The sequence below is a fragment of the Siphateles boraxobius genome, unplaced genomic scaffold, assembly GCF_051911475.1.
Source record: "Siphateles boraxobius isolate OS27281-9 unplaced genomic scaffold, OSU_SipBor_1 23, whole genome shotgun sequence".
Lineage (NCBI taxonomy): Eukaryota > Metazoa > Chordata > Actinopteri > Cypriniformes > Leuciscidae > Siphateles > Siphateles boraxobius.
In genome coordinates, this window is record NW_027508844.1 from 1,544,640 (window position 1) to 1,614,822 (window position 70,183).

Sequence of the window (70,183 nt, forward strand, 5' to 3'; positions counted from 1 at the left end):
GGTTTCATTTCCAACAGGCTCAGTGAGTAACGGGTAATCGCGTCTCTCCTGAGCTGTTCCAGGCGCAGGGTATGACTGGTGTCGCACGCTGGAATTATCAGCCGCTGGTGGACCTGAAGCAGCCTGGGCTTGTCTTACCTGGAGTGTTTGACCCTGTTTTGATGATGGAGTTAAACAGGGCATCTATAAGAGTGACTGGGTAACCCAAATATCCAGCCTTCCACATCTCCAGCTGGGACACAAGAGAGAGGTTTGGCCTACAATATGTGGAGCCAGGCTGTCGACCTGTGCCTCTTGACTTTGACAAACACAAAAGCAGGAAGACAGACCTAGGGATGCAAGAAGAGTCTTCATCTGGCACTGATTTCTCCTTTCCATCTCAGGTAAGCCTTTAAAGTTCTTTGATAACAAACATTTTATTGAAAAACAAATACTTAATAATTCTCGCTCGCATATAACACTAATTTTGCTGAATTTCAGAAATGCTTAGAGGATTCCTCTTCTGCTGAGACCCCTCTTGCTCCTGAACCAGAGGCCACCCAACAGACTCTCATTTTCAATGTTTTTCTACTCCGAGTGCTGTGACAGTGAAGGAACAAACATCTGAGGAGTTTCTTTTAGATGCAGGTAATTATATTATTCATACAGGCACCAATGTGTGTAATCTGTTTGCCTAATCTATGCACACAAAACAAATACTTCGTTTAATAATTTTGTGAATCTCTTTTAGAACTGACAAGCACACCACCACTGCCTTTAGCTGCTTCTCCCTGTGCTGCTCGGACTGGACCCATTAAGACAGGCGGTCGAGTCTTTGTGTTGGACCATAACAGATGGACAGATCCAATGAGAAATGCCATTGATGGTTTGCTGGCCAAGCACCACGGGAGCAAGGACCTCCTGACAAAGGTGGATGGTGAATATGCTGCTATGGTACAGAGTGCCTGCACTCACCCAAACAGCCTTTTGCACTCAACCACAAAGCAGCACATGAGCAGGTACATAAAAAACCTTGCTAAAAAAAAGAACACTAATGCTTCACTCAACACCAGCCCAGAAAAGCTCCTGGAGACACAGCAGTTATGGCAGCTTCTTCACTCAGGCAGTGAAACCATCAGTGTCCCAGTGACAGTACTGCCACCTGCCCCAGTCAATCCTCCCGCAAAGAGTGTTCCTGAGACTGTCTTTCTGGACCAGGCAGCGCTTGAGAAGATGGTGAAGGACATCATAGAGAAGCAGCAGGCATTTCAGCAGCAACAACAACAGCATATGCTGCAAAAAAAGCACACTAGATCCTGTTTAGCCTGTGGTCAGCCTAATTCTCGATACATGGGTGATGGCACCTCAATACATTTCTTTTATCAAGGTGGTGATGTTAAATACTTCTACTGCTCCAAGAAAGTTTTTGACACATATTCCGCAGAGGGCCTGACCAACCCCAGAATGCCCTTTGAAGACTTTGCAGAGACTCCTTTTTTTCAGCGAGAACTGGAGTCCTCGAAGCAGAGAGGGGCAGAAAATAGGAGGGTGATTGAGGAGAGAAGCAAGAGAAAGTCAGTAATGGAGCATCCTACTGGTCGTCTGTGCAGATTCTGCCACCTGCCACTGAAACAAGGACCCAACAGTCCTCATATTCACACTGGTTTCCCTGGAGTGGCAGGCAAATACATTTACTTTCCTGCTAAAGTGTTTTCCCTTTATCAGGCTCAGGGAATGAAATTTCATGGAAAGACTTTCAGCAGTCTCCATTCTATGAGGCTGAGAAGCAGAGGTGGATTGAGGAAAAGAAAAAATGACTTCACTGACAAATGACATGCCCAGACCTCAAATACTGTTTATAGCTCAAAGACATTCCTTGCACAATCTTATGCATATATGTATATACATATTATTGCACTTTTAATGTATATATATATATAATTTTTTTAAATATTTAATTTATTTCCATTTGTTCATTAAAATACCAAAAGTATTGTATTTTATTGTATTGGATTGTGTTTTAGTGTTTTTTTAAGTTCATTTATTGACTTGCATTATTTTATCTTGCTCAGATTTGAAAAACACTAAATGTTAAGCACTGGTACTATTATACTCTGTACATAATTGTTTAATTTAAAATACTTTTTTTCTTGTTTTTTCCTGTTCTCCTCAACTTTAGATATTATTATTGCTGTTGTTTAATCTATAATCTATCATTTTAAATTGTTACATTTATTTCCATTGTTAATTAAAATCAAACAATTGTGTCCTTGTTTGCATTGTACTTTAGTGTTTTTAAAGTAAATTTTATTGACTTGCATTATTTTATCTTGCTCAGATGTGTAAACACTAAATGTTAATAACTGTTGTCATTAAACACTACATAATTATTTGATTTAAAAAATCTTGTTTTTTTCCTATGTTCTCCACAGCTTTATATTTTATTATTTTTATTATTAATGTTATTGTTGTTTAATCCAGGGGTTTTCAAACTGTGGGTCGAGACCCATTTGTGGGTCGCAGATTGGGAAGAGGTGGGTCGCGCAGTCACTATTGGCTGCAGCGAAATTTACCCGCAGCGTTCTCCTTTTTCCAAAGCACTAGGGCGGTTGCGCTCCGGAGGCGTCTGTCGTTGCTAAGCGCAACCATCAGCTGCGCTCTCCGTTACAGCAAGGAAAACGCTTGCGGCATTCTGAAAAGTTGAGAAGTTTTTATCTCGATGTGGCGCGGACGCGCTTGGAAAAAACGAGCGCGTCGCACCGCGAGCTTCCATTATGAGCGCGCATACCGCGCACCTACATTTGAATACGCGATATGTGAACAGGCCCTTAATCTGTCGTCTGTTCAACACAGCGCTGTTGACTTTCAGATATGGTCTTCGTAAGAGTGCGTTGTTTGCATTCCCTCGCATGCATTTTGCTACCTACCAACACAAGGAAATTTTATATGTAAAACGTATTTCACATGTAGCTACACACACGAGGACGAAAGTGTTTTCTGCGCTGAACAACGTGGTGAGTTTAACAACACTTTTAGCAGAAATATTAGTATTGAAATTCTAGGTCATGGGCCTACTGTCAAATTAAATAATTTAGAAAATAAAATTATTTGTTGTTATATCAAAACTTTCTTCACTTTATTTCAACAGCCATTAGGCTGCTATTTTAATTCTACATTATTTTGATAATGTACCATAAGTTTGTATTGCAGTTAAACTTGTATGTCTTTCATACTATGACAAGGAGAAAACTGCTCTGAAGAGATCTAACGCCTTCCACCCCACCCCACATTCATGCTTTTTAAAAATCATTTTGGTGGGTCTTGAGATAGATTATTCTTGTCTAGGTGGGTCCTGGAATGGAAAAGTTTGGGAACCCCTGGTTTAATCTATAAGTATTTAATACATTACCTTTTTCAGTTTTACATAATAATATGTATATTTTTGTACTATAAATAAAACGAGAAACTTACTATTTGGTGTTTACTGGTTATATTTCATATATATATTGGATTTCTGTACATAGTGAAACAAATATAATGTAAATATCTCAATGTAAAATGTAAAGGTCTAAAACATTATCAAAATGTTCTTTACAATTATTCACATTCAAATATTTTCTATATTAAAGAAAACTAAACCCTATTATAATGTAAATGTTTATTAAGGTAGTTGCACATTTTGTACATTCTACACAATAACAAATCTTACACGTTTTATTCTATTTTTGTGCACAAAGTTAGTTTATTATATGTAAATCGTACTTAACATGAGTTTCTAATCATTTTTTAATCTAGATACACTTTATGGTAGTTGTGGTCGAGACGAGACTCGAACCTGTAATTTCGTGTATTTTTTCAGGCCCGCCTCCCTGGAATTTCCTGCGTTCTTATTGGCTAGCAACGCTCTACACCTACATGCGACTGGCCCTCCCTGGGATTTCCTGCGTTCTTATTGGCTAGCAACGCTCTACACCTACATGCGACTGGCCCCCGCGTGGAAGGCAGCTATGCTCACCACTATTGAAGACTGTTGGATGTAGACTGGAAGCCCTGTTCTGCGGTCAGCAAGAATTTTCGCAATACATTAGCAGCTGGCAGGTGCAGATGGACTGAAACTTTGCATGAACTTATTGACCTGACCTACCAGGCACCATATTAAAAAAAAGGGTCTCTAATTCAATAATGTAACACTTTTTATACAGACACTTCATATTTAAACGGTATTAGATTATTTTTTGGATTCACTGGCTTCTGTGAAGCGTTGAGCTAAAATGACGCATGACACTGCTCGTAATCAAGGTCTTTAATTTACAAATGTGATGCGTTGGCCGGGAATCGAACCCCGGTCAACTGCTTGGAAGGCAGCTATGCTCCCCACTATACCACCAACGCAAGACTGTTGGATGTAGACTGGAAGCCCTGTTCTGCGGTCAGCAATAATTTTTGCTATACTTTAGCAGCTGGCAGGTGCAGATGAACTGAAACTCTCTTTGTTTGGACCTGGCACTTAAAAAAATTGCATGAACTTATTGACCTGACCTACCAGGCACCATATTAAAAAACAAGGTATCTAATTTAATAATGTAACACATTTTATACAGACACTTCATATTTAAACTGTATTAGATTATTTTTTGCATTCACTGGCTTCTGTGAAGCGTTGAGCTAAAATGACGCATGACGCCGTTCCTGCAAGCCGCGCTGATCGGATACAACTACCTGTCTCTGCAACTCCTTGTTAGTATAGTGGAAAGTATCTCCGCCTGTCACGCGGAGACTGGGGTTCGATTCCCTGACGGGGAGATTCAGTCCTTTACTGCTGCCAAAAGACCTTAACAAATGTTTTGCTCCAGCAAACAAGTTACAGGGAAGTTGGCAAGGGGCCCGGACGACTGTTTTAAAGACAGCTTGAGAAAAATGCAATGCGTTGGCCGGGAATCGAACCCATACAGCAAGAATGGACAGACCCAGGAATCTAACCCATAGCAAGAATGCTCGTAATCAAGATCTTTAATTTACAAATGTGATGCGTTGGCCGGGAATCGATCCGGGTCACCTGCTTGGAAGGCAGCTATGCTCACCACTATACCACCAACGCAGGCCTTTGAACGTAGACTGGAAGCCCGGTTGTGCGGTCAGCAAGAATTTTCGCAATACATTAGCAGCTGGCAGGTGCAGATGAACTGAAACTCTCTTTGTTTGGACCTGGCACTTAAAAAAATTGCATGAACTTATTGACCTGACCTACCAGGCACTGTAGTGATCTTTTTCTTTGTAGAAAAGTTAGAAGCTCAGACCAGGAGACAGTGGAAGTTTTCCAAGCAGAAGTTCTTTATTGTTTGTCGGTAGCTGCAGTCATTCCAACATCGTCTAACTAAGGGAACTTTACATTGTAGTTTATATACATTTCAAGGGGGAGGGATTACATTGTGAGGAACAAAGCATGTAAATGAGCTGAAACATGAGAACAGAACAGTGCAGGACTTCTCGCACTGAGATAAGAACTCCAAGACAAATGGTCTCAGTAATAAAATAGCAGGTGTTCAAACTTGCTCAGCATGACTCTTCACCCGGTAAAACAATGAGAACAGGAAAAGCCTAGCCTTCTCGCACTTAGATGGGACAGTCAGGAATATCCTGCTGGGAACCCCTACCGTTTGCAGAGATTTCCTGGTCTCATCATTTATAAACTTTCTCAATATAAAATACTATTGTATTGGAAATCTAAATTAAACATTTAAATAAAATTTGTAATCCTACAACACCATATTAAAAAACAAGGTCTCTAATTTAATAATGTAACAAGTTTTATACAGACACTTCATATTTAAACGGTATTAGATTATTTTTTTTATTCACTGGCTTCTGTGAAGCGTTGAGCTAAAATGACGCATGACGCCGTTCCTGGAAGCCGCGCTGATCGGATACAACTACCTGTCTCTGCAACTCCTCGTTAGTATAGTGGAAAGTATCTCCGCCTGTCACGCGGAAGACCGGGGTTCGATTCCCCGACGGGGAGATCCAGTCCTTTACTGCTGCCAAAAGACCTTAACAAATGTTTTGCTCCAGCAAACAAGTTACAGGAGAAGTTGGCAAGGGGCCACCAACGACTGTTTTAAAGACAGCTTGAGAAAAATCCAATGCGTTGGCCGGGAATCGAACGCATACAGCAAGAATGGACAGACCCAGGAATCGAACCCATAGCAAGAATGCTCGTAATCAAGGTCTTTAATTTACAAATGTGATGCGTTGCCCGGGAATCGAACCCGGCTCAACTGCTTGGAAGGCAGCTATGCTCACCACTATACCACCAACACAAGACTGTTGGATGTAGACTGGAAGCCCTCTTCTGCGGTCAGCAAGAATGTTCGCAATATATTAGCAGCTGGCAGGTGCAGATGAATTGAAACTCTCTTTGTTTGGACCTGGCACTTAAAAAAATTGCATGAACTTATTGACCTGACCTACCAGGCACCATATTAAAAAAAAGGGTCTCTAATTTAATAATGTAACACGTTTTATACAGACACTTCATATTTAAACGGTATTAGATTCTTTTTTGGATTCACAGGCTTCTGTGAAGCGTTGAGCTAAAATGACGCATGATGCCGTTCCTGGAAGCCGCGCTTATCGGATACAACTACCTGTCTCTGCAACTTCTCGTTAGTATAGTGGAAAGTATCTCCGCCTGTCACGCGGAAGACCGGGGTTCGATTCCCCGACGGGGAGATCCAGTCCTTTACTGCTGCCAAAAGACCTTAACAAATGTTTTGCTCCAGCAAACAAGTTACAGGAGAAGTTGGCAAGGGGCCACCGACGACTGTTTTAAAGACAGCTTGAGAAAAATGCAATGCGTTGGCCGGGAATCCAACGCATACAGCAAGAATGGACAGACCCAGGAATCTAACCCATAGCAAGAATGCTCGTAGTCAAGGTCTTTAATTTACAAATGTGATGCGTTGGCCGGGAATCGAACCCAGGTCAACTTCTTGGAAGGCAGCTATGCTCCCCACTATACCACCAACGCAAGACTGTTGGACGTAGACTGGAAGCCCTGTTCTGCGGTCAGCAATAATTTTTGCAATACTTTAGCAGCTGGCAGGTGCAGATGAACTGAAACTCTCTTTGTTTGGACCTGGCACTTAAAAAAATTGCATGAACTTATTGACTTGACCTACTAGGCACCATATTAAAAAAAAGGGTCTCTAATTTAATAATGTAACACGTTTTATACAGACACTTCATATTTAAACGGTATTAGATTATTTTTTGGATTCACTGGCTTCTGTGAAGCGTTGAGCTAAAATGACGCATGACGCCGTTCCTGGAAGCCGGGCTGATCGGATACAACTACCTGTCTCTGCAACTCTTCGTTAGTATAGTGGAAAGTATCTCCGCCTGTCACGCGGAAGACCGGGGTTCGATTCCCCGACGGGGAGATCCAGTCCTTTACTGCTGCCAAAAGACCTTAACAAATGTTTTGCTCCAGCAAACAATTACAGGAGAAGTTGGCAAGGGGCCGCCAACGACTGTTTTAAAGACAGCTTGAGAAAAATGCAATGCGTTGGCCGGGAATCGAACGCATACAGCAAGAATGGACAGACCCAGGAATCGAACCCATAGCAAGAATGCTCGTAATCAAGGTCTTTAATTTACAAATGTTATGCGTTGGCCGGGAATCGAACCCGGCTCAACTGCTTGGAAGGCAGCTATGCTCACCACTATACCACCAACACAAGACTGTTGGATGTAGACTGGAAGCCCTCTTCTGCGGTCAGCAAGAATGTTCGCAATATATTAGCAGCTGGCAGGTGCAGATGAATTGAAACTCTCTTTGTTTGGACCTGGCACTTAAAAAAATTGCATGAACTTATTGACCTGACCTACCAGGCACCATATTAAAAAAAAGGGTCTCTAATTTAATAATGTAACACGTTTTATACAGACACTTCATATTTAAATGGTATTAGATTATTTTTTGGATTCACTGGCTTCTGTGAAGCGTTGAGCTAAAATGACGCATGACGCCGTTCCTGGAAGCCGCGCTGATCGGATACAACTACCTGTCTCTGCAACTCTTCGTTAGTATAGTGGAAAGTATCTCCGCCTGTCACGCGGAAGACCGGGGTTCGATTCCCCGACGGGGAGATCCAGTCCTTTACTGCTGCCAAAAGACCTTAACAAATGTTTTGCTCCAGCAAACAAGTTACAGGAGAAGTTGGCAAGGGGCCACCGACGACTGTTTTAAAGACAGCTTGAGAAAAATGCAATGCGTTGGCCGGGAATCGAACGCATACAGCAAGAATGGACAGACCCAGGAATCTAACCCATAGCAAGAATGCTCGTAATCAAGGTCTTTAATTTACAAATGTGATGCGTTGACCGGGAATCGAACCCGGTCACCTGCTTGGAAGGCAGCTATGCTCACCACAATACCACCAACACAGGCCTTTGAACGTAGACTGGAAGCCCGGTTGTGCGGTCAGCAAGAATTTTCGCAATACATTATCAGCTGGCAGGTGCAGATGAACTGAAACTCTCTTTGTTTGGACCTGGCACTTAAAAAAATTGCATGAACTTATTGACCTGACCTACCAGGCACTGTAGTGATCTTTTTCTTTGTAGAAAAGTTAGAAGCTCAGACCAGGAGACAATGGAAGTTTTCCTAGCAGAAGTTCTTTATTGCTTGTCGGTAGCTGCAGTCATTCCAACATCGTCTAACTAAGGGAACTTTACATTGTAGTTTATATACATTTCAAGGGGGAGGGATTACATTGTGAGGAACAAAGCATTAAATGAGCTGAAACATGAGAACAGAACGGTGCAGGAATTCTCGCACTGAGATAAGAACTCCAAGACAAATGGTCTCAGTAATAAAATGGCAGGATTTCAAACTTGCTCAGCATGCCTCTTCACCCGGTAAAACAATGAGAACAGGAAAAGCCTAGCCTTCTCGTACTGAGATGGGACAGTCAGGAATATCCTGCTGGGAACCCCTACCATTTGCAGAGATTTCCTGGTCTCATCATTTATAAACTTTCTCAATATAAAATACTATTGTATTGGAAATCTAAATTAAACATTTAAATAAAATTTGTAATCCTACAGCACCATATTTATAAACAAGGTCTCTAATTTAATAATGTAACACGTTTTATACAGACACTTCATATTTAAACGGTATTAGATTATTTTTTGGATTCACTGGCTTCTGTGAAGCGTTGAGCTAAAATGACGCATGACGCCGTTCCTGGAAGCCGCGCTGATCGGATACAACTACCTGTCTCTGCAACTTCTCGTTAGTATAGTGGAAAGTATCTCCGCCTGTCACGCGGAAGACCGGGGTTCGATTCCCCGACGGGGAGATCCAGTCCTTTACTGCTGCCAAAAGACCTTAACAAATTTTTTGCTCCAGCAAACAAGTTACAGGAGAAGTTGGCAAGGGGCCACCGACGACTGTTTTAAAGACAGCTTGAGAAAAATGCAATGCGTTGGCCGGGAATCGAACGCATACAGCAAGAATGGACAGACCCAGGAATCTAACCCATAGCAAGAACGCTCGTAGTCAAGGTCTTTAATTTACAAATGTGATGCGTTGGCCGGGAATCGAACCCAGGTCAACTGCTTGGAAGGCAGCTATGTTCCCCACTATACCACCAAACCACCAACGCAAGACTGTTGGATGTAGACTGGAAGCCCTGTTCTGCGGTCAGCAATAATTTTTGCAATACTTTAGCAGCTGGCAGGTGCAGATGAACTGAAACTCTCTTTGTTTGGACCTGGCACTTAAAAAAATTGCATGAACTTATTGACCTGACCTACCAGGCACCATATTAAAAAACAAGGTCTCTAATTTAATAATGTAACACGTTTTATACAGACACTTCATATTTAAACGGTATTAGATTATTTTTTGCATTCACTGGCTTCTGTGAAGCGTTGAGCTAAAATGACGCATGACAAGCCGCGCTGATCGGGAATCGAAACCATACAGCAAGAATGGATAGATCCAGGAATCGAACCCATAGCAAGAATGCTCGTAATCAAGGTCTTTAATTTACAAATGTGATGCGTTGGCCGGGAATCGAACCCAGGTCAACTGCTTGGAAGGCAGCTATGCTCACCACTATACCACCAACGCAAGACTTTTGAATGTACGCTGGAAGCCGTGTTGTGCGGTCAGCAAGAATTTTCGCAATACATTATCAGCTGGCAGGTGCAGATGAACTGAAACTCTCTTTGTTTGGACCTGGCACTTAAAAAAATTGCATGAACTTATTGACCTGACCTACCATGCACTGTAGTGATCTTTTTCTTTGTAGAAAAGTTAGAAGCTCAGACCAGGAGACAGTGGAAGTTTTCCAAATAGAAGTTCTTTATTGCTTGTCGGTAGCTGCAGTCATTCCAACATCGTCTAACTAAGGGAACTTTACATTGTAGTTTATATACATTTCAAGGGGGAGGGATTACATTGTGAGGAACAAAGCATTAAATGAGCTGAAACATGAGAACAGAACGGTGCAGGACTTCTCGCACTGAGATAAGAACTCCAAGACAAATGGTCTCAGTAATAAAATAGCAGGTGTTCAAACTTGCTCAGCATGACTCTTCACCCGGTAAAACAATGAGAACAGGAAAAGCCTAGCCTTCTCGCACTGAGATGGGACAGTCAGGAATATCCTGCTGGGAACCCCTACCGTGTGCAGAGATTTCCTGGTCTCATCATTTATAAACTTTCTCAATATAAAATACTATTGTATTGGAAATCTAAATTAAACATTTAAATAAAATTTGTAATCCTACAACACCATATTAAAAAAAAGGGTCTCTGATTTAATAATGTAACACGTTTTATACAGACACTTCATATTTAAACGGTATTAGATTATTTTTTGGATTCACTGGCTTCTGTGAAGCGTTGAGCTAAAATGACGCATGACGCCGTTCCTGGAAGCCGCGCTGATCGGATACAACTACCTGTCTCTGCAACTCCTCGTTAGTATAGTGGAAAGTATCTCCGCCTGTCACGCGTAAGACCGGGGTTCGATTGCCCGACGGGGAGATCCAGTCCTTTACTGCTGCCAAAAGACCTTAACAAATGTTTTGGTCCAGCAAACAAGTTACAGGAGAAGTTGGCAAGGGGCCACCGACGACTGTTTTAAAGACAGCTTGAGAAAAATGCAATGCGTTGGCCGGGAATCGAACCCATACAGCAAGAATGGACAGACCCAGGAATCGAACCCATAGCAAGAATGCTCGTAATCAAGGTCTTTAATTTACAAATGTGATGCGTTGGCCGGGAATCGAACCCGGGTCAACTGCTTGGAAGAAGACTATACCACCAACACAAGACTGTTGGATGTAGACTGGAAGCCGTCTTCTGCGGTCAGCAAGAATGTTCGCAATATATTAGCAGCTGGCAGGTGCAGATGAATTGAAACTCTCTTTGTTTGGACCTGGCACTTAAAAAAATTGCATGAACTTATTGACCTGACCTACCAGGCACCATATTAAAAAAAATGGTCTCTAATTTAATAATGTAACACGTTTTATACAGACACTTCATATTTAAACGGTATTAGATAATTTTTTGGATTCACTGGCTTCTGTGAAGCGTTGAGCTAAAATGACGCATGATGCCGTTCCTGCAAGCCGCGCTGATCGGATACAACTACCTGTCTCTGCAACTCCTCGTTAGTATAGTGGAAAGTATCTCCGCCTGTCACGCGGAAGACCGGGGTTCGATTCCCCGACGGGGAGATCCAGTCCTTTACTGCTGCCAAAAGACCTTAACAAATGTTTTGCTCCAGCAAACAAGTTACAGGAGAAGTTGGCAAGGGGCCACCGACGACTGTTTTAAAGACAGCTTGAGAAAAATGCAATGCGTTGGCCGGGAATCGAACGCATACAGCAAGAATGGACAGACCCAGGAATCGAACCCATAGCAAGAATGCTCGTAATCAAGGTCTTTAATTTACAAATGTGATGCGTTGGCCGGGAATCAAACCCGGGTCAACTGCTTGGAAGGCAGCTATGCTCACCACTATACCACCAACGCAAGACTGTTGGATGTAGACTGGAAGCCCTGTTCTGCGGTCAGCAATAATTTTCGCAATACTTTAGCAGCTGGCAGGTGCAGATGAACTGAAACTCTCTTTGTTTGGACCTGGCACTTAAAAAAATTGCATGAACTTATTGACCTGACCTACCAGGCACCATATTAAAAAAAAGGGTCTCTAATTCAATAATGTAACACTTTTTATACAGACACTTCATATTTAAACGGTATTAGATTATTTTTTGGATTCACTGGCTTCTGTGAAGCGTTGAGCTAAAATGACGCATGACGCTGTTCCTGGAAGCCGCGCTGATCGGATACAACTACCTGTCTCTGCAACTCCTTGTTAGTATAGTGGAAAGTATCTCCGCCTGTTATGCGGAGACTGGGGTTCGATTCCCCGACGGGGAGATCCAGTCCTTTACTGCTGCCAAAAGACCTTAACAAATGTTTTGCTCCAGCAAACAAGTTGCAGGAGAAGTTGGCAAGGGGCCTCGGACGACTGTTTTAAAGACAGCTTGAGAAAAATGCAATGCGTTGGCCGGGAATCGAACGCATACAGCAAGAATGGACAGACCCAGGAATCGAACCCATAGCAAGAATGCTCGTAATCAAGGTCTTTAATTTACAAATGTGATGCGTTGGCCGGGAATCGAACCCCGGTCAACTGCTTGGAAGGCAGCTATGCTCCCCACTATACCACCAACGCAAGACTGTTGGATGTAGACTGGAAGCCCTGTTCTGCGGTCAGCAATAATTTTTGCAATACTTTAGCAGCTGGCAGGTGCAGATGAACTGAAACTCTCTTTGTTTGGACCTGGCACTTAAAAAAATTGCATGAACTTATTGACCTGACCTACCAGGCACCATATTAAAAAACAAGGTATCTAATTTAATAATGTAACACATTTTATACAGACACTTCATATTTAAACGGTATTAGATTATTTTTTGCATTCACTGGCTTCTGTGAAGCGTTGAGCTAAAATGACGCATGACGCCGTTCCTGCAAGCCGTGCTGATCGGATACAACTTCCTGTCTCTGCAACTCCTTGTTAGTATAGTGGAAAGTATCTCCGCCTGTCACGCGGAGACTGGGGTTCGATTCCCCGACGGGGAGATTCAGTCCTTTACTGCTGCCAAAAGACCTTAACAAATGTTTTGCTCCAGCAAACAAGTTACAGGGAAGTTGGCAAAGGGGCCCGGACGACTGTTTTAAAGACAGCTTGAGAAAAATGCAATGCGTTGGCCGGGAATCGAACCCATACAGCAAGAATGGACAGACCCAGGAATCGAACCCATAGCAAGAATGCTCGTAATCAAGGTCTTTAATTTACAAATGTGATGCGTTGGCCGGGAATCGAACCCGGTCACCTGCTTGGAAGGCAGCTATGCTCACCACAATACCACCAACGCAGGCCTTTGAACGTAGACTGGAAGCCCGGTTGTGCGGTCAGCAAGAATTTTCGCAATACATTATCAGCTGGCAGGTGCAGATGAACTGAAACTCTCTTTGTTTGGACCTGGCACTTAAAAAAATTGCATGAACTTATTGACCTGACCTACCAGGCACTGTAGTGATCTTTTTCTTTGTAGAAAAGTTAGAAGCTCAGACCAGGAGACAATGGAAGTTTTCCTAGCAGAAGTTCTTTATTGCTTGTCGGTAGCTGCAGTCATTCCAACATCGTCTAACTAAGGGAACTTTACATTGTAGTTTATATACATTTCAAGGGGGAGGGATTACATTGTGAGGAACAAAGCATTAAATGAGCTGAAACATGAGAACAGAACGGTGCAGGACTTCTCGCACTGAGATAAGAACTCCAAGACAAATGGTCTCAGTAATAAAATGGCAGGATTTCAAACTTGCGCACCATATTAAAAAACAAGGTCTCTAATTTAATAATGTAACACGTTTTATACAGACACTTCATATTTAAACGGTATTAGATTATTTTTTGCATTCACTGGCTTCTGTGAAGCGTTGAGCTAAAATGACGCATGACGCCGTTCCTGCAAGCCGCGCTGATCGGATACAACTACCTGTCTCTGCAACTCCTTGTTAGTATAGTGGAAAGTATCTCCGCCTGTCACGCGGAGACTGGGGTTCGATTCCCTGACGGGGAGATTCAGTCCTTTACTGCTGCCAAAAGACCTTAACAAATGTTTTGCTCCAGCAAACAAGTTACAGGGAAGTTGGCAAGGGGCCCGGACGACTGTTTTAAAGACAGCTTGAGAAAAATGCAATGCGTTGGCCGGGAATCGAACCCATACAGCAAGAATGGACAGACCCAGGAATCTAACCCATAGCAAGAATGCTCGTAATCAAGATCTTTAATTTACAAATGTGATGCGTTGGCCGGGAATCGAACCCGGTCACCTGCTTGGAAGGCAGCTATGCTCACCACTATACCACCAACGCAGGCCTTTGAACGTAGACTGGAAGCCCGGTTGTGCGGTCAGCAAGAATTTTCGCAATACATTAGCAGCTGGCAGGTGCAGATGAACTGAAACTCTCTTTGTTTGGACCTGGCACTTAAAAAAATTGCATGAACTTATTGACCTGACCTACCAGGCACTGTAGTGATCTTTTTCTTTGTAGAAAAGTTAGAAGCTCAGACCAGGAGACAGTGGAAGTTTTCCAAGCAGAAGTTCTTTATTGTTTGTCGGTAGCTGCAGTCATTCCAACATCGTCTAACTAAGGGAACTTTACATTGTAGTTTATATACATTTCAAGGGGGAGGGATTACATTGTGAGGAACAAAGCATGTAAATGAGCTGAAACATGAGAACAGAACAGTGCAGGACTTCTCGCACTGAGATAAGAACTCCAAGACAAATGGTCTCAGTAATAAAATAGCAGGTGTTCAAACTTGCTCAGCATGACTCTTCACCCGGTAAAACAATGAGAACAGGAAAAGCCTAGCCTTCTCGCACTTAGATGGGACAGTCAGGAATATCCTGCTGGGAACCCCTACCGTTTGCAGAGATTTCCTGGTCTCATCATTTATAAACTTTCTCAATATAAAATACTATTGTATTGGAAATCTAAATTAAACATTTAAATAAAATTTGTAATCCTACAACACCATATTAAAAAACAAGGTCTCTAATTTAATAATGTAACACGTTTTATACAGACACTTCATATTTAAACGGTATTAGATTATTTTTTTTATTCACTGGCTTCTGTGAAGCGTTGAGCTAAAATGACGCATGACGCCGTTCCTGGAAGCCGCGCTGATCGGATACAACTACCTGTCTCTGCAACTCCTCGTTAGTATAGTGGAAAGTATCTCCGCCTGTCACGCGGAAGACCGGGGTTCGATTCCCCGACGGGGAGATCCAGTCCTTTACTGCTGCCAAAAGACCTTAACAAATGTTTTGCTCCAGCAAACAAGTTACAGGAGAAGTTGGCAAGGGGCCACCAACGACTGTTTTAAAGACAGCTTGAGAAAAATCCAATGCGTTGGCCGGGAATCGAACGCATACAGCAAGAATGGACAGACCCAGGAATCGAACCCATAGCAAGAATGCTCGTAATCAAGGTCTTTAATTTACAAATGTGATGCGTTGCCCGGGAATCGAACCCGGCTCAACTGCTTGGAAGGCAGCTATGCTCACCACTATACCACCAACACAAGACTGTTGGATGTAGACTGGAAGCCCTCTTCTGCGGTCAGCAAGAATGTTCGCAATATATTAGCAGCTGGCAGGTGCAGATGAATTGAAACTCTCTTTGTTTGGACCTGGCACTTAAAAAAATTGCATGAACTTATTGACCTGACCTACCAGGCACCATATTAAAAAAAAGGGTCTCTAATTTAATAATGTAACACGTTTTATACAGACACTTCATATTTAAACGGTATTAGATTCTTTTTTGGATTCACAGGCTTCTGTGAAGCGTTGAGCTAAAATGACGCATGACGCCGTTCCTGGAAGCCGCGCTTATCGGATACAACTACCTGTCTCTGCAACTTCTCGTTAGTATAGTGGAAAGTATCTCCGCCTGTCACGCGGAAGACCGGGGTTCGATTCCCCGACGGGGAGATCCAGTCCTTTACTGCTGCCAAAAGACCTTAACAAATGTTTTGCTCCAGCAAACAAGTTACAGGAGAAGTTGGCAAGGGGCCACCGACGACTGTTTTAAAGACAGCTTGAGAAAAATGCAATGCGTTGGCCGGGAATCCAACGCATACAGCAAGAATGGACAGACCCAGGAATCTAACCCATAGCAAGAATGCTCGTAGTCAAGGTCTTTAATTTACAAATGTGATGCGTTGGCCGGGAATCGAACCCAGGTCAACTTCTTGGAAGGCAGCTATGCTCCCCACTATACCACCAACGCAAGACTGTTGGACGTAGACTGGAAGCCCTGTTCTGCGGTCAGCAATAATTTTTGCAATACTTTAGCAGCTGGCAGGTGCAGATGAACTGAAACTCTCTTTGTTTGGACCTGGCACTTAAAAAAATTGCATGAACTTATTGACCTGACCTACTAGGCACCATATTAAAAAAAAGGGTCTCTAATTTAATAATGTAACACGTTTTATACAGACACTTCATATTTAAACGGTATTAGATTATTTTTTGGATTCACTGGCTTCTGTGAAGCGTTGAGCTAAAATGACGCATGACGCCGTTCCTGGAAGCCGGGCTGATCGGATACAACTACCTGTCTCTGCAACTCCTCGTTAGTATAGTGGAAAGTATCTCCGCCTGTCACGCGGAAGACCGGGGTTCGATTCCCCGACGGGGAGATCCAGTCCTTTACTGCTGCCAAAAGACCTTAACAAATGTTTTGCTCCAGCAAACAAGTTACAGGAGAAGTTGGCAAGGGGCCACCGACGACTGTTTTAAAGACAGCTTGAGAAAAATGCAATGCGTTGGCCGGGAATCCAACGCATACAGCAAGAATGGACAGACCCAGGAATCTAACCCATAGCAAGAATGCTCGTAGTCAAGGTCTTTAATTTACAAATGTGATGCGTTGGCAGGGAATCGAACCCGGCTCAACTGCTAGGAAGGCAGCTATGCTCACCACTATACCACCAACACAAGACTGTTGGATGCAGACTGGAAGCCCTCTTCTGCGGTCAGCAAGAATGTTCGCAATATATTAGCAGCTGGCAGGTGCAGATGAATTGAAACTCTCTTTGTTTGGACCTGGCACTTAAAAAAATTGCATGAACTTATTGACCTGACCTACCAGGCACCATATTAAAAAAAAGGGTCTCTAATTTAATAATGTAACACGTTTTATACAGACACTTCATATTTAAACGGTATTAGATTATTTTTTGGATTCACTGGCTTCTGTGAAGCGTTGAGCTAAAATGACGCATGACGCCGTTCCTGGAAGCCGCGCTGATCGGATACAACTACCTGTCTCTGCAACTCCTCGTTAGTATAGTGGAAAGTGTCTCCGCCTGTCACGCGGAAGACCGGGGTTCGATTCCCCGACGGGGAGATCCAGTCCTTTACTGCTGCCAAAAGACCTTAACAAATGTTTTGCTCCAGCAAACAATTACAGGAGAAGTTGGCAAGGGGCCACCAACGACTGTTTTAAAGACAGCTTGAGAAAAATGCAATGCGTTGGCCGGGAATCGAACGCATACAGCAAGAATGGACAGACCCAGGAATCGAACCCATAGCAAGAATGCTCGTAATCAAGGTCTTTAATTTACAAATGTGATGCGTTGGCCGGGAATCGAACCCGGCTCAACTGCTTGGAAGGCAGCTATGCTCACCACTATACCACCAACACAAGACTGTTGGATGTAGACTGGAAGCCCTCTTCTGCGGTCAGCAAGAATGTTCGCAATATATTAGCAGCTGGCAGGTGCAGATGAATTGAAACTCTCTTTGTTTGGACCTGGCACTTAAAAAAATTGCATGAACTTATTGACCTGACCTACCAGGCACCATATTAAAAAAAAGGGTCTCTAATTTAATAATGTAACACGTTTTATACAGACACTTCATATTTAAACGGTATTAGATAATTTTTTGGATTCACTGGCTTCTGTGAAGCGTTGAGCTAAAATGACGCATGACGCCGTTCCTGGAAGCCGCGCTGATCGGATACAACTACCTGTCTCTGCAACTCTTCGTTAGTATAGTGGAAAGTATCTCCGCCTGTCACGCGGAAGACCGGGGTTCGATTCCCCGACGGGGAGATCCAGTCCTTTACTGCTGCCAAAAGACCTTAACAAATGTTTTGCTCCAGCAAACAATTACAGGAGAAGTTGGCAAGGGGCCGCCAACGACTGTTTTAAAGACAGCTTGAGAAAAATGCAAAGCGTTGGCCGGGAATCGAACGCATACAGCAAGAATGGACAGACCCAGGAATCGAACCCATAGCAAGAATGCTCGTAATCAAGGTCTTTAATTTACAAATGTTATGCGTTGGCCGGGAATCGAACCCGGCTCAACTGCTTGGAAGGCAGCTATGCTCACCACTATACCACCAACACAAGACTGTTGGATGTAGACTGGAAGCCCTCTTCTGCGGTCAGCAAGAATGTTCGCAATATATTAGCAGCTGGCAGGTGCAGATGAATTGAAACTCTCTTTGTTTGGACCTGGCACTTAAAAAAATTGCATGAACTTATTGACCTGACCTACCAGGCACCATATTAAAAAAAAGGGTCTCTAATTTAATAATGTAACACGTTTTATACAGACACTTCATATTTAAACGGTATTAGATTATTTTTTGGATTCACTGGCTTCTGTGAAGCGTTGAGCTAAAATGACGCATGACGCCGTTCCTGGAAGCCGCGCTGATCGGATACAACTACCTGTCTCTGCAACTCTTCGTTAGTATAGTGGAAAGTATCTCCGCCTGTCACGCGGAAGACCGGGGTTCGATTCCCCGACGGGGAGATCCAGTCCTTTACTGCTGCCAAAAGACCTTAACAAATGTTTTGCTCCAGCAAACAAGTTACAGGAGAAGTTGGCAAGGGGCCTCGGACGACTGTTTTAAAGACAGCTTGAGAAAAATGCAATGCGTTGGCCGGGAATCGAACGCATACAGCAAGAATGGACAGACCCAGGAATCTAACCCATAGCAAGAATGCTCGTAATCAAGGTCTTTAATTTACAAATGTGATGCGTTGACCGGGAATCGAACCCGGTCACCTGCTTGGAAGGCAGCTATGCTCACCACAATACCACCAACACAGGCCTTTGAACGTAGACTGGAAGCCCGGTTGTGCGGTCAGCAAGAATTTTCGCAATACATTATCAGCTGGCAGGTGCAGATGAACTGAAACTCTCTTTGTTTGGACCTGGCACTTAAAAAAATTGCATGAACTTATTGACCTGACCTACCAGGCACTGTAGTGATCTTTTTCTTTGTAGAAAAGTTAGAAGCTCAGACCAGGAGACAATGGAAGTTTTCCTAGCAGAAGTTCTTTATTGCTTGTCGGTAGCTGCAGTCATTCCAACATCGTCTAACTAAGGGAACTTTACATTGTAGTTTATATACATTTCAAGGGGGAGGGATTACATTGTGAGGAACAAAGCATTAAATGAGCTGAAACATGAGAACAGAACGGTGCAGGACTTCTCGCACTGAGATAAGAACTCCAAGACAAATGGTCTCAGTAATAAAATGGCAGGATTTCAAACTTGCTCAGCATGCCTCTTCACCCGGTAAAACAATGAGAACAGGAAAAGCCTAGGCTTCTCGTACTGAGATGGGACAGTCAGGAATATCCTGCTGGGAACACCTACCATTTGCAGAGATTTCCTGGTCTCATCATTTATAAACTTTCTCAATATAAAATACTATTGTATTGGAAATCTAAATTAAACATTTAAATAAAATTTGTAATCCTACAGCACCATATTTATAAACAAGGTCTCTAATTTAATAATGTAACACGTTTTATACAGACACTTCATATTTAAACGGTATTAGATTATTTTTTGGATTCACTGGCTTCTGTGAAGCGTTGAGCTAAAATGACGCATGACGCCGTTCCTGGAAGCCGCGCTGATCGGATACAACTACCTGTCTCTGCAACTTCTCGTTAGTATAGTGGAAAGCATCTCCGCCTGTCACGCGGAAGACCGGGGTTCGATTCCCCGACGGGGAGATCCAGTCCTTTACTGCTGCCAAAAGACCTTAACAAATGTTTTGCTCCAGCAAACAAGTTACAGGAGAAGTTGGCAAGGGGCCACCGACGACTGTTTTAAAGACAGCTTGAGAAAAATGCAATGCGTTGGCCGGGAATCGAACGCATACAGCAAGAATGGACAGACCCAGGAATCTAACCCATAGCAAGAACGCTCGTAGTCAAGGTCTTTAATTTACAAATGTGATGCGTTGGCCGGGAATCGAACCCAGGTCAACTGCTTGGAAGGCAGCTATGTTCCCCACTATACCACCAACGCAAGACTGTTGGATGTAGACTGGAAGCCCTGTTCTGCGGTCAGCAATAATTTTTGCAATACTTTAGCAGCTGGCAGGTGCAGATGAACTGAAACTCTCTTTGTTTGGACCTGGCACTTAAAAAAATTGCATGAACTTATTGACCTGACCTACCAGGCACCATATTAAAAAACAAGGTCTCTAATTTAATAATGTAACACGTTTTATACAGACACTTCATATTTAAACGGTATTAGATTATTTTTTGCATTCACTGGCTTCTGTGAAGCGTTGAGCTAAAATGACGCATGACAAGCCGCGCTGATCGGATACAACTACCTGTCTCTGCAACTCCTCGTTAGTATAGTGGAAAGTATCTCCGCCTGTCACGCGGAAGACCGGGGTTCGATTCCCCGACGGGGAGATCCAGTCCTTTACTGCTGCCAAAAGACCTTAACAAATGTTTTGCTCCAGCAAACAAGTTACAGGAGAAGTTGGCAAGGGGCCACCGACGACTGTTTTAAAGACAGCTTGAGAAAAATGCAATGCGTTGGCCGGGAATCGAACGCATACAGCAAGAATCGACAGACCCAGGAATCGAACCCCTAGCAAGAATGCTCGTAATCAAGGTCTTTAATTTACAAATGTGATGCGTTGGCCGGGAATCGAACCCGGGTCAACTGCTTGGAAGGCAGCTATGCTCACCACTATACCACCAACGCAAGACTGTTGGATGTAGACTGGAAGCCCTGTTCTGCGGTCAGCAATAATTTGCGCAATACTTTAGCAGCTGGCAGGTGCAGATGAACTGAAACTCTCTTTGTTTGGACCTGGCACTTAAAAAAATTGCATGAACTTATTGACCTGACCTACCAGGCACCATATTAAAAAAAAGGGTCTCTAATTCAATAATGTAACACTTTTTATACAGACACTTCATATTTAAACGGTATTAGATTATTTTTTGGATTCACTGGCTTCTGTGAAGCGTTGAGCTAAAATGACGCATGACGCTGTTCCTGGAAGCCGCGCTGATCGGATACAACTACCTGTCTCTGCAACTCCTTGTTAGTATAGTGGAAAGTATCTCCGCCTGTCACGCGGAGACTGGGGTTCGATTCCCCGACGGGGAGATCCAGTCCTTTACTGCTGCCAAAAGACCTTAACAAATGTTTTGCTCCAGCAAACAAGTTGCAGGAGAAGTTGGCAAGGGGCCTCGGACGACTGTTTTAAAGACAGCTTGAGAAAAATGCAATACGTTGGCCGGGAATCGAACGCATACAGCAAGAATGGACAGACCCAGGAATCGAACCCATAGCAAGAATGCTCGTAATCAAGGTCTTTAATTTACAAATGTGATGCGTTGGCCAGGAATCGAACCCGGGTCAACTGCTTGGAAGGCAGCTATGCTCACCACTATACCACCAACGCAAGACTGTTGGATGTAGACCGGAAGCCCTGTTCTGCGGTCAGCAATAATTTTCGCAATACTTTAGCAGCTGGCAGGTGCAGATGAACTGAAACTCTCTTTGTTTGGACCTGGCACTTAAAAAAATTGCATGAACTTATTGACCTGACCTACCAGGCACTATATTAAAAAACAAGGTCTCTAATTTAATAATGTAACACGTTTTATACAGACACTTCATATTTAAACGGTATTAGATTATTTTTTGCATTCACTGGCTTCTGTGAAGCGTTGAGCTAAAATGACGCATGACGCCGTTCCTGCAAGCCGCGCTGATCGGATACAACTACCTGTCTCTGCAACTCCTTGTTAGTATAGTGGAAAGTATCTCCGCCTGTCATGCGGAGACTGGGGTTCGATTCCCCGACGGGGAGATTTAGTCCTTTACTGCTGCCAAAAGACCTTAACAAAAGTTTTGCTCCAGCAAACAAGTTACAGGGAAGTTGGCAAGGGGCCCTGACGACTGTTTTTAAGACAGCTTGAGAAAAATGCAATGCGTTGGCCGGGAATCGAAACCATACAGCAAGAATGGATAGATCCAGGAATCGAACCCATAGCAAGAATGCTTGTAATCAAGGTCTTTAATTTACAAATGTGATGCGTTGGCCAGGAATCGAACCCAGGTCAACTGCTTGGAAGGCAGCTAGGCTTACCACTATACCACCAACGCAAGACTTTTGGATGTACGCTGGAAGCCGTGTTGTGCGGTCAGCAAGAATTTTCGCAATACATTAGCAGCTGGCAGGTGGAGATGAACTGAAACTCTCTTTGTTTGGACCTGGCACTTAAAAAAATGGCATGAACTTATTGACCTGACCTACCAGGCACCATATTAAAAAACAAGGTATCTAATTTAATAATGTAACACGTTTTATACAGACACTTCATATTTAAACGGTATTAGATTATTTTTTGCATTCACTGGCTTCTGTGACGCGTTGAGCTAAAATGACGCATGACGCCGTTCCTGCAAGCCGCGCTGATCGGATACAACTACCTGTCTCTGCAACTCCTTGTTAGTATAGTGGAAAGTATCTCCGCCTGTCATGCGGAGACTGGGGTTCGATTCCCCGACGGGGAGATTTAGTCCTTTACTGCTGCCAAAAGACCTTAACAAAAGTTTTGCTCCAGCAAACAAGTTACAGGGAAGTTGGCAAGGGGCCCTGACGACTGTTTTAAAGACAGCTTGAGAAAAATGCAATGCGTTGGCCGGGAATCGAAACCATACAGCAAGAATGGATAGATCCAGGAATCGAACCCATAGCAAGAATGCTCGTAATCAAGGTCTTTAATTTACAAATGTGATGCGTTGGCCGGGAATCGAACCCAGGTCAACTGCTTGGAAGGCAGCTATGCTCACCACAATACCACCAACGCAGGCCTTTGAACGTAGACTGGAAGCCCGGTTGTGCGGTCAGCAAGAATTTTCGCAATACATTATCAGCTGGCAGGTGCAGATGAACTGAAACTCTCTTTGTTTGGACCTGGCACTTAAAAAAATTGCATGAACTTATTGACCTGACCTACCATGCACTGTAGTGATCTTTTTCTTTGTAGAAAAGTTAGAAGCTCAGACCAGGAGACAGTGGAAGTTTTCCAAATAGAAGTTCTTTATTGCTTGTCGGTAGCTGCAGTCATTCCAACATCGTCTAACTAAGGGAACTTTACATTGTAGTTTATATACATTTCAAGGGGGAGGGATTACATTGTGAGGAACAAAGCATTAAATGAGCTGAAACATGAGAACAGAACGGTGCAGGACTTCTCGCACTGAGATAAGAACTCCAAGACAAATGGTCTCAGTAATAAAATAGCAGGTGTTCAAACTTGCTCAGCATGACTCTTCACCCGGTAAAACAATGAGAACAGGAAAAGCCTAGCCTTCTCGCACTGAGATGGGACAGTCAGGAATATCCTGCTGGGAACCCCTACCGTGTGCAGAGATTTCCTGGTCTCATCATTTATAAACTTTCTCAATATAAAATACTATTGTATTGGAAATCTAAATTAAACATTTAAATAAAATTTGTAATCCTACAACACCATATTAAAAAAAAGGGTCTCTGATTTAATAATGTAACACGTTTTATACAGACACTTCATATTTAAACGGTATTAGATTATTTTTTGGATTCACTGGCTTCTGTGAAGCGTTGAGCTAAAATGACGCATGACGCCGTTCCTGGAAGCCGCGCTGATCGGATACAACTACCTGTCTCTGCAACTCCTCGTTAGTATAGTGGAAAGTATCTCCTCCTGTCACGCGGAAGACCGGGGTTCGATTCCCCGACGGGGAGATCCAGTCCTTTACTGCTGCCAAAAGACCTTAACAAATGTTTTGCTCCAGCAAACAAGTTACAGGAGAAGTTGGCAAGGGGCCACCGACGACTGTTTTAAAGACAGCTTGAGAAAAATGCAATGCGTTGGCCGGGAATCGAACCCATACAGCAAGAATGGACAGACCCAGGAATCGAACCCATAGCAAGAATGCTCGTAATCAAGGTCTTTAATTTACAAATGTGATGCGTTGGCCGGGAATCGAACCCGGGTCAACTGCTTGGAAGAAGACTATACCACCAACACAAGACTGTTGGATGTAGACTGGAAGCCGTCTTCTGCGGTCAGCAAGAATGTTCGCAATATATTAGCAGCTGGCAGGTGCAGATGAATTGAAACTCTCTTTGTTTGGACCTGGCACTTAAAAAAATTGCATGAACTTATTGACCTGACCTACCAGGCACCATATTAAAAAAAATGGTCTCTAATTTAATAATGTAACACGTTTTATACAGACACTTCATATTTAAACGGTATTAGATAATTTTTTGGATTCACTGGCTTCTGTGAAGCGTTGAGCTAAAATGACGCATGACGCCGTTCCTGGAAGCCGCGCTGATCGGATACAACTACCTGTCTCTGCAACTCCTCGTTAGTAAAGTGGAAAGTATCTCCGCCTGTCACGCGGAAGACCGGGGTTCGATTCCCCGACGGGGATATCCAGTCCTTTACTGCTGCCAAAAGACCTTAACAAATGTTTTGCTCCAGCAAACAAGTTACAGGAGAAGTTGGCAAGGGGCCACCGACGACTGTTTTAAAGACAGCTTGAGAAAAATGCAATGCGTTGGCCGGGAATCGAACGCATACAGCAAGAATGGACAGACCCAGGAATCGAACCCATAGCAAGAATGCTCGTAATCAAGGTCTTTAATTTACAAATGTTATGCGTTGGCCGGGAATCGAACCCGGCTCAACTGCTTGGAAGGCAGCTATGCGCACCACTATACCACCAACACAAGACTGTTGGATGTAGACTGGAAGCCCTGTTCTGCGGTCAGCAATAATTTTCGCAATACTTTAGCAGCTGGCAGGTGCAGATGAACTGAAACTCTCTTTGTTTGGACCTGGCACTTAAAAAAATTGCATGAACTTATTGACCTGACCTACCAGGCACCATATTAAAAAAAAGGGTCTCTAATTCAATAATGTAACACTTTTTATACAGACACTTCATATTTAAACGGTATTAGATTATTTTTTGGATTCACTGGCTTCTGTGAAGCGTTGAGCTAAAATGACGCATGACGCTGTTCCTGGAAGCCGCGCTGATCGGATACAACTACCTGTCTCTGCAACTCCTTGTTAGTATAGTGGAAAGTATCTCCGCCTGTCACGCGGAGACTGGGGTTCGATTCCCCGACGGGGAGATCCAGTCCTTTACTGCTGCCAAAAGACCTTAACAAATGTTTTGCTCCAGCAAACAAGTTGCAGGAGAAGTTGGCAAGGGGCCTCGGACGACTGTTTTAAAGACAGCTTGAGAAAAATGCAATGCGTTGGCCGGGAATCGAACGCATACAGCAAGAATGGACAGACCCAGGAATCGAACCCATAGCAAGAATGCTCGTAATCAAGGTCTTTAATTTACAAATGTGATGCGTTGGCCGGGAATCGAACCCCGGTCAACTGCTTGGAAGGCAGCTATGCTCCCCACTATACCACCAACGCAAGACTGTTGGATGTAGACTGGAAGCCCTGTTCTGCGGTCAGCAATAATTTTTGCAATACTTTAGCAGCTGGCAGGTGCAGATGAACTGAAACTCTCTTTGTTTGGACCTGGCACTTAAAAAAATTGCATGAACTTATTGACCTGACCTACCAGGCACCATATTAAAAAACAAGGTCTCTAATTTAATAATGTAACACGTTTTATACAGACACTTCATATTTAAACGGTATTAGATTATTTTTTGCATTCACTGGCTTCTGTGAAGCGTTGAGCTAAAATGACGCATGACGCCGTTCCTGCAAGCCGCGCTGATCGGATACAACTACCTGTCTCTGCAACTCCTTGTTAGTATAGTGGAATGTATCTCCGCCTGTCACGCGGAGACTGGGGTTTGATTCCCTGACGGGGAGATTCAGTCCTTTACTGCTGCCAAAAGTCCTTAACAAATGTTTTGCTCCAGCAAACAAGTTACAGGGAAGTTGGCAAGGGGCCCGGACGACTGTTTTAAAGACAGCTTGAGAAAAATGCAATGCGTTGGCCGGGAATCGAACCCATACAGCAAGAATGGACAGACCCAGGAATCGAACCCATAGCAAGAATGCTCGTAATCAAGGTCTTTAATTTACAAATGTGATGCGTTGGCCGGGAATCGAACCCGGTCACCTGCTTGGAAGGCAGCTATGCTCACCACTATACCACCAACGCAGGCCTTTGAACGTAGACTGGAAGCCCGGTTGTGCGGTCAGCAAGAATTTTCGCAATACATTAGCAGCTGGCAGGTGCAGATGAACTGAAACTCTCTTTGTTTGGACCTGGCACTTAAAAAAATTGCATGAACTTATTGACCTGACCTACCAGGCACCATATTAAAAAAAAGGGTCTCTAATTCAATAATGTAACACTTTTTATACAGACACTTCATATTTAAACGGTATTAGATTATTTTTTGGATTCACTGGCTTCTGTGAAGCGTTGAGCTAAAATGACGCATGACGCTGTTCCTGGAAGCCGCGCTGATCGGATACAACTACCTGTCTCTGCAACTCCTTGTTAGTATAGAGGAAAGTATCTCCGCCTGTCACGCGGAGACTGGGGTTCGATTCCCCGACGGGGAGATCCAGTCCTTTACTGCTGCCAAAAGACCTTAACAAATGTTTTGCTCCAGCAAACAAGTTGCAGGAGAAGTTGGCAAGAGGGCCTCGGACGACTGTTTTAAAGACAGCTTGAGAAAAATGCAATGCGTTGGCCGGGAATCGAACGCATACAGCAAGAATGGACAGACCCAGGAATCGAACCCATAGCAAGAATGCTCGTAATCAAGGTCTTTAATTTACAAATGTGATGCGTTGGCCGGGAATCGAACCCCGGTCAACTGCTTGGAAGGCAGCTATGCTCCCCACTATACCACCAACGCAAGACTGTTAGATGTAGACTGGAAGCCCTCTTCTGCGGTCAGCAATAATTTTTGCAATACTTTAGCAGCTGGCAGGTGCAGATGAACTGAAACTCTCTTTGTTTGGACCTGGCACTTAAAAAAATTGCATGAACTTATTGACCTGACCTACCAGGCACCATATTAAAAAACAAGGTCTCTAATTTAATAATGTAACACGTTTTATACAGACACTTCATATTTAAACGGTATTAGATTATTTTTGCATTCACTGGCTTCTGTGAAGCGTTGAGCTAAAATGACGCATGACGCCGTTCCTGCAAGCCGCGCTGATCGGATAAAACTACCTGTCTCTGCAACTCCTTGCTAGTATAGTGAAAAGCATCTTCGCCTGTCACGCGGAGACTGGGGTTCGATTCCCCGACGGGGAGATTCAGTCCTTTACTGCTGCCAAAAGACCTTAACAAAAGTTTTGCTCCAGCAAACAAGTTACAGGGAAGTTGGCAAGGGGCCCGGACGACTGTTTTAAAGACAGCTTGAGAAAAATGCAATGCGTTGGCCGGGAATCGAACCCATACAGCCAGAATGGACAGACCCAGGAATCGAACCCATAGCAAGAATGCTCGTAATGAAGGTCTGTAATTTACAAATGTGATGCATTGGCCGGGAATCGAACCCGGGTCAACTGCTTGGAAGGCAGCTATGCTCACCACTATACCACCAACGCAAGACTGTTGGATGTAGGCTGGAAGCCCTCTTGTGCGGTCAGCAAGAATTTTCGCAATACATTAGCATTCACTGGCTTCTGTGAAGCGTTGAGCTAAAATGACGCATGACGCCGTTCCTGCAAGCCGCACTGATCGGATACAACTACCTGTCTCTGCAACTCCTTGCTAGTATAGTGGAAAGTATCTCCGCCTGTCGCGCGGAGACTGGGGTTCGATTCCCCGACGGGGAGATTCAGTCCTTTACTGCTGCCAAAAGACCTTAACAAAAGTTTTGCTCCAGAAAACAAGTTACAGGGAAGTTGGCAAGGGGCCCGGACGACTGTTTTAAAGACAGCTTGAGAAAAATGCAATGCGTTGGCCGGGAATCGAACCCATACAGCCAGAATGGACAGACCCAGGAATCGAACCCATAGCAAGAATGCTTGTAATCAAGGTCTTTAATTTACAAATGTGATGCGTTGGCCGGGAATCGAACGCGGGTCAACTGCTTGGAAGGCAGCTATGCTCACCACTATACCACCTACGCGAGGTGGTATAGTGGTGGTAAAAAAATTGCATGAACTTATTGACCTGACCTACCAGGCACCATATTAAAAAAAAGGGTCTCTAATTTAATAATGTAACACGTTTTATACAGACACTTCATATTTAAACAGTATTAGATTATTTTTTGGATTCACTGGCTTCTGTGAAGCGTTGAGCTACAATGACGCATGAAGCCGTTCCAGGAAGTGCCGCCTATCGGGGACAACTACCTGTCTCTGCAACTCCTCGTTAGTATAGTGGAAAGTATCTCCTCCTGTCACGCGGAAGACCGGGGTTCGATTCCCCGACGGGGAGATCCAGTCCTTTACTGCTGCCAAAAGACCTTAACAAATGTTTTGCTCCAGCAAACAAGTTACAGGAGAAGTTGGCAAGGGGCCTCTCACAACTGTTTTAAAGACAGCTTGAGAAAAATGCAATGCGTTGGCCGGGAATCGAACGCACACAGCAAGAATGGACTGCCCCAGGAATCGAACCCATAGCAAGAATGCTCGTAATCAAGGTCTTTAATTTACAAATGTGATGCGTTGGCCGGGAATCGAACCCGGGTAAACTGCTTGGAAGGAAGCTATGCTCACCACTATACCACCAACGCAAGACTGTTGGATGTAGACTGGAAGCCCTGTTCTGCGGTCAGCAATAATTTTCGCAATACTTTAGCAGCTGGCAGGTGCAGATGAACTGAAACTCTCTTTGTTTGGACCTGGCACTTAAAAAAATTGCATGAACTTATTGACCTGACCTACCAGGCACCATATTAAAAAAAGGGTCTCTAATTTAATAATGTAACACTTTTTATACAGACACTTCATATTTAAACGGTATTAGATTATTTTTTGCATTCACTGGCTTCTGTGAAGCGTTGAGCTAAAATGACGCATGACGCTGTTCCTGGAAGCCGCGCTGATCGGATACAACTACCTGTCTCTGCAACTCCTTGTTAGTATAGTGGAAAGTATCTCCGCCTATCACACGGAGACTGGGGTTCGATTCCCCGACGGGGAGATCCAGTCCTTTACTGCTGCCAAAAGACCTTGACAAATGTTTTGCTTCAGCAAACAAGTTGCAGGAGAAGTTGGCAAGGGGCCTCGGACGACTGTTTTAAAGACAGCTTGAGAAAAATGCAATGCGTTGGCCGGGAATCGAACGCATACAGCAAGAATGGACAGACCCAGGAATCGAACCCATAGCAAGAATGCTCGTAATCAAGGTCTTTAATTTACAAATGTGATGCGTTGGCCGGGAATCGAACCAAGGTCAACTGCTTGGAAGGCAGCTATGCTCACCACTATACGACCAACGCAAGACTGTTGGATGTAGACTGGAAGCCCTGTTCTGCGGTCAGCAATAATTTTTGCAATACTTTAGCAGCTGGCAGGTGCAGATGAACTGAAACTCTCTTTGTTTGGACCTGGCACTTAAAAAAATTGCATGAACTTATTGACCTGACCTACCAGGCACCATATTAAAAAACAAGGTCTCTAATTTAATAATGTAACACGTTTTATACAGACACTTCATATTTAAACGGTATTAGATTATTTTTTGCATTCACTGGCTTCTGTGAAGCGTTGAGCTAAAATGACGCATGACGCCGTTCCTGCAAGCCGTGCTGATCGGATACAACTACCTGTCTCTGCAACTCCTTGCTAGTATAGTGGAAAGTATCTCCGCCTGTCACGCGGAGACTGGGGTTCGATTCCCCGACGGGGAGATTCCGTCCTTTACTGCTGCCAAAAGACCTTAACAAAAGTTTTGCTCCAGCAAACAAGTTACAGGGAAGTTGGCAAGGGGCCCGGACGACTGTTTTAAAGACAGCTTGAGAAAAATGCAATGCGTTGGCCGGGAATCGAACCCATACAGCCAGAATGGACAGACCCAGGAATCAAACCCATAGCAAGAATGCTCGTAATCAAGGTCTTTAATTTACAAATGTGATGCGTTGGCCGGGAATCGAACCCGGGTCAACTGCTTGGAAGGCAGCTATGCTCACCACTATACCACCAACGCAAGACTATTGGATGTAGGCTGGAAGCCGTGTTGTGCGATCAGCAAGAATTTTCGCAATACATTAGCAGCTGGCAGGTGGAGATGAACTGAAACTCTCTTTGTTTTGACCTGGCACTTAAAAAAATTGCATGAACTTATTGACCTGACCTACCAGGCACCATATTAAAAAACAAGGTCTCTAATTTAATAATGTAACACGTTTTATACAGACACTTCATATTTAAACGGTATTAGATTATTTTTTGCAATCACTGGCTTATGTGAAGCGTTGAGCTAAAATGACGCATGAAGCCGTTCCTGGAAGCCGCGCTGATCGGTTACAACTACCTGTCTCTGCAACTCCTTGTTAGTATAGTGGCAAGTATCTCCGCCTGTCACGCGGAGACTGGGTTTCGATTCCCCGACGGGGAGATCCAGTCCTTTACTGCTGCCAAAAGACCTTAACAGGAATCGAACCCATAACAAGAATGCTCATAATCAAGGTCTTTAATTTACAAATGTGATGCGTTGGCCGGGAATCGAACCCGATCACCTGCTTGGAAGGCAGCTATGCTCACCACAATACCACCAACGCAGGCCTTTGAACGTAGACTGGAAGCCCGGTTGTGCGGTCAGCAAGAATTTTCGCAATACATTAGCAGCTGGCAGGTGCAGATGAACTGAAACTCTCTTTGTTTGGACCTGGCACTTAAAAAAATTGCATGAACTTATTGACCTGACCTACCAGGCACTGTAGTGATCTTTTTCTTTGTAGAAAAGTTAGAAGCTCAGACCAGGAGACGGTGGAACTTTACATTGTAGTTTATATACATTTCAAGGGGGAGGGATTACATTGTGAGGAACAAAGCATGTAAATGAGCTGAAACATGAGAACAGAACGGTGCAGGACTTCTCGCACTGAGATAAGAACTCCAAGACAAATGGTCTCAGTAATAAAATAGCAGGTGTTCAAACTTGCTCAGCATGACTCTTCACCCGGTAAAACAATGAGAACAGGAAAAGCCTAGCCTTCTCGCACTGAGATGGGACAGTCAGGAATATCCTGCTGGGAACCCCTACCGTTTGCAGATATTTCCTGGTCTCATCATTTATAAACTTTCTCAATATAAAATACTATTGTATTGGAAATCTAAATTAAACATTTAAATAAAATTTGTAATCCTACATTTCCCCCTTTGAGAGTTCTAAATAACTCTCACAAAATACAAATTTAAACACTTAAACAAACATGCAATTTTAGGGTCCGTGACGTCCCTACGGGTAATAATCTTCAGTCATCTGGTGTAATTTGCTGAAAGATCAAGAATGTCTTGTTGGCCCACCATGTTTGCGCACAAGTGAGTCCTGGAATGCAGTCATCTTCAGATGTGACATGCACACTTTCTTTCCCGCAAACAAGGCATTTGTGACATATTCATCAGCTCTAAGAATATGTTGTTTCTGGAGTCCGGACTTTGTGCGATCTTCATGATGTGTAGTAGTAGGACAATCTTGATCATGTCGATGGATGATTGAAGGTTTCGTATGTGAGTCTCTGCGTTGTGTATTTTTTTTTCTTTCGTGATAGTAGGTTCGGCAGTGGGTCTAGTTGTTTTCTGGAGGTTGTGGCTTCATACGCAGGTGAGGAGGTTGATGCGTATGGGTCTCGGGACAGTCATCAGTGGTGTCTGCACAGAGTAAGAAAGAAAAAACAAAAGACAGTAGAGCAGTATTTGTTCAAACACTAGGATTGTGAACTTTTTCTGAGTCTCCTAGACAGTGGAGCAGTATTTGTTCAAACACTAGGGTTGTAAACTTTTCTGAGTCAGCTTTTGTTGTTTCCTCTTTCCCTATTTCTTAAACCTTTGACACCTAAGGAACAGTGAGGTAAGGATGGACTAGGATAGGGCCTATGAGGGAAGTCTTCACCCCAGGGTTAACCCCCGAAGCCTGTTGCGTTGGGTACTTCCCGGGGCTCCTCACTGGTTCCGTGTCCTAACCTATCCCTGTAGGTGGGGGAACAACCTTACAGTGTGTACAATGAGTCCAGGTTTTCCTTCCCTGACACAATACTGCAGCTGCTGTAATCAACATCACTTGATGTGGCCCATGCCACTTTGGTTCTAATGGAGGAAACGTTTTTGTACAGATCAATTATTGATTCAGGAGGCATAATTTTCTTCTGTGCTGCACTACCTGAACAAATTTGTACAGTTGCATAGAAACAAGCCTGTTTAGCTGCCATATCAGCAAGATAATTATCTTTAGCTTCCGTAGTATTAGTTGTGAGATGTGCTTTCACTTTGATCACTGCTAATTTCTTTGGAAGTTTCATGGAAAACATTAGATCTTTCACTAATTCAGCATGCTTAATGGGGGATCCAGCAGAAGTTAGAAACTGTCTGGTTTGCCAAATGACACCAAAATCATGAATTACCCCAAAAGCATATCTGGAATCTGTGTAGATATTAGCAACTGATCCTGAAGCTAGCGTGCATGCTCTTGTTGGGGCTACTAGTTCTGCAGCTTGAGCTGAAAAATGATCTGGAAGACGTCCTGAAGCTAACACTTCCGTGATGGACGTTACTGCATAACCTGCTCGTCTGTAGTAATTTCTCCTTCATCCTCTAACAAAACTTCAGTCATAGCAGACATCGTACATGAGGACGGATTCGTGACAGGTGCAAGCTGTAAGACAATATTCGGCATTATTGTGGACAGTGCATGATGGCTTTTTTTACGTTTACAGTCTGACCTAACACTATTAATGATGAAAGGCCTGTGCTGTAAAATAACATTTAAGGCTGTGAGTCTACTTTAACCAGTGTCCCCCAAAGGAGAAACTGAGATAGTTACTTTCCTTTTGTTCTATTAAACAAAAACAGAAGTCTTTTATCTCTGTTGTAAGTTAGTAGGGAAATTAAGCACTCACAGCCCAACTGGTTAACAACTAAAACAGCCGCCCAACGAGCTTAATGACGAGGGGAGTGGCTGCTTCAGAGGAGCCAGCAGGCTGAGCAGAAGCTGAGTTACATTGTTAGTTTCTCTAACATTCTTTTTGTTTTTTCTACACTCTTTTCCCCAATGTCCATGTTTACCACAATAATAACAACTGCTGCCCTCTCTCTTAGGACATTTGCGTTTCTGTTGCTTCTCTGCGTTGACCTTAAAGGATGCTGCTGCAATTTTCACTCTTGCCTTGACATCAGAGTTTCTTTCCCAAGTAACTAAACTGTCCAAGTTGTTTTGCAGGGTTCTAGTGACCCATGTGACATTTAAGAAATGCAATGCATTTCTATGCTCTGACAAAAGACCATCACACCATGTGCGAGCTAAGGGGCCATTATCATTTAACACCTTCTCTGAAGTGTCCGCTATACCACTGTATGCAGCAGCTGACTGACAAAATATTTCTGTGTACTGACTAACAGTTTCATTCTTCTTCTGTACACAACTAGTTATCTTTGACCAGTCCACTTTTGGTCCAACAATGCTTTTTAACGCTCTCATAACTATCTCTCAAGTCATCTTTTCTAGCATTTTGAAACTCAAAATAGTTTACAGAATTTTCAAAATCACTGAATTCTGACTGTTGCTTTTGTGTTTTCCCGCTTTATTTTCTCTTCAGGTGCTGATTGTAGACACCTGAAGTTTTACTGTTTTTCTTTTCACTTTATTTTTGTTATAGGTAATTAAGAAGATTAAAATTTAGTTAGGATAGTTTTGTTTATTATTTTTGCTCCCTCCTGAAGCTTTTATTCCCTTTTTCCCTGTTTTAATGAATTACGCTTCAGTTTTACCTTTGGTTGGCAATATTCTTTCTTGAGCTGGGGCTGGACATGAGAAGTTCCCCATGGTCTCTCTCATCTCTTTGTTACATTTTCCCTTAACACCAAAAACAGGAAACTGAGGCTGCAATTCACATCAGCTCAATAAAACCTAAGAATAGAAGATTGGAAAAACGTTGCCTGGTCTGCTAGTCTCAATTTCTCCTGCAACATTTAGATGGGTCTCCTGCAAAAACTTGAAAGCATAGATTCATCCTGCCTTGTATCAATGGTTTAGGCTGTGGTGTGAGGGAAACTGGTTTCTTGAACACGAAAATGAGTTCACTAAACTCGAATGGCCCCCAAAGTCACCAGATCTCAATCCGAAAGAGCCCTTTTGGCATGTGCTGAAACGGAAGATTAGCATCTTGGATATGCAGTTGACAAATCAGCAACTGTGTGATGCAATCATGTCAATATGGACCAAAATCTCTGAGGAATGTTTCCAGCATCTTGTTGAATCTATGCAACAAAGGATTAAGTTCTGAAGGAAAAAACATGTCTAACCTAGTACTAGCAAAGTGTACTTATTGAATGGCCAGTGAGAACAACTCCCTGTTGTTTTCTGACTCATATACACTGTATTATCTAATAAAGGCACAACACATATTAAAGTGTTCTAATTTTGTAAGGACAGCACTCACTTTTGCACCACTATGAATGTGGGTGTCTGATCGACGAGTTCCCTGTCTGATGAAGTGAGCCGGAGTCTCTTCCAGGTGGAGCAGAGATCTCTTTGGTCATGCACACATATAATCATTTCATCATAGAATATTTTTTTTAATCTTTTAGCTAAGGATTATGAGTTTGAGTATGTTTTGAACTTTGATGTTATTCACTATAAATCTTCATAGAAATATATTAATTGAATTTTATAAATACTCACTGTGCTCGTCACACGTGGAGTCTAGATCCATTCTGAGAGCCCGGTTTGATGATTTGGTACAAGGTAAATAAATGGGCCTGTGTAGAAAGTTATAAGATGTAAAGCATTAATTGGCCATACAGAACTCCAAGGAAGTCTGCTTGTTAAGCCATGACATATGGAATACTGTTTTTGGTCCAAGACTTTACTCCGTTTCAACTGAGAATACCATCTCAACAGCTGTTTATAAGCCTTATTTATTTACTTATAGCAAACATTTAAGATAAAAACAAAACACTCAAAAAAATGATGTGTTGGCTTTACTAAACTTTTTTATGTAAAAAGGTTCCACCGGTTCCACATAACTGGGTTTTGTTAAACAAACATACTTTGTTTAACGAATAACTTCAACATCATGAAAGTCATTTTAAGCAGCCCAATTAAACTCTGAGCTGGGTGTTAAATGAACACTGGAGCAGTGTTAAAGTTAATGAGATAATTAAGTGAATAATTGATTGATGATTGAGCATTATTGAAGACACCTGATGTTAACAAGCAGAATCACTGAAGGAGAAAACCGGAATTTCAGGTCACCAATATGGTTATCAGTGTTTGTTTTAGTTGGGCTCTTGACCCCCACATTATTAACTTTATATTTTGTCTGGCTGCTGTATCTGAGTTACAATAGCCAGATAATCAAATAGAAAATGTGATCTGTAGATGTTGGTTGTGTTTTAACATAATCATTATATCACAATCATTTGACCTGAATCACTGAACTCATACAGAAGCCAAATTCTGAGTTAAGTTTACCTTATGGATTATCGCAGCACTGCCATTGTAGAGCAACTATAAGTTACATGAACAAATTATGTTTGTTTAACGAAACCCAGTAATGTGGAACCGGTGGAACCTTTTTACATAAAAAAGTTTAGTAAAGCCAATACATCATTTTTTTGACTGCAGAATAGGTTTGCAAGCATCTAAATATATATCCAAGGAATGGGTAGTTGAATCTTACCTTGCCATCAAAGATATCGTAATGTTTTCTCTCATCCTAACCAGAGCAATGTCGTAATCATAAAACTCCTTTACATTTTTGTCCTTAAGGCCTCTCAAATTAAACAGTGGATGAAGAATCAACTCCATAGCTTTAACTTCACCAATACCTTTGTAAGAGAATTGAAGCAAAGTATAGTTTGTATAAAAAAGTATAATCAATGTAGTTTAGCGTCTGTGCATGACAGGATACAATCAACATAAATTCACAATTATATATATATTTTTTTTATTTAAACTTTCTTCGATTTGGCTTTGATTTTTTAGCGGACTTATAAGAGATACTCTCTGAGTAGCATGAGTCACCTTGAATTATTCCATAACATTGTTGACTAAAGCAACAATTCTTACCATGGTGAACTGTTATGTCATCAGCACTGGCAAATGATACAGATTCATCTGTATTCACCTTTATAAAGCAGTGTGCAGCTGTCAATACCATGCTCTTAGTCACTAGACAAGCAGTGTGCATCTGTCAATACCATGCTCTTAGTCACTAGACTCCCTTTGCATTTTTCAGCTCTCTGGATGACAAAAAAAGTAAAATATGATCTACCATCTGAAAGCAGTGCTTTTATAGAAGTCTTTATCTCAAGTTTTATTAAATCATTAAACTCTTGATATAAATTTACTAACCCAGCAAACATTGACATGCCAGGGTCTGGTGTAAGTGGTCTTCTCTTGCTCGTCTTGGTCATCTTGCTCTTGTGCCAATCCACACTTAGTCACAACACAATCCAAACACAAACACGTCTATGAAACATAAATGCACACAACTGGTAAAACTAAGAAAAAAAGGCTGTATTTTTTTGAAACCTTGGATCAGGGCTTGCACAACCACACTGCTACACAAAACACACCCACAGGTAAATAATGTATGATGAACTGGCTTGCTTACACTACCTACAGTTGTGGTCAGAATTATTGGCACCCCTGGTGAATATGATCAAATATGGCTGTAAATTTAAATCTGCATTGTTTATCCTTTTGATCTTTCATTTAAAAATCTAACCGTTCATTGTAGGAAAATAATTGAAATCACACTATGAAGTAAATGATTTTCTCCAAAACAAGTTGGCCATCATTTTTGGCAATTTTTAATTGTTGCCAATAAACCTTTTTATTTTATATAACATCCTTGTGCCAAGATAACAGCTCTGAGTTTCCTCCTATAGCTCGGAGAACAACTGACAAAAGATCAGAGACTGTTCCTCCATAAAGAATCTCTTCGACCTATAATTGACCAATGTCTAGGACCTCCAGCAAAAAATAGGCCCTCAAGATTAAAGATCCAGCAGTATATTTAACCGTGGACATGGGGTACTGTTTATTCCTGTTTTCCCCAAACCCATCTGGTGGCTTTGCTGCCAAAAAGCTCTTTTTTTTACACTGTAAAAAACTGGCAGCTGTGGTTGCCAGTATTTTACCGTAGAAAATATGGTGGCAACCTTTTATGTTTTATGGGGCTTAAATTTACGGGCAAAAAAAAAAAACACAATGTAAAAAAAACTGTGAAATTTATGGTAGAAAAACGTCAGGGTTGGTTGCCAGCATTTTACCGTAAAAAAATATGGTAGAATCCTTACTTTGGACGAAAAACAAAACAAAAAAACATCAGCAGGACTTAACTCTCTGATGGTCTTCAAAAAAAAATCACACTCGTGGTCTTCGGGGTCTATTGGACCCCAGACAACAACATTTAATTTTGTAACCGAACAATATTTTTTTTTTAACAAATATAATTTTACTCGGTTCATTAATGTTTTTACTAACATTTGTGCAGTTTTTGTAGAATTTATGATTTTTAAAAAATTTCTATAAATAAATAAATAAATATTTAATTAAATAGGATTTTTACAAAAAAAACAGCATTTTATGTTAAATAAACTTTATAAAAGACCCAGATTTCTAACTTTCATTCCTGGGGATACCATGGATAATTTTACAAGGTTTAATGTAAGATTTTTGCCCATTTTTTGGAAAATACAGATTAAAATTTGTAATAAATCACTTTAACCACTAGATGGCTATAGAGCTCCATTATATGCTATTTGCTATTTGAATTACTGAAAGATATAGTTTCTAAAGTTGGATTCAGTTGGATTCATATCTAAATATTATAAAATCACAATTATAACAAAAATAAAATAATTTTTGTCAAAATTTTGCATTTTTTGTACTGAAAAAACACAGCACACACAAAAACAACCACAACAGTGAAGTGCCAAACCTGCAGACAGGGTTGGAGCAAACACAGGGTGTGTGTGTGTGTACATTTTATTTTTATTTTTATGTGTACAGTGTCACCAATTTATTTTTGAGGTGGTTCTTCATTTTGTATGATTTTATTTGACAAATTATAAGACTTTTTATAGCCTTACAAAGGTATTTCTGTGTGTGTGTGTTTGTGTGTCTGTCTGTGTGTGTGTGTGTGTGTGTGTGTGTGTGTGTGTGTGTGTGTGTGTGTGTGTGTGTGTGTGTGTGTGTGTGTGTGTGTGTGTGTGTGTGTGTGTGTGTGTGTGTGTGTGTGTGTGTGTCTGTGTGTTTGCGCACGCACATTTTCAATGCGTCTAAGTGTTACCAATTTATTTTTTCTGGTGGTTCTGCATTTTAGATTATTTTATTTTACAAATGATAAGAGAACAGTTTTTATAGTCTGTATGTATTCCTGTATAAATGTATTCCTCTTTATGTGTGTGTTTGTGTGTGTGTGTATGCCTGTGGTGAGCATGATAATTTTGGATTGTGGATGTTTTTTGCATTGTTGGAAGTGTGCCACTTTATTTCTGTCATTTCTGTCTATGTGTTCTACGTTGTTTCTGATTTTGATGATGTTATTTTGTCTATTTTGATTGCGGGGTCCAATAGACCCCGAAGACCACGAGTGTGACTATTTTTGTCACGCCAACATAAAAACAGATATCATAAAAAAAAAAAAAATTTGTTGTAGATCTAGAAAGTGTTGAGAGCCGTAGAAAGTTTCAAACCATTTGGACAAAGAGAACATTTTTTTTAATTTGAGCAAAAGTCATTTGGGGTCCAATAGACCCCGAAGACCATCATAGGGTTAAATGTGTGGTTAAAAAAAACATCATATGTGGTTCCCAGTACTTTACCAAAAAGAATATAGTAGTAACTCTTTAGTTTCCACAGGACAACCCTTATATTTCATTAAATGATAAACGTCATCATTCACTTTCACTAGAGTATTAAAATCTGCTTTATATCTTAATATTATACTGATAACCACCATAATAATGCAGGCTGTAAAAAAAAACACATGATGATTCAAAGTTCATCACCATTTGACACAAGCTGAGGCACATGTTAATATAAAGAAGGTGCAGAGTGTGACACACAAATACAAAACACAATCATGTTGATACACACATGACTCCAAAAAAATGCCATTAATATCCATTAAACAATATATAATGTAATACAAACCCCAAATGTACATAACTAATAACAAAACCCAAGAAGGAACATGATTAATTAAAACCAATAACATCAAGTGTCACTCAAGGGAATTTAGGCAATGTCAATTTAGAGAAACAACAAGAACAGAAAAAAGAGAAGCGACGAGCAGAAACAAAATAACTACTTCAGCCACAGCCTTAGATCAACTGAAGATAACAAACATTAAATCTCTGAAGATCTCAGCAGAGGAGGATTAAACAACTCCACAAACAGTATTACCAGCTTCACTTATTACTAACCAGACTGACTTTATTTCTGTCATACATCTATAGTTCTGTTTGAGAATTAACAGAGGTTTAGATGTTGATGATTTATTTTATTTCAACCCAAGAGAGAGACTAGGGGGCTTTTACACTGGGCTCGTTTGCTGCGGTCCGAAGCCGAGCGCGATTGTTCCCTGCGCCCCCCGCAATGTTGGTCTGGTTTCACACTCAACTTGATTCTATCGAACTCTGGTGCGATTGCGTCACCTTACGTCATTGCAAACGTGCACGGTGCATGATAGAAAACACCACGGGAGGCTGCCAAGATGGCGCTCTTACTATACGTGCTTTGAGGAGCTTCGCAAATTCAAACTAATAATTCGATTTGTAGTGCGGTAAGAAAGACCGTCTATCTTTCTTTTGGTGCATAGGATATTGTTTCTACGAATATAATGATTGAAAATGGGAAAATCTGAAAAAAGAAAGAACAAGAACATGAGCCAAGCCAAAGTTAATCCTGCTAAAGCTACACCGACAAAACAGCAAGTTTCAAACAAACTTTTGAGTGACAATTTGCATGATTACTTCGAGTCAGAGGTGGATTGTGTCGATATTATGCCTGCTGAAGTAGATTTCCCTCCTCTCCCCGAAACGTCATGTAAGTCTCCTGTTATAAAACAGTGGAAGATTGAGAACATTGATGCAGCTAATGTCCTCTCACAACTCAAAGAACGTATCGGTTACCTAACGTAACCTCGGTTCTCTCTTAAAGAGGGAACGAGTATTGTGTAAGTTAGCTTACGCTACGGGAGAGATTCATCTTTTCGAGATATTGAAGCCAAAAAATTATCCTTAATTTTGTATCCATTGTCAACGCAGTGCAGCAGCTAGCAGACCTAGAGCAGGCTGTCTAGCGTGCTCATAGGCTGCCCTGCGGGAACTGCAGCAGCCTACCACTGAGCCCGACGTGATGTCACGTCCAGTGAAGGGTGCCCGCGCCTTCACAGGTTCAAAGCCCGCCAGTATGGGCATGGCTTAGCGTATATAAGCAGGGCTCGTAGGCTGATTCCCTGGTTTCCATCGACTGAAGCGAAAACGCTCGTGGCGTGAGCACGGCATGTTACATAAGACTCATTCCCTCTTCTAGAGAGAACCGAGGGTTACGTTAGGTAACCGGTACGTTCTCTTACGAGAGGTACTCTCGTATTGCATAAGTTAGCTTACGCTACGGGAACCCTTTGTCAACGCCGTGCGCGCCAAGCATCCACAATGTGTCCCAGGGTTTTCCGGGGAACCCAGATAAGTGGGAAATAAGGCGGCCAGCAACGTGGGCCAGCACTTGTACATAAGCACTCATAGGGAATACAGAGCGGCGTAGCCGGTCTGTATAAGCATATAGCATATACCCAATAGTGCAGCTCAACCAGAAGAGCTATTATACGTGAGAGTAGCCTGCACACGAACATATCTGGACAGAACGTACCACTCACTTAAACTGACAGAAGTTTTGCCTGCAGAGCGGGAACTTCTAGGTTATAAAACCTGACAAAGGTGGACGGGGAGGCCCAGCCCGCCGCGACACATATGTTGTGAATAGAAATTCTGCTTGACCATGCCCACGATGAGGCCATGCCTCTGGTGGAATGAGCCCTGATGCCCAGGGGGCATTGCAGACCTGTCGAAGTGTAAGCGACTGCTATAGCGTACACATTCCATCTGGATAGGCTTTGTTTCAAGGCAGCGAGACCCTTGGTGCGCCCACCAAACGAAACGAAAAGCTGCTCCGAGAGCCTGAAAGGGGCGGAGCGCGCAGTGTAAACCCTCAGCGCCCTGACTGGACTGAATGTCGCTCCCGTTATCAGATGAAGGCAGAGCCGATAGAGAAATGACCTGCGCACTGAAGGGAGTGCCAATCACTTTAGGAACATAGCCGTGTCTAGGTTTGAGGATGACTTTTGAGTCATTTGGCCCGAACTCGAGACACGCGGCGCTGACAGACAGCGCGTGTAAGTCCCCCACACGTTTCACTGATGACAGGGCTGTCAGAAAAACGTTTTTGAGTGATAGGTACTTTAACTCCACGGAGTCTAGTGGTTCAAAGGGGTAAGCTTTCAGGGCCTCGAGGACCAACGAAAGATCCCACATAGGAACCGACGGGGGGTGCGGAGGGTTCATCCTTCTGGCTCCTCTAAGGAAGCGGATGACAAGCTCGTTTTTTTCCTAGTGACCGTCCGCGTGTCGACTCAGCGTACGCTGCAACGGCCGCCACATAGACTTTGAGTGTGGATGGGGACCTCCCCTTATCCAACAGCTCTTGTAGGAAACTGAGCAGCCACGAGACCCCACACGTCCGTGGGTCCAGGTTTTTGTCGGTGCACCATTTGGAGACCACAGACCATTTAGACGCGTAAAGCTTTCTAGTAGAGGGATCTCTAGACTGCGTGATCGTGTTCATCACTCCTTCTGGCATGGCAGCGGGTACCCGTTGATCACCTATGCTTGCAGAGACCAGCGCTCTGGATGGGGATGCCAGATCAAGCCGCGAGCTGGCGAGAGGAGATCCGTTCTCACCAGAATCGGCCAGGGGGCTGTTAGTGACAGCCGCGTCAGCTCCGGGAACCAAATCTGATTCTCCCAGCGCGGGGCTATGAGGAGCACCGAGTGGCGCGTTTCCCTGATTATCTTGATTACCTGCGGTAGCAGAGAGATCGGAGGGAAGGCATACAGAGGGCGGCTGGCCCAGACTTGGGCCAAAGACCGGTCTGCCCTCGAGGAGCGCACCCCAACCTGAGTTGGACGCATCTGTCGAGATGACCTTTCGGTACGAAACCGCTCCCATCATCACACCCCGCTGATACCAGTCGGCTGTTAACCAGGGCTGCAGAGCCGTAATACAGGTCTGAGTCACTCTGATTTGTTCGCAGCCAGCAGCCCAAGCTCGGCGAGACACACGAGCATTGAGCCAGCGTTGGAGCGGACGCATGCGCAGTAAGCCCAGCTGAAGCACTGCTGCAGCTGAGGCCATACAGCCCAGGATCCTCTGGAATGTCTTCAGAGGGATGATGCTGCCCTTCTGGAAAGTGCGCTGTGCCAATAAACGAGCCGTCATGGCCACAGAGTCCAGTTCTATTCCTAGAAAGGAAATTGACTGACTGCCTGCTCTAGGTCTGCTAGCTGCTGCCCTGCGTTGACAATGGATTAAAAAATTAAGGATAATTTTTTGGCTTCAATATCTCGAAAAGATTAATCTTTCCCGTAGCGTAAGCTAACTTACGCAATACGAGAGAACCTCTCTAAAGAGAACTCTCGTTCCCAATTAATAGTCGATCTGATGCCCTGGAAAGAATGGTGGCGGAGAATGCAAGAGCGATCGCGAGTATGAAAGAGACCGCTAACGAAAACCCCAAACAGATAGCCGACGTGAAGACAGCTGTTGAGTTTGTATGTGCCGAAGTTAATGATGTTAAAATCCAGCTCGGTGTTATACAGAAACAAGTGAAGAAGATTGAGGTGAAATCATCTGAGCATGAACAACGTTTATCTCATCTCAAAGGATACACACGTCGTTGGAATCTGAGAATCTATGGGATCCCTAAAAAAGGAGAGGGAGGATGTTCGGGAGAGGGTTATCCAGGTCTGTCAGCAGCTTTTACCAGAAGCATAGGACAAACTTCAACACACTGTCAATTCTGTACATCGACTTGGGTGTAAACAAGGGAGCAACTACAAACCTTGAGGGATCATCTTTCAGTTTACCGCGCACTTCTACCGTGATGCCATTTGGCGGGCTGCGAAGGACTCTCCTTTTCTCAGGAATAACAACTTAAAGTTGTCTGAGGATCTGTCCCCGACAGATAGAGAAAAGAGGAACAAACTATGGCCTCTCGTGGACAAATCACGGCGGGACAACAAGCGGGCATACACAAAAATACATAGCAATTAACCTTAACATATGCACAAGAGAAAAACAATATGTCCTTGGACGTAACATATGGGATGAAGATCCAGAGAGTTGCAAGGATCTCTGAGCGACTTCGTTGTCACTTTTGCCTTGTGACATGTTGCTCCATCATGCTGGAAAATGCACGGATCATCACCAAATTGCTCCTGAGTCATTGGGAGAAGTTTCTCTTGCAGGACCTTTTGATACCATTCTTAATTAAGCAGCATTTTTGGGCAGAATTGTGAGAGCGCCCACTCCCAGAGATGTGAGAGGACAGAACATGAATGGCCTCAGGATGTTTCGCTGTTGGAACGACACGGGACTCATGGTAGCGTTCACCTTTTCTTCTCCAGACAATCTATTTTCCTGATGTCCCAAATAGTGGGAAGTGAGCTTCATCTGAGAAAATAACTTTGCACTAGTCTTCAGCTGTCCAATCCTTGTACCTCCTGCAGAATTTCAGTATGCTCTTGATGTTTGTCATGGAGAGAAGTGGCTTCTTTGCTGCTCTTCTTGACACCAGGCCATTATCCAGAAGACTTGGCCTCAATATGCATAAAGATGCATCACAGCCACCTGCTGACAATACTGAACAAGCTCTGCACTGGTGGTGACACGATTCTGTAGCCATTTACTCATTCTGGACACTCTGGGACATCCTGAAACATTCTTCACTACAGTCAAACCTCTCTCCTTGAAGTTCTCGATGCTGCGGTAAATGGTTATTTTAAGCGCAATATTCTTTGCAGCAATTTTCTTGCATGTGAGGCAATGTTAATGCAAAGTGATGATGGCTGCAAGTCTTTTTTTGGAGGCAACCATTGCTAACACAAGAACACAATGATTGGAAGCACTTCTTTCCTTCCTTTAATACAATAAGATTGTTCTGTTAATTCAATCAGAATGATAGAGTGATTCGTTCACATTTTCTCATGAGCTATTGATATGATTAGTGAAATTATTTTAGATGCCAGGGCCAAAAAAACAACAACATATTTTGGGGTTTTTGTGATAAAGTGAAGCTTTTTGCTGTTCTATAAAATGTATCTGATCCCTCTGCACAATAATCTAGAAGCAATGTGCATCCAAGCAGCAAACTTCATTTTGCAGTGATTTCTTTGCACAGAATTTGTCACTGCCTAATCTTCTGGCCACAGCTGTACATAGAGCAACAATTAAAACAGGAAGTAAGAACACATCTGTAACGTTCGGAATCCACTGAAGACAAAGATAAAGATATCAAAGTTTATTTAACAGGAACTTACAAAAGCCAACAATACGAAACAGCATGCAAGGCACAAAAATGTGCATTAACCACAAACAATAACCAACACTGCACATTGACATGAGCGGAACTTAAATACACAGAGGAATAAAGAGGACAACAGCTGAAGACGGTGAGTGGTGAGGATGATTGCTGGCAGGTGCGAGTAATGGTGAAGGAGGTGCAGGTGTGGGCCAAGGAGGATGCTGGGAACTGTAGTGCAGACAGGGACTAACACATGACAGTGACGATGACAGTGACAGAGACATTAGGTGTGTTCGACATCTGATGTAACTGATCGGCGAGAGTTGCCGCGTGCAGGCGGGGAGGAGCTGCAAACGGAGACGTGAAGTCGGACACTTTCTGGTGCATACTTTACCACACCTGAAGTGAATAAATGCAATATTTGCAAAATACACAGATGTTTCAGAGACATTTTCATTCAATACTTTATGTACTGCTTCATACAGCGTCTGTTTGAACAAGTATAAAGTTCAACATAAGCCTACAGCTACTATCAATGAAGTGGAATCAACGTTTTTTAATCAGTTTTATTTTGATAAACATGACACAATATAACATTGCGACTACATGAAAAGAGTGTTTACTGTTATAAAAAACTGATTTGTGAGCTTTAGTGGAACTAAAGGTGTGAGAATAAACACGAAAAAAACGTGATCGTTGTCATGCGGTGAATCCGGCCAATCGTGGAACAGCTGTGTCGTCATCAGAGCTCGTGCAGCCGCTCTTGAGAAGCTGCGCTGGCTGAGTTCTCCGGCTTCTCTCGAATTGCTCTCGCGGTACTTTGATGGTATATGTCACAGTCACGTGGCGTCGGCGCTGTATCAAGTCAGACAAAATTTCTAACCGGCATGCACTATTTCAAGTCAGCCACCGATCGATCTGCGCAGAGCTGTATGAAGTCGAACAAGCCTGATGACAGTGACGATGACCATTAGGTGGTGACTGTGACAACATCCTTTGTGAATAAACATGTAGGACTGAAGGACAGTAGGCGTGTTTCCGTTACAGATTTGCACAAAACTTTTGCGATTTTTTTCTAAATGTCTACAAAAAACTATTGCGAAATGACACCGTTTCCATTAAGCGATGTTATGCGACTAAAACGTATTTTTTTCTTCTCAAGATAAGTCATTCCAAAAATCATGCCGTCTGATATTGGTAGATTTACTATATCCCAGCCATTGCACTGGCCATTATTATTAATCGTATGTGTGTTATCCATGCTTTAATGGTAAGGAAAGACCCTTATACTTAGTGCGGCTGGTGTTTCTGGGTGTTTCTCCCTCATATCTGCTTCGAGGTCTTGATTGTGGCATTTCTTTGAGGTTTAGACTCCAGTATTACTCCATGTAATTCTATTGTATTTTATGAATTTAATAAAGAACTCTTGTCTTTTATTCTATCCAAACAAACCGCGTCATCTACGTCAGGTGACCTGTAAATGTGCAAAACTGTTTTCATTGCAGTTTTGCAAAATATTTATTTTTCAAATTGCCTGAAAAAGCACCTCATGTGAGCGTAAAAACTTTTTTTCGATAAATGGGAGTTTTTGCGAAATTGATGTGTTTCACAATGTGTTTCAATTTGCCCAATTTGAAGGGTAATGGAAACGCAGCTAGTGATAGACTTGTGTTCAATAAAATGGAAATAAAACAAACAATAATTCACTTGTAATGTGATTACTTGTGAACCATTTGATTAATTAATCAGTGCATCCTATCATTTTACTTAATTTAATGTACTTCCACAGAGAGGTGAATGCTTAAAGAAAGCAAGATCCACCTTCCCTGCAAACAGCAGCGCATCACTGTCAGACGTGATCACAGACAGGTTCATGTGCACTGGAGGAACAGAGACAATCAGACATGAAATGACTTGCAAAGGTTTGATTTAAGAAATAAAATAAATAATATATATATATATTCAAGTGAGTGCTGTGTCGTTTACTTTCAAATTTCTTTCATCTTGATAAAGAGAGAGCCCCCGAGGTGGAAGTTAAAGTGCACAGCAAAAAACTAAAATAATTATATTTTAAAATAATTATATTATTAACTCGTCTTTATTTTTAGGTCATGTTCCAAGAATATTCAAGCTGGCAGTAATACAACCTCTCATTAACAAACCGCAATTAGACCCAAATACCTTAGCAGATTACAGACCCATTTCATATCTTCCATTTATGTCTAAAATACTAGAAAAAATTGTGTCCGCTCAATTGTGCTCTTTCTTGCAAGAAAATGAGATATATGAAAAATTCCAGTCAGGATTCAGACTGCATCATAGCACAGAAACTGCGCTAGTTAAAATTACAAATGATTTACTTTTAGCTTCTGACCAAGGCTGTATCTCAATACTAGTTCTACTCGATCTTAGCGCTGCGTTCGACACTATAGATCATAAAATACTCTTGGATCGACTACAAAACTACACTGGTGTTCAGGGACAGGCATTAAGCTGGTTTAGATCGTACTTATCAGACCGTTATCATTTTGTCTGTTTAAATGGGGAAAAATCAAAGATAACGTCAGTAGACTATGGAGTACCGCAAGGATCGGTGTTAGGCCCTCTGCTATTCTCAATATATATGCTCTCACTTGGTAATATTATAAGAAAACATGGAATTAATTTCCACTGTTATGCTGATGACACTCAATTATATATTTCATCACGGCCAGATGAAAACACTAACTTATCAAATTTGACAGAGTGTCTCAAAGATATAAAATGCTGGATGACGGGTAATTTCCTGCTACTAAATTCAGATAAAACGGTGGTATTACTTATTGGTCCAAAAAACTACCCACAAACTCACTTACAATACAACTTTAATATAGAAGGATGTCCTTTTACTTTATCCACTACAGTAAAAGACCTGGGTGTTATACTAGACCGCAACTTGTCTTTCGAAAATCATATTTCATATGTTACAAGAACAGCCTTTTTCCACCTTAGAAACATTACAAAGCTACGTAACATGCTATCTGTTTCTGATGCAGAAAAGTTAGTTCATGCATTCATGACCTCGAGACTAGATTATTGTAATGCTATATTAGCTGGCTGTCCTGCATCCTCAATAAACAAGCTACAGTTAGTGCAAAATGCAGCTGCTAGAGTTCTTACTAGGTCAAGAAAATTTGATCATATAACACCAATTTTATCATCTCTACACTGGTTACCTATCAAATTCCGTATCAATTACAAAGTACTATTACTGACCTATAAAGCCCTAAATGGTTTAGCTCCTGTGTATTTAATGGACCTTCTATCGCCCTACAATCCATCGCGTTCTTTAAGATCACTAAATTCGAGGCTTCTGGTCATTCCTAGGATATCTAAGTCCACTAAAGGAGGAAGGGCGTTCTCACATTTAGCTCCAAAACTCTGGCATAGCCTTCCTGATATTGTTCGAGGCTCTGACTCGCTGTCCCAGTTTAAAACTAGATTAAAGACGCATCCCCTTAGCCAATGGAGACAATGGATGGAGGGGGGTGACTCTGGGACGCAAGAATCACTGTCTTAATGTTTTTTATCATTTACGCCCGTGTTATGGAAATCATTATGAACAGCAGTTACGCAAATTTTTTTCCCTTTTTGCTTTTCTGCTGTTAAAAACGGCGTTCGTCAGCTCCAGTTTGTATCCAGCCTTTCACGGAGACTTCAGATACCCCAATCACAAAGCCTGTGAAGAGACGACTCAACACCGGCGATATGGACCCTCTATGGTGGACGGCACTGATTCTCAACAACTCGTTTCAACACCGGCGTGATTACTTGGACTTCCAAAAAATGGAAATGGATAAATATTCTAAATGTTCCGATCCAATCTGCCTTGTAATGCTGCCCGAATCATAAATCATGCACTGTTCCTTCGTTGGCCAGAGGAGAACAGGCCCTCCGCCTGAGTCTGGTTTCTCCCAAGGTTTTTTCTCCATTCTGTCACCTGATGGAGTTTTGGTTCCTTGCCACTGTTGCCTTGGCTTTTGGCTTGCTTAGTTGGGGACATTTAATATTCAATAATATTATTGATCTGCCTTACTTAAGGTGGATGTTGACTCAATTTTCTTTTAAAAACAAACTCTGTTATATTATTTTCATGTTATCACTGTGAAGCTGCTTTGATACAATCTGTATTGTAAAAAGCGCTATATAAATAAAGGTGACTTGACTTGACTTGTATGTGACAGAAGTTTCTCTGTGAAGTCCAACCTGACTCGGCACATGCAGCTACATGGTCCAAAGGAACATGTGTGTGAAGTGTGTGGGAAAAGCTTCTCACTGAAACAGCAGATGAGCAGCCACCAAAAACAGCACCTGTACCCATGCATCCGTCTGTACAGGCAGGGAGAGGCCAAGCTGCAGTGTACTGATGCAGCTAAGAGTGTGGCAATGGCCCCCAGCAAAGCAGTAGACCCCAGCTGTCTGGATTCTGAAAAGGCGGAGGCTGCTGCAAAGAAAGCTGGAGGGGAAATGTGGAAAGGCCAGCTAGTTGTCACATTCGGCAAATATGAAGGACAGTCTTTCAGGTGGCTGCTTGAAAATGATGTGGGCTGGGTCATATGGCTGCTGTCTGAATATTGCCAGAAGGGTGAGAAGAACGATCTCCTAAAGTGGCAAAAGGAGCGATTGCTGCAGTATGCCAGAGAGTTCCCGCCTGTCACCTTTCATCTTGACAAACGCTTGGAGGTAACTTTAACCCTTTAACCCTTCGGAGTCTTGGGATATTTTGGCTGTTTTTGAGTACTTTTTATTTTTTTTATTTTGCGACATAAACAAATGTTTACCATACCAATATTGGGTATCATTTTTTTCAGCACAACATCTCCTATATGACCAGATAATTAGTTTTTCACTTTGATGTACTGTATCAACATACTGGACCCAAAATCACACAAAAAACACAAAATCCGAATTGAAAAATTATAGTTTTTTTACTACAAAAAACACAAACATGCTCAATGAAGCATTTTAAAAGGTTTAAAATATAAACACAAGTTGTACATGGCAACATATACAGGAACAATTCAGATATAATCAAGCTATATACAAAAAAAAAAGATTTACAAAAAAAAAGCGGGTGTAGCCATAGGCTTTTTTTTTTCTTTCTAGCTTTGCCACTTTTTAAAACAGCTTATGCACACAATTATACAGAGAGCTATATTTAAGGCCTTGCATTCCCAGAGTATGAGGGTTCCCAAATAGGGCAAATACAACATAAAAAAGGTAAAATTGAGATAAAATCAAACTATATACAGCAAAAAAGCAGGTGTGGCAATAGGCGTTTTTATCTTTTCTTTTTTGCTTAGAAACTCAAAACAATTCATGTACAATTACACAGACAGCTAGATTACAGGGCTTTCATTCATTGAGTAAGAAGGGTTCCTAAATAGTGGAAATATACTATAAAAAAGGTGAATGAACACAAAATCAAACTATACATACTACTATTTACAACAAATATCAGGTGTTTTTTTGTTTTTTTTTATCTGTGCCACTCCTCAAAACAGTTTCTGTCAACAATGAGACAGAGGGCTACATCACAGGCCTTGCATTTCCATAGTGTGAGGTTCCTTTTCTTCTCCACTTGCCGGCAATGATGTCAGATCCTGCGGCCTTGTGTGGCTTTCTCTTTGACATCTGTAGCCACGCCAATGGCAACAGGAACATGGTCGGTGCTCCTCTGGATGGCAACTCCTGTCTTGTCCACTCCCCACAGCTGGGACACCAGTTCTTCCAGGAAGTTCTTGTGTGTCATGTGCTGAACCTGTTGTGTGTGGCTTATCTCACAGTGTAGGATGTAGGCATTTGTTGTAGCAATGTCCACAAAGTGCAGAAACAGGGTACGGTACCAGCGAGCAGTTCTGCGATGGGTCGAGTAATACTGGAGAAGCTGGTCTGACAGGTCAACCCCTCCCATGTTCTTGTTGTAGGCAACGATGGGGGTAGGGCAGGGAATGTCTTTCACTGCCCAGTGTCCATCTCCACCCTTCACTCTCCTCTGGACAGCCTCACCAGAAAACGCTGGATGGATTGTGGAGCACAGCGACACCTCCCGTGTGTCCATCCACTTCACAAAGACCAGGGGGCCCTCTCTGATCCATCTTATGGTGCCTCTCTTGGATTATTTGTTGAGGGCATTTGCTCTTTTACTTGGACACCCTTTCCTGTTGTCCCTGTAAGTACCACAGGCTCCAAAGTTAATGTTAGCCAAACCAAGGAACAGTTTGGGGCTTGTGTAGAAGTTGTCCATATAAATATGGTATCCTGTCCCAAGATGTGATGGCTGAATGAGGTCAATGACAGCATCATACGACAGTCCATGCACGCTTGGTGTGTGTGACTTGCCCACATACAGGTTGAAGTTGAGTGTGTAGCAATTACTTGACTCTGCCAACACAAACAGCTTGATCCCCCATTTTGTTGGTTTGTCCTTCATATATTGGGTCATGCCAGTTTTTGCTTTGGTTGCCATCATTCTCTCATCGACTGCCAGTTCCTTCCTTGGGTGGTAATGAGCGTTGCAGGCATTCCGAATGTCATCCATCAAAGGTTGGATTCTGAACAGCTTGTCATGCTGTGGTGTTCCCTTCTTCTGGTCATTTTTGACATCCTCCTCTGGATCACTGAGGTGGATGTTCCACGATAACGCCCTGAATCTGTCTCTTGTCATGACAGTGGCTGACGACAAACGGCACAGACATGAAGTGGTTTTTTCTCCAGTAGTCCTGGAGACTTGGCAGTGACACTAATGATGTGTACATGAGGAGACCTAGGTATTTGTATAGTTCCTCAACTTCAACATCAGTCCATTTGTACTTATTCCCCATTTCCTGTTTTTTTGCTGCCTGCTTGTTGGTGTTTTTGCAGAGTGTCTTCATGGTATTCCTGGTAAAGTACAGCTGGAACAGGTCCATTGGTGAGTGTACTGAATGCATATTCACCTGGGCTCCTGGTGTTCTGCGGGGCATGAACCTACTGGTTTGTGGGGCAGTATCAGGATCACTCTCGGTTTTCCAGGGCTCAGAACTGTAGTGTGGCTGTCCTGACTTTGCTGGAGATCTTGATCTGGTTTGACTCTTCCTTCCACCCCCTCTCTGTGTAGGCCTCTGTCTGCTTGTTGTCGGAGTGGTAGATGAACCAGGCTGCTCATCATCTCTGTACATGTCAAGACACATGTAAAATGATTAAAGATTGTACATCAAAGTACAAGATGCTCATTGGCACATATGCACAACAATTACAGTGAAGAAGTCGTTGGCAATGAAATTCTTGTTCACACAGCCACACACACACACAGACAAAGAGACACACACACACACACACACACACACACACACACACACACACACACAATATAATATACAATAAGCTAGCAATAAATGTTCACAAAAAGTTTGTCTCACCTCTCGTTGTGAACCACAAAAGCCGAGTCGTCAATCTCATCATCACCACTTTCTGATTCCGACGATGAACTGTAAACAGCGTCCTGGTCGTCCAATCGATAGAACAAGTCGAGGGCTTGTTCAACCGAAAACATTTGCTTCATTTTACTTCCACAAAAAACTCTAAATCTACTCCTAAACTACCTAAACTATCTACACTACTCCACTCCTCTAAACTAGCAATAATATCTCTCTCAGTACGTCTCTCCTTGTCAACTCTGTCAATCTCCCGCCTTTCAATTTCGCTTCTTTGCTCAGTTGGCTCCTCCTCCACTCCCTAAAGTGTGCAGCCTGAAGAGCAGATTCAGCAGATTTACACATTTTTCTCCGTTTTGTTTTATGACAAAAACCGACAAAGTTATTAGAATAAATGCAACGCCTGTCGCATCCCATCTTGCGTTCTTTTACGAACGCGTCAATATTTTTCAATATTTTTTTATATAAAGTTTAAATGATCATATCTCCGTTTTTACTTGGTCAATCAACACAAAACAAAAAGTAGAATAGAGTTTCAAGCCAGCACTTTCGACAGAAGTGGACGGCAGTGCTCAACGAGACTTTGTTTTTATGCTTCGACGTCTTAAACTGGTCATGTGACTTGATCACGCCGGCGTGATCGGCGACTCGGAAGAGTTAACTGAGATTAAATTATATTTACTTTTTTGTTTATAAAAACAATGTAGTGCATGTGTAAATTAGTTAGGCACATGTAATGCACCTTCGATAGTAAAATCATCAATGTTTACTCTGCACAAAAGCTTGTGCTTTAGACATAGGAAGTGGTAACAGTGTAAGTACTTGTGTTTATGTGGTACAATACAACTTTGTATGTGTTTTTATACAATTTCTTTATTTTCTGCATGAACAGGAGTCAAGGAAAGACAAAGGAAAGAAGGCTGAATCTACCCTTTCCAAGTTCCAGCAGGATCCTGACTATGCCAGTGATGCTGAATTGTTGGCAGCTGCAGGTATTTAACATTTAACTCGCCATAACTCTTATTTTAAAATTCATATAACATTTTCTTACTGATGTATTTCAAACATCTGACTAAATACACTACAGAAATATCACACATTTTATGGCACTGATAATGACGATAGTAGGTTTAGTATTTCACTTTAATTTTCAGCAGGGTGAGGGATATTATCAAGCTAGCTGCCCTTTTTCAGTGTAACAGATTAATGTCTAAATTCTTTGTTGGCATTTAGATAACGCATACACAAATCAATTTAATTTGATGTGATATGTTGGATTTGTTTTAAACTATTGCCTATATTTTTTGTAGCAGGTCTATACTAAAATGTTTGTATCAAATATAATTTGTGTTCTCTAAAATAAGATCTGATAACATGGAAAAAAGAAACAAAATTTGTTTATTGTGATAATGGTAGTGTTTGTCATTATATTCACATCTTACGCAATGTGCTCAATACATTTTGTCTGATTTTTTCTACAGAGACAGTCCTTGAAGATTCTGAGGTAGCGGTCTCCACACGGCTGACCACCTGGGGAGAGCTCACACCGGCTGTGAGACAGGACTCTTCCCACAGCCTCAGCACATCTCAGGGAAGACCTTCTTCCCCTGTAGACACCTTTGCCTCAGAAACCGGTGGCATCTTGCTGGAGGGCTGGCAGAAATACTGGGAGCATCCACCTCCATCTACACAAGCCAATGGTATAGCTCCCCCTACATCACGTGGCTGAAATGTGATGAGATGTATGGTCTGTTTAAGAGGCCTTCCAAGTACAAGAATGCCAAAGGAGAGATTTTGGAGAGAAGGCTTTTAAAGGAGAAGATGGAGTTCCACCCACCCCCAATTCGTACTTCTGTCAAGGGAGGACTGCCCAACATGATGGCCTTTTTCACAACCCCTGCCTTGTTCTGGCGCCTAGTTGGTGTGATGCAAGCCAATATCTGCTGCCCTAGCTCCAACTGCCCTGCACCACCAGGTGAATACCTTGAGAAGAAAGGCTTTGGTAGTTATGCCAGGCAAGTGTGTGGGATGAAGTACAATTACACCCTGTTGACGGAGAAGCTGAAGTCTTCACATTGTGAAAAGATGAGGCGGGCAGTGAGTAAGACACATAGTGAAGCAGACAGTGAAGATGAGGACAGTCATCATGTTCAGCAGTACATTTGGCTGGCACACAGTCCCAAGATTGTGATGAACCTGGCCCCGGCCATCAGAAGCATGTTTCCTGCCATACTGTGTGGGAAGCGTGCTATTGACAAAGGCGTGGTTACTCTTCTGAATGACAGGGTCAACAGTGTGTCCATGAACAAAGTCCAGAGACTGCTGCAGCAGGGACATGATGAGTGGTATGTGGAGCGCCGTGACCTGTACCAGACTCTCCTGTACGAAGCCGACACAGCTGGATCTGCATCGCCTCAGAAGAGCATCCTGTCCTTTGTCAAAGCTGCTGGTACTTACACCCCTCCTCTGCCCCGGACTCCCCTTCCTTCTGCCCGTGTGCTGAGACGTGCACACATGATCATGGAGATGGAGAAGATGCCTGTGTACAGAGCCTCAATCCTCAGTGTGACTGGAGAAATCCTCTGCATTGATGGTACAAAAAAGGTATGTGTATTGTATCAATTCTTGAAGTTAAAGCTGCAGTAGGGAGTTTTGAGAAAATGTTGACTTAGCCTGAAAATTTGAACAAGCACAATTTACAGTTCCAACCCCCTTGCTCTCTGCTGCGCTACAGCCCTCCCTCCACAGCTCCTCCCCCACAGCGGAGCCTGCCGGTGAACGCGCAGGCTAGTAAGCAGGACCACCGATGACGGCGGATTATAAACAGTTATGGAACATTCACTAATAGGGACGAAACATCAACAATATGCTTTACATTGACTATGGCCTGCCCATACTTTGTCTACAAACTTGGTCCTCAAATCATTATGTATTTTGCAATACATGTAACTATATAAGGTTGCACTCTTTCTATAAGTTATAGCTACTAAGATAACGTTAAAGGATTAGTTCACTTAAAAAAAAAAAACTTTTGCTGATAATTTACTCACCCCCATGTCATCCAAGATGTCCATGTCTTTCTTTCTTCAGTCGAAAAGAAATTAAGTTTTTTGATGAAAACATTCCAGGCTTTTTCTCCATATAATGGACTTCAATAGGACACAAACGTTTAGAGGACCAAATGACAGTTTCAGCGCAGCTTCAAAGGGTTTTAAACGATACCAGACGATGAATAAGGGTCTTATCTAGTGAAAATATTTCTATTTCAAAAATATATAAACAACTTTAAGTTTTATAAGCACAAATGCTCGCCTTGCTCTGTTCTGTGATGCACGATCGTGATCCTGTTCGAACTCGTTCATCCAAATGAACAAATCTTTTTTCGAGTCATTTCGTTCATTCAACGAACGAAATGACTCGAAAAAAGATTCGTTCATTTGGATGAAGGAACAGGAGAGTCACGAACGACGGTACGCACTCGCGCTCCAAAGCCAAGGCTGCTGAAAGTTGGCAAAAAATATTTACCTATTGCCCAGCAACTAGGAAGTCCACCACTTCAGGTTTTGAAGGTGTTGTGTTCAACAGTTTTGAACACTTCAAAAGTGTAGTAGATGAGGAACTTAAAAAGAAGAAAAAATAACAACTAGAGAGTCAACTACATCTTCAATTTCATCCCCCAAATCACAATAGCAGATTTCTGGGGTATGGTTTGGACCTGATTCAGACCTGGATTAGACCTAGTTTATATTTTGCCCTAGTTTGGCCATGATTTAGACCTGGTTTAATCCCAGTTGTACTTACCTACAACCTCAATTCCAATGAAGTTGGGACATTGTGTAAAACGTAAATAAAACCAGAAAACAATGATTTGCAAATCCTTTTCAACCTATGTTCAATTGAATACACCACAAAGACAAGATATTTAATGTTCAAACTGATAAACTTTATTGTTTTTTGCAAATACTCACTCACTTTGAATTTGATGCCTGCAATAGTTCCAAAAAAGCTGTATCTTGTCTTTGTAATGTATTAAATTGAATACAGGTTGAAAAGGATTTCCAAATGAATGTATTCTGGTTTTATTTATGTTTTACATAATGTCCCAGTTTAATTGGAATTGGGGTTGTTATTTGGTCCTGGTTTAGACATGGTGTGGGTTATTCAGAATTACCTGTGCACAGATTTACATGTCATCAACATTATTTGCACTTTGTGGGTTACAATGTAATTTAATTTGCCAAAAAAGATGTGTTTTTAGTGAATGTAAATATCTGCTTAACATTGCATACTATTGCACTGCATTACCTCATCCCTTTGTATATATTGTATGTATATTGTATATTGCTCAATGTGTACATGTATAAATCTTGTAAATATATATAAAAATCCTGTAAATAATAACTTATTAGTACCTTTTTTGCTATATTTTCTGCTAAATTACTTAATAATTAATGTTTATTCTATTCTGTTTACCTTGTTACCTGTGTTATTGTTATTATGGTTGTGTTGTTTATTTATTTCTGATATGTAGATATATATTGTTGAACAAATCCTATAAATAATAACTTGGTACCTATTTTGCTATATTTTCTGCTAAATTACTTAATAATTAATGTTAATTCTATTCTGTTTACCTTGTTACCTGTTATTGTTATTATTGTTGTTGTTTATTTATTTCTGATATGTAGATAAATATTGTTGAACAAATCCTGTAAATTATAACTTATTAGTACCTATTTTGCTATATTTTCTGCTAAATTACTTAATCTTAATTCTATTCTGTCTTCCTTGTTACCTGTGTTATTGTTATTATTGTTGAGTTGTTTATTTATTTCTGATATGTAGATATATATTGTTGACCAAATTAAAAAAAATAATGTTTCCAAATATATGATTCCTCTCACTGCTGTTTCCCCATTTGTCCAATAGCCAAAGATAGGAAAAGGTAAAGTCTTAAAATCCATTAAGGCCCTTTTATGAGTACATTTTACATGCTTCCTTACAGGGCGAATAGGGCCTATAGAGTGGATAATATCATGAGCAAATTACACTTTGTTCAAGTAGCCTAATATAGTTAATTAGCTTTTTTAAGTGATCTTGCAAACATTGTAACTAAAAGTCTCAAGTTTATTTGTAAGTGCATCCATTTATACTTCAAACAGATATGAGCAAACACATTTATTTTATTACTTGTTTTTTATTGTTTTAATTGAAGCATTATGTTTGTTACATTACGTGACAGACATCATATTATACTTAATGAAGACCAAAATCTCTGACTTGAATGTTTTATTATCTTATTCACAAAAACATAAAAAAGATTAAAAAAAAAAAAGAACAGTAAACCATTTTAGAGGTAAACAAGACTTAAGATATTGATGTCCTGAAGTGTGAAAACATATTTCCATTTGGCCCCTCCCCTCTCTCATCTCTCCTCCCCTCTCTCCTCCCTCCTGCTGATCTGTTTACTTTGTTTCCAAGGTGATCAGGACCCAGGATAAGGACTTGGAGGGGTCATGGGCCATTCCCAGGCATCCTCCCATCCAAGTACTAACCAGGCCCGACCCTGCTTAGCTTCCGAGATCAGACGAGATCGGGCGTGGTGGTATGGCCGTAAGTCAAAACTGCTGCCAAAATTGGGCTATTTAAAAGGTTAAACCATTAGTGAAGAAAACAAAAAAGCTCACAGCACCTGATATTCCCAGGCGGTCTCCCATCCAAGTACTAACCAGGCCCGACCCTGCTTAGCTTCCGAGATTGGACGAGATCGGGCGTGACTTTTTATTTATTTATTTTTTTTTATTAAGAAATTTCAATCAATAAAATACAATAAAAATAAATACAATAAAAAAATACATATTTTCTTCTACATACATCTATACATCACATATCTTCCATTTACATACACATTTTTTAAAAAACTCCTTCACTTCCGGGCAGCTTCCACATTAAATCTTTTAAAACACAACAAACTTTTGGGGTAAAAACATCATAAAAAGCATGCACAATATTTTCACCTTTAAAATACAAATACAGTCTTTCCATATATAATTCAGTTTTCCTTTCAAACACAGTCCAAACATCCAACACAATTTTTTCCTTTTTAGCCACAGTTCTTCTCTCCCATATTGCACTTTTCATTAACATTACACACAGATTTATAAAACTTTTGTTCCCTTTCGTTGTCACTCCGAGTTACGTCGGATGACGACGAATGGGGTTTCGCTTATAAAGCCTATCAACTTTGAGTATTACAAAAGAGCCAATGGCAAAGAAATGCCATGGGTCTGCGGAATTTGCATAGCGTATCTCCGCCCTACCTCGTGGGTATAAAAGGAGGACGCCGGCAACATGCAGGTATGTTTTTCGCTTCGGAGCCAAGTTTTATTCTTCGTTCCACAAGCCATCTCTGAACTGTCAGCTTTACAGATGAGCGAGATTCTCTGGACAGGGATGACTGTCACTTTTCAGGAGATGGTAGCAGGACCACTCCTTCCCCCGGTGGAGGGCCGGGGGAGAATCTTTTGTTCTCCACTCCCCGCTGCTCACCCCCTGGTGGGCAGCACCCTAATGTGGTTAAAGAGAGAAGTGACATGTTCATCCCTGAGCACACAGAGTTCTCGGACGACACGGTGTGCCGCCCCCGAGCCGTGCACCCCTCGTCCGCCTCTGTTCTAGAGCCGGATGACAGCACGCGCCGTCCCCGGACCGTGCAGCTCTCGTCCCCCTCTGTCGCCAGCCCACTGGCAGAGCAGACCCCCGTGGAACGTTCGTCCTTCCCTGGTCTCCTCTGTCAGGACACGTTCAATGACTATGCCCCCACACCGGGCCGCTATGCCGTCCACGTCCGGGACAGTCATTCCGCCTCGCTGCCCCACCGACGGGAAGTCTGTGGTTCGCATGACCCCGCTGGTACAGTTCTTGGGAGCCTGGCTAGAGCTTCCCAACCTGTCCCGCTGGGTCGCACGAACGATCAGGCCCGGCTACGCGATTCAGTTTGCGCGGTCTCCTCCCCGTTTCAGGGGAGTCCGCTCCACTTTGTTCGGTGGCAATGCCCCTATCATGAGAGCGGAGGTTGCCACCCTGCTGGCGAAGGGTGCGATCGAGACTGTCCCTCCAGCCGAAATGAGGTCCGGCTTCTACAGCCCGTACTTCATTGTCCCGAAGAAAACCGGTGGGTTAAGGCCAATCCTGGACCTGCGCGTGCTGAACCGCTCCCTTCACAGGCTGCCGTTCAAGATGCTCACTGCCAAGCGCATTTTTGAATGTGTACGGCCCCAGGATTGGTTTGCTGCGATCGACCTGAAGGACGCCTACATTCATCTCTCCATTCTCCCTCCTCACAGACCGTTCCTTCGGTTTGCTTTCGAGGGGCAGGCATATCAGTACGCGGTTCTCCTGTTCGGGCTAGCCCTGTCTCCTCGCGTCATCACGAAGATCGTTGAGGCAGCCCTTGTTCTCCTCTGAGAACATGGGGGTTCGCATCCTGAACTATCTCGGCGACTGGCTGATCCTAGCCCACTCTCGAGATCAGGTTTGCGAACACAGGTATCTAGTGCTCCGGCACCTAGCCCGTCTGGGCCTTCGGGTCAACTGTGAGAAGAGCAAACTCTGCCCCGTGCAGAGGATCTCTTTTCTCGGTATGGAAATCGACTCGGTTGCCATGTCCGCGCAGCTTACGAGCAAGCGTGTGCAGTCACTGCTGACTTGTCTGAGACAGTTCGAGGGCAAGAGTGCGGTTCCACTGAAACTTTTTCAGAGGCTCCTGGGGCATATGGCATCTGCAACCGCGGTAACGCCGCTCGGATTGCTCCATATGAGACCGCTTCAGCTTTGGCTTCGCGACCGAGTCCCGAGGTGGGCATGGCAACACGGCACTTTCCGAGTACCAGTTACTCCGACCTGCCGTCAGACCTTCACCCCGTGGTCGAACCTCAGTTTTCTACGGGCCGGAGTGCCTCTGGAACGAGCTTCGCGGCATGTTGTTGTAATGACAGATGCCTCCTCCACAGGCTGGGGCGCCATGTGCAATGGACGTGCTGCCGCGGGCTCCTGGATAGGACCCCAGTGCCTATGGCACATCAATTGCCTTTCCGCACTAACTCAAAACGTGCGTACATGTACACCACCTCCTGACCTGGCGTAGGATTTGAGCGTGCCGTACGCCAACGTCCATATTGATAAATATCAAAGTCACCGTGGTTTTGGGTGTACGCTGGAAATTTGGTGTATGCACTTTTGATAAATGAGGGCCAGTGAGAGGTGCAGGAGCAGTGAGAGATGCAGGTGCAGTGAGAGGTCCAGGAGCAGTGAGAGATGCAGTGAGAGGTGCAGGAGCAGTGAGAGATGCAGGAGCAGTGAGAGATGCAGTGAGAGATGCAGGTCCAGGGAGAAGAGCAGGCCTAAATCATTTCAGTATACTCACCTTCGTGCCAGGATCAGTCGGAACTCCATTCCATCCAGGTGGGATGCTGTTTTTAACTTAGACATTTTCAGCGGTTGAATCCCCGTAATGATTAGGCGATTTCATCACATGTGGTGAAGTCCCACCTGCAACTTATTTGACGGGGTCCAAATAGGCTGTCCGTGGTCAATGCATTAACAGGTCATATTTCATAATTACAGTGGTTTTATGAGGTGAAACCTACTGTACACCACACAGGGGACACAATACAACACACTGATGTACATTAAAGCTAATAATTATACATAATTAGCATAAAAATGGACTGTCCACGGACAGCATTTAGGGCACCCGTCAAATAGGTTACAGATGGGATGCTGTTTTTGACTGTAACGCACTTAACGGGGTACTACGGACCCCAGTCTTTGTGGACCGTCTGAGGGGACCCTGAGGGGCCACAGATTTCAAATCGGAGCCATTCGGAGCTATTGGGACCGTTGCGTGGGGATGTCCACCAAGTGCCTATGAAAATTAATGGGATAAGTTGCACGTGACAGTGGCTCCCGTGCGGCCCCCGGGGGTCCGAGGGGCCCCAAACTCTACAAAAAGTTGCGTCAAGTGGCCCTCTGCGACAGTCAGAGGGCCAAGGCATGCCAAGTTTATTTTTAGCTATTTTTTATGCACCTCTCTGTCTCCCATTGATCTCTATGGGAGCATGTGTCTGCAAGGGTTAATTCAGCAGTTAGGATTAGACGGCCTACTAGGCTCAGGAAGCATCTAGAGCCACGATACTCTGGGGCCCGATTCGGGGGCCCGTGGCGGTCGTCCGTGACCAATCTCGAGGTCCTGCGAACTTTTGACCCCTTAGGGCGACTGTTTATTTGACGTCCCACGTGCAACTTATTCCATGGGGCTGTTGGTGGCCAATTAGCGCGAAAAAAGGTCAGAGGGACGCGGAACTCTAGAACCCGTCCCCGGGGCCCGTGACGAGACCCGCGTGTCGGTTTCGGGCCGATCGGGCGTTTCCTTCAAAGCGTTTGGCTGAAACACAAACCGATCTAGAACCACCAAACCCGTGATCTAGAACCGGGGGCCCCGGTTGACGCATACGTCAGTTTCGGGCCGATCGGACCTTTCTGTCCACCCTTCACCGAGGACATGGTCCAATTAGTGGCAGCCCTCTTGCACACACAGAAAGACATATGCTCAGTAGGACCAAAAGTGAGGAGATTTTTGCACAAAAAAATTATACACTTGGAACTGATCTTGAACCCTGCGATCCGGGATCTAGAACCAGGGGCCCCTCGACTACCAGGGCGGCGAATTTGGAGGCGGTGCGACCTTTCGACCCCTGTATTTCCGCCCTCCCACGTGCAACTTATTCAGTTTTAACTTCACAGGAGCTTCCAGGTCAAGGGGGGCTTTTTTCGGCCAAACGAGCAGTTTTGGGCACGGAACTCTAGAACCCGTCCCCGGGGCCCGTGAAGGGACGCATATGTCAGTTTCGGGCCGATCGGGCGTTTCCTTCGAACCGTTTTGCTGAAACACATACTTAGAACCGATCTAGAACCACCAAACCCGTGATCTAGAACCGGGGGCCCCCGGACTACCGCCGTGCCGAATTTGGGGCCGCTGCGACCTTTCGACCCCTTTTGGCCTGTGGTCTGTTTATTTGACGTCCCACGTGCAACTTATTCCATGGGGCTGTTGGTGGCCAATTAGCGTGAAAAAAGGTCAGAGGGACGCGGAACTCTAGAACCCGTCCCAGGGGCCCGTGACGGGACGCATATGGCAGTTTCGGGCCGATCGGGGGTTTCCTTCGAACCGTTTTGCTGAAACACATATTTGGAACCGATCTAGAACCACCAAATGGGAAGGAGCCATCTTCTAAAAGCACATGTGCCTCACCAATAGGTTTCTGTAGTGTAGTGGTCATCACATTCGCCTAACACGCGAAACCGAGCAGAAACAGTGGTTGGATTCTGACAGAAAATTTTAACTGTTTGCCACGCTAGGTGGGTGCAGCGATCATTTCCTTTATATGCTTTTTAATAAGCGTGCACCTAAAGATTTATGTCTGCAACCTGAAGACGTGTTTCCGTAGTGTAGTGGTTATCACGTTCGCCTCACACGCGAAAGGTCCCCAGTTTGAAACTGGGTGGAAACTGTGGGTGGTATTTGCAAAAATTTCGTATGCGATTTTCTGTTGAGCAGGTCAGTACACTTGCAGGGATGTTTGTGGTTTAATCTCTTTAGAAAAGGACAAAAATAAAACAAATGACCATTGAAGTTTCCTGTACAGTAATATAAAATGTTCGGTCTGCCAACAAAATTAGCAGCTTTTTGCCATGTTAAAAACACTGGGCAGTCTATAGTTTCAGTCGCTTTTGAACAAGCGTACCCTAAAAGCGGTGGGACTGATGTCCATATTAAGTTTCCGTAGTGTAGTGGTTATCACGTTTGCTTTACACGCGAAAGGTCCTCAGTTCAAAACTGGATGGAATCAAGTGGTGGCATTTTAAATTTAATGCTCCAATTCGCTACAAAACCCTTGCTTTTGAGACAGGTGAAGGCCATCGTACCAAGGATCTGTAGGCAGACTGCCATGCCTGTGGGTGGTTTTTGCAAAAATTTCATATGCGATTTTCTGTTGAGCAGGTCAGTACAAAATAAAACAAATGACCGTTGAGGTTTCCTGTACAGTAATAAAAAATGTTTGGTCTGCCAACAAAATTAGCAGCTTTTTGCCATGTTTAAAACACTGGGCAGTCTATAGTTTCAGTCGCTTTTGAACAAGCGTACCCTAGAAGAGGTGAGACGGACGTCCAAATCAAGTTTCCGTAGTGTAGTGGTTATCACGTTGGCTTTAAACGCGACAGGTTCTTAGTTCAAAACTGGGCGGAAACAAGTGGATACATTTTAAATATAAATGCTGCAATTCGCTACAAAACCCTTACTTTTAAGACAGGTGAAGGCCATCGTACCCAGGAACTATAGGCAGATTGCCATGCCGAATAACCTCTGTTTTGTTGTTTGTGGAATTTACAAACTGTCACACTGCTTGCAGAGCAGATTATGGGAAGGAGGGATCTTCTAAAAAGCACACTCTCCATCAGTAGGTTTCTGTAGTGTAGTGGTAATCACATTCGCCTAACATGCGAATGGTCCTCGGTTCGAAACTGAGCAGAAACAGTGGTTGGATTCTGACAGAAAATTTAAACTGTTTGCCACGCTAGGTGGGTGCAGCGATCATTTCCTTTATATGCTTTTTAATAAGCGTGCACCTAAAGATTTATGTCTGCAACCTGAAGGCGTGTTTCCGTACTGTAGTGGTTATCACGTTCGCCTCACATGCGAAAGGTCCCCAGTTCGAAACTGGGTGGAAACTGTGGGTGGTTTTTGCAAAAATTTCGTATGCGATTTTCTGTTGAGCAGGTCAGTACACTTGCAGGGATGTTTGTGCTTTAATCTCTTTAAAAAAGGAAAAAAATTAAACAAATAACCATTGAGGTTTCCTGTACAGTAATATAAAATGTTCGGTCTGCCAACAAAATTAGCAGCTTTTTGCCATGTTAAAAACACTGGGCAGTCTATAGTTTCAGTCGCTTTTGAACAAGCGTACGCTAGAAGCGGTGGGACTGACTTGCAAATCAAGTTTCCATAGTGTAGTGGTTATCACGTTTGCTTTACACGCGAAAGGTCCTCAGTTCAAAATTTGGTGGAAACAAGTGGAGGCATGTTAAATACAAATGCTGCAATTCGCTACAAAACCCTTACTTTTGAGACAGGTGAAGGCCATCGTACCAAGGAGCTGTAGGCAGACTGCCATGCCGAATGACCTCTGTTCTGTTGTTTGTGGAATTCACAGACTGTCACACTGCTTGCAGAGCAGATTATGGGAAGGAGGCATCTTCTAAAAAGCCATGTGCCTCATCAATAGGTGACTGTAGTGTAGTGGTCATCACGTTCGCCTAACACGTGAAAGGTCCTCGGTTCGAAACCGAGCAGAAACAGTGGTTGGATTCTGACAGAAAATTTAAACTGTTTGCCACGCTAGGTACTAGCAGCGCTCACTTCCTTTATATGCTTTTTAATAATTGTGCGCCTAAAGATTTATGTCTGCAACCTGAAGACGTGTTTGTAGTGTAGTGGTTATCACGTTCGCCTCACACGCGAAAAGTCCCCAGTTCGAAACTGGGCGGAAACTGTGGGTGGTTTTTGCAAAAATTTCGTATGCGATTTTCTGTTGAGCAGGTCAGTGCACTTGCAGGGATGTTTGTGGTTTAATCTCTTTAGAAAAGGATAAAAATAAAACAAATGACCATTGAGGTTTCCTGTACAGTAATATAAAGTGTTCTATTAATTATGCATAATTAGCCTAAATATGGACTGTCCATGAACAGCCTATTTGGACCCCGTCAAATAAGTTGCAGGTGGGACTTCACCACATGTGATGAAATCGCCTAATCATTACGGGGATTCACCCGCTTAAAATGTCTAAGTTAAAAACAGCATCCCACCTGTAGCTTATTCGACAGGGTCCAAATAGGCTGTTCATGGACAGTCCATATTTAGGCTAATTATGCATAATTAATAGCTTTGATGTACATCAGTGTGTTGTATTGTGGCCCCTGTCTAGTGTACATTAGTTTTTACCTAATAAAACCATTGTAATTATGAAATATGACCTATTAATGCATTGACCACGGACAGCCTATTTGGACCCCGTCAAATAAGTTACAGGTGGGCCCTTACTTTGCCCACCTGTAACTTATTCGACAGGGTCCAAATAGGCTGTTCATGGACAGTCCATATTTAGGCTAATTATGCATAATTAATAGCTTTAATGTACATCAGTCTGTTGTATTGTGTCCCCTGTGTAGTGTACAGTAGGTTCCACCTCATAAAACCACTGTAATTATGAAATATGACCTGTTAATGCATTGACCACGGACAGCCTATTTGGACCCCGTCAAATAAGTTACAGGTGGGCCCTTACTTTGCCCACCTGTAACTTATTTGACAGAGTCCCTGTAAGCTGTCCATGGACATGCCATTTTAAGTCTAATAATGCATAGTTCTTCTGATGGGACACATAGGCCATTCGTGGCCACACAGGCGGTCAGTGGGATGAATAGGCTGTTCGTGGTCACACAGGCGGTTAGGGGGATGAATAGGCTGTCCGTGGTCACGGGGCAGGGCCACGGGCCGTCACTTAGATTGGCCGTGGACAGACGGGCCGTTCGTGGTCAAACAGGCTGTCAGTGGGACGAATAGGCTGTCCGTGGTAACTGGGCGGGGCCACGGGCCGTCACTTAGATTGGCCGTGGACGGACGGGCCGTTCGTGGTCAAGCAGGCTGTCAGTGGAACGAACAGGCTGTCCGTGGTCACTGGGCGGGGCCACGGGCCGTCACTTAGATTGGCCGAGGACAAACGGGCCGTTCGTGGTCAAACAGGCTGTCAGTGGGACGAATAGGCTGTCCGTGGTCACTGGGCGGGGCCACGGGCCGTCACTTAGATTGGCCGTGGACAGACGGGCCGTTCGTGGTCAAACAGGCTGTCAGTGGGACGAATAGGCTGTCCGTGGTCACTGGGCGGGGCCACGGGCCGACACTTAGATTGGCCGTGGACGGACGGGCCGTTCGTGGATACATAGGCTGTCGGTGGGACGAATAGGCTGTCCGTGGTCACTGGGCGGTCGGTGGGATGAATAGGCCTTTCGTGGTCACATAGGTGGTCGGTGGGATGAATAGGCTGTTCGTGGTCACACAGGCGGTTAGGGGGACGAATAGGCTGTTCGTGTCAGTGGGCGGGGCCAGGGGCCGTCACTTAGGTTGGACGTGGGCGAAAAGGCCGTTCGTGGTCACACAGGCGGTTAGGGGGACGAATAGGCTGTTCGTGTCAGTGGGCGGGGCCGTCACTTAGGTTGGCCGTGGGCGAAAAGGCCGTTCGTGGTCACACAGGCGGTCGGTGGGACGAATAGGCTGTTCGTGTCAGTGGGCGTGGCCAGGGGGCTGTTCGCAGGTCAAAGGTGGGACGGACGGGCGCTCCGTGGTCGGTAGGTGCGGTCAGGGAATTTCGCGAAAGGGCGGTCAGGGGGATGCGCGTGCGCTCCGTGGACGCCCGCCCGCAACCTTTTCGGCGCGCGTCGAATCGACTGAGGGCGGTCGGCGAGTCGCCCCCCTGTGCCCGACGCCCGTATCGCGAGCGAGGGGGCCGGATTTCGCCGGGCTCCCGACTTCCGTAGTGTAGTGGTTATCACGTTTGCTTTACACGCGACAGGTCCTCAGTTCAAAACTGGGCGGAAACAAGTGGAGGCATTTTAAATTTAATTCTCCAATTCGCTACAAAACCCTTGCTTTTGAGACAGGTGAAGGCCATCGTACCAAGGAGCTGTAGGCAGACTGCCATGCCGAATGACCTCTGTTCTGTTGTTTGTGGAATTCACAGACTGTCACACTGCTTGCAGAGCAGATTATGGGAAGGAGCCATCTTCTAAAAAGCACATGCCATGATATCACGTTCGCTTTACACGCAAAGGTCTTCAGTTCAAAACTGGGCGGAAACAAGTGGAGGCATGTTAAATATAAATGCTGCAATTCGATACAAAACCCTTACTTTTAAGACAGGTGAAGGCCATCGTACCCAGGAGCTGCAGGCAGATTGCCATGCCGAATAACCTCTGTTCTGTTGTTTGTGGAATTTACAAACTGTCACACTGCTTGCAGAGTAGATTATGGGAAGGAGCCATCTTCTAAAAAGCACATGCTCTATCAATAGGTTTCTGTAGTGTAGTGGTCATCACGTTCGCCTAACACGCGAAGGTCAGTCGCATGTAGGTGTAGAGTGTTGCTAGCCAATAAGAACGCAGGAAATTCCAGGGAGGCGGGCCTGAAAAAATACATGAAATTACAGGTTCGAGTCCCGTCTCGACCACAAACACCATAAAGTGTATCTAGATTAAAAAATGATTAGAAACTCATGTTAAGTACGATTTATATATAATAAACTAACTTTGTGCACAAAATAGAATGAAATGTGTAAGATTTGTTATTGTGTAGGATGTACAAAATGTACAATTACCTTAATAAACATTTACATTATAATAGGGTATAGTTTTCTTTAATATAGAAAATATTTGAATGTGAATAATTGTAAAGAACATTTCGATAATGTTTTAGACCTTTACATTTTACATTGAGATATTTATATTATATTTGTTTAACTATGTACAGAAATCCAATATATATATGAAATATAACCAGTAAACACCAAATAGTAAGTTTCTCGTTTTATTTATAGTACAAAAATATACATATTATTATGTAAAACTAAAAAAGGTAATGTATTAAATACTTATAGAGTAAACAACAATAACATTAATAATAATAATAAAATATAAAGCTGTGGAGAACATAGGAAAAAAACAAGATTTTTTAAATCAAATAATTATGTAGTGTTTAATGATAACAGTTATTAACATTTAGTGTTTACACATCTGAGCAAGATAACATAATGCAAGTCAATAAAATTTGCTTTAAAAACACTAAAGTACTATGCAAACAAGGACAAAACTGTTTGATTTTAATGAACAATGGAAATAAATTATATTGATAGATTATAGATTAAACAACAGCAATAATAATATCTAAAGTTGAGGAGAACAGGAAAAAACAAGAAAAAAAGTATTTTAAATTAAACAATTATGTACAGAGTATAATAGTACCAGTGCTTAACATTTAGTGTTTTTCAAATCTGAGCAAGATAAAATAATGCAAGTCAATATATGAACTTAAAAAAACACTAAAATACAATCCAATACAATAAAATACAATACTTTTGTTATTTTAATGAACAAATGGAAATAAATTAAATATAAAAAAAATATATAAAAAAAAAAAAATATATATATATATATATATATATATATATACACATTAAAAGTGCAATAATATGTATATACATATATGCATAACATTGTGCAAGGAATGTCTTTGTGCTATAAACAGTATTTGAGGTCTGGGCATGTCATTTGTCAGTGAAGTCATTTTTTCTTTTCCTCAATCCACCTCTGCTTCTCAGCCTCATAGAATGGAGACTGCTGAAAGTCTTTCCATGAAATGTCTGCACTCATTCCCTGAGCCTGATAAAGGGAAAACACTTTAGCAGGACAGTAAATGTATTTACCTGCCACTGCAGGGAAACCAGTGTGAATATGAGGACTGTTGGGTGCTTGTTTCAGTGGCAGGTGGCAGAATCTGCACAGACGACCAGTAGGATGCTCCACTACTGACTTTCTCTTGCTTCTCTCCTCAATCACCCTCCTATTTACTGCCCCTCTCTGCTTCGAGGACTCCAGTTCTCGCTGAAAAAAAGGAGTCTCTGCAAAGTCTTCAAGGGGCATTCTGGGGTTGGTCAGGCCCTCTGCTGAATATGTGTCAAAAACATTCTTGGGGCAGTAGAAGTATTTAACATCACCACCTTGATAAAAGAAATGTATTGAGGTGCCATCACCCATGTATCGAGACTTAGGCTGACCACAGGCTAAACAGGATCTAGTGTGCTTTTTTTGCAGCATATGCTGTTGTTCCACCTGTCGACCACCTGTCTTAATGGGTCCAGTCCGAGCAGCACAGGGAGAAGCAGCTAAAGGCAGTGGTGGTGTGCTTGGCAGTTCTAAAAGAGATTCACAAAATTATTAAACGAAGTATTTGTTTTGTGTGCATAGATTAGGCAAACAGATTACACACATTGGCGCCTGTATGAATAATATAATTACCTGTATCTAAAAGAAACTCCTCAGATGTTTTTTCCTTCACTGTCACAGCACTCGGAGTAGAAAAACATTGAAAAATGAGAGTCTGGGGGGTAGCCTCTGGTTCAGCAGCAAGAGGGGTCTCAGCAGAAGAGGAATCCTCTAAGCATTTCTGAAATTCAGCAGAATTAGTGTAATATTACACTATTTATACACTTTACACTTTATAAATTATAAAGTATTTGTTTTTTAAAAAAAAGTCTGTTATCAAAGAACTTTAAAGGCTTACCTGAGATGGAAATGAGAACTCAGTGCCAGATGAAGACTCTTCTTGCATCCCTAGGTCTGTCTTCCTGCTTTTGTGTTTGTCAAAGTCAAGAGGCACAGGTCGACAGCCTG

General features: G+C 42.8%; 28 non-coding genes across 28 annotated transcripts; 17 read left to right on the forward strand and 11 right to left on the reverse strand.

Moving 5' to 3' along the window:
* Window positions 1-5,926: 5,926 nt before the first annotated feature.
* Window positions 5,927-5,998, forward strand: trnad-guc (transfer RNA aspartic acid (anticodon GUC)). Its single transcript has one exon. It is a non-coding gene; the product is annotated as a tRNA-Asp (tRNA).
* A 638-nt stretch (window positions 5,999-6,636) lies between these two features.
* On the forward strand, window positions 6,637-6,708 carry trnad-guc (transfer RNA aspartic acid (anticodon GUC)). The gene has a single exon. It is a non-coding gene; the product is annotated as a tRNA-Asp (tRNA).
* A 638-nt stretch (window positions 6,709-7,346) lies between these two features.
* Window positions 7,347-7,418, forward strand: trnad-guc (transfer RNA aspartic acid (anticodon GUC)). Its single transcript has one exon. It is a non-coding gene; the product is annotated as a tRNA-Asp (tRNA).
* A 225-nt stretch (window positions 7,419-7,643) lies between these two features.
* On the reverse strand, window positions 7,644-7,715 carry trnag-ucc (transfer RNA glycine (anticodon UCC)). Its single transcript has one exon. It is a non-coding gene; the product is annotated as a tRNA-Gly (tRNA).
* A 340-nt stretch (window positions 7,716-8,055) lies between these two features.
* Window positions 8,056-8,127, forward strand: trnad-guc (transfer RNA aspartic acid (anticodon GUC)). The gene has a single exon. It is a non-coding gene; the product is annotated as a tRNA-Asp (tRNA).
* Window positions 8,128-9,272: 1,145 nt separating this feature from the next.
* On the forward strand, window positions 9,273-9,344 carry trnad-guc (transfer RNA aspartic acid (anticodon GUC)). Its single transcript has one exon. It is a non-coding gene; the product is annotated as a tRNA-Asp (tRNA).
* A 704-nt stretch (window positions 9,345-10,048) lies between these two features.
* Window positions 10,049-10,120, reverse strand: trnag-ucc (transfer RNA glycine (anticodon UCC)). The gene has a single exon. It is a non-coding gene; the product is annotated as a tRNA-Gly (tRNA).
* A 1,547-nt stretch (window positions 10,121-11,667) lies between these two features.
* trnad-guc (transfer RNA aspartic acid (anticodon GUC)) lies at window positions 11,668-11,739 on the forward strand. Its single transcript has one exon. It is a non-coding gene; the product is annotated as a tRNA-Asp (tRNA).
* A 226-nt stretch (window positions 11,740-11,965) lies between these two features.
* trnag-ucc (transfer RNA glycine (anticodon UCC)) lies at window positions 11,966-12,037 on the reverse strand. The gene has a single exon. It is a non-coding gene; the product is annotated as a tRNA-Gly (tRNA).
* Window positions 12,038-15,308: 3,271 nt separating this feature from the next.
* Window positions 15,309-15,380, forward strand: trnad-guc (transfer RNA aspartic acid (anticodon GUC)). The gene has a single exon. It is a non-coding gene; the product is annotated as a tRNA-Asp (tRNA).
* A 638-nt stretch (window positions 15,381-16,018) lies between these two features.
* trnad-guc (transfer RNA aspartic acid (anticodon GUC)) lies at window positions 16,019-16,090 on the forward strand. Its single transcript has one exon. It is a non-coding gene; the product is annotated as a tRNA-Asp (tRNA).
* A 638-nt stretch (window positions 16,091-16,728) lies between these two features.
* On the forward strand, window positions 16,729-16,800 carry trnad-guc (transfer RNA aspartic acid (anticodon GUC)). Its single transcript has one exon. It is a non-coding gene; the product is annotated as a tRNA-Asp (tRNA).
* Window positions 16,801-17,438: 638 nt separating this feature from the next.
* Window positions 17,439-17,510, forward strand: trnad-guc (transfer RNA aspartic acid (anticodon GUC)). Its single transcript has one exon. It is a non-coding gene; the product is annotated as a tRNA-Asp (tRNA).
* Window positions 17,511-17,735: 225 nt separating this feature from the next.
* trnag-ucc (transfer RNA glycine (anticodon UCC)) lies at window positions 17,736-17,807 on the reverse strand. The gene has a single exon. It is a non-coding gene; the product is annotated as a tRNA-Gly (tRNA).
* Window positions 17,808-18,147: 340 nt separating this feature from the next.
* Window positions 18,148-18,219, forward strand: trnad-guc (transfer RNA aspartic acid (anticodon GUC)). Its single transcript has one exon. It is a non-coding gene; the product is annotated as a tRNA-Asp (tRNA).
* A 225-nt stretch (window positions 18,220-18,444) lies between these two features.
* On the reverse strand, window positions 18,445-18,516 carry trnag-ucc (transfer RNA glycine (anticodon UCC)). Its single transcript has one exon. It is a non-coding gene; the product is annotated as a tRNA-Gly (tRNA).
* Window positions 18,517-18,856: 340 nt separating this feature from the next.
* On the forward strand, window positions 18,857-18,928 carry trnad-guc (transfer RNA aspartic acid (anticodon GUC)). Its single transcript has one exon. It is a non-coding gene; the product is annotated as a tRNA-Asp (tRNA).
* Window positions 18,929-20,073: 1,145 nt separating this feature from the next.
* Window positions 20,074-20,145, forward strand: trnad-guc (transfer RNA aspartic acid (anticodon GUC)). Its single transcript has one exon. It is a non-coding gene; the product is annotated as a tRNA-Asp (tRNA).
* A 226-nt stretch (window positions 20,146-20,371) lies between these two features.
* On the reverse strand, window positions 20,372-20,443 carry trnag-ucc (transfer RNA glycine (anticodon UCC)). The gene has a single exon. It is a non-coding gene; the product is annotated as a tRNA-Gly (tRNA).
* Window positions 20,444-20,772: 329 nt separating this feature from the next.
* Window positions 20,773-20,844, forward strand: trnad-guc (transfer RNA aspartic acid (anticodon GUC)). The gene has a single exon. It is a non-coding gene; the product is annotated as a tRNA-Asp (tRNA).
* Window positions 20,845-21,070: 226 nt separating this feature from the next.
* Window positions 21,071-21,142, reverse strand: trnag-ucc (transfer RNA glycine (anticodon UCC)). Its single transcript has one exon. It is a non-coding gene; the product is annotated as a tRNA-Gly (tRNA).
* A 637-nt stretch (window positions 21,143-21,779) lies between these two features.
* trnag-ucc (transfer RNA glycine (anticodon UCC)) lies at window positions 21,780-21,851 on the reverse strand. The gene has a single exon. It is a non-coding gene; the product is annotated as a tRNA-Gly (tRNA).
* Window positions 21,852-23,193: 1,342 nt separating this feature from the next.
* trnag-ucc (transfer RNA glycine (anticodon UCC)) lies at window positions 23,194-23,265 on the reverse strand. Its single transcript has one exon. It is a non-coding gene; the product is annotated as a tRNA-Gly (tRNA).
* Window positions 23,266-27,939: 4,674 nt separating this feature from the next.
* On the reverse strand, window positions 27,940-28,011 carry trnag-ucc (transfer RNA glycine (anticodon UCC)). The gene has a single exon. It is a non-coding gene; the product is annotated as a tRNA-Gly (tRNA).
* Window positions 28,012-30,493: 2,482 nt separating this feature from the next.
* trnag-ucc (transfer RNA glycine (anticodon UCC)) lies at window positions 30,494-30,565 on the reverse strand. The gene has a single exon. It is a non-coding gene; the product is annotated as a tRNA-Gly (tRNA).
* Window positions 30,566-63,122: 32,557 nt separating this feature from the next.
* trnav-cac (transfer RNA valine (anticodon CAC)) lies at window positions 63,123-63,195 on the forward strand. The gene has a single exon. It is a non-coding gene; the product is annotated as a tRNA-Val (tRNA).
* A 952-nt stretch (window positions 63,196-64,147) lies between these two features.
* trnav-aac (transfer RNA valine (anticodon AAC)) lies at window positions 64,148-64,220 on the forward strand. The gene has a single exon. It is a non-coding gene; the product is annotated as a tRNA-Val (tRNA).
* A 123-nt stretch (window positions 64,221-64,343) lies between these two features.
* trnav-cac (transfer RNA valine (anticodon CAC)) lies at window positions 64,344-64,416 on the forward strand. Its single transcript has one exon. It is a non-coding gene; the product is annotated as a tRNA-Val (tRNA).
* Window positions 64,417-70,183: the final 5,767 nt, after the last annotated feature.